Raw genomic sequence first — 63,582 nt, forward strand, 5'->3', positions numbered from 1 at the left:
GTGTACTAGAAGCGAACCGTGCCAAAGGGAGAGAAGCGACGTGTTTAAACGTGAGCTGAGCATCCAGAGAGCTCGGCGCCATGGCCCTTACGGTGGACCCTTTCTCGCATCGCGGTATATTTGAAGCAAGAGCGCAGCAAGCTCTCCCATTCGCCCTGCGAAAGTGTTGCCGTTGTATATTAGACCATTTGAGCGGCAACGGTTTCTCGGTTTACGGAGACTCAAGTGCTTCCGTTCGAGACTCCGAGTATGAGTTCGTCACTAGCGTCCATCGGGAGCAGTTCGCCCCCTCAGAGAGCGGACGCGGCGGAATCTCCCCGGCCGTCGGTGCTCGAAGACGGTCGTGTACGGCTATATTAGAGTTCGGCCCCAGAGCCGATCTCGTCGTGTAAATGCCTTTAAATAGTGTATAAAGCTTTTTCTTCATCTCACCAGCGCCGACTCGAATTCATCGCTACCGCCCAGGGAGCTCACAGCCCTTGATCACGAAACGGGTGACGGGCGCTACGCAACTAACGCCTTGACACAACCCTGTTGACGGTGGGATACTGTGTGATAACCCACCGGCACAAAATTGAATGGCAGCTACGGAATTGACCGGCGTCAGGCACCTCGGCGCGGTGAATACCTGAAGTTTTCCTCAAACGCCAGACTCTCTGACACAAAGCGTAGCTTAGAGAAAAGCTGAGCATAGAATTGTGTTAACCTTGCGTGTTTCAAGCGTACAGGAAGTGGTTTCAAAACAAAGGGATGTTGAGAGAACAATCAGTGGGAGAAAAGCTTGCGCGTTTCTTGCTAGGAGCGAGATAGCGAACCTCTAGTATACTATTCTAAAAAAGGCAAACAAGATGCCGGTGTGAAAGATGGAGAGTTACAAGGTCAGTAAGCGTTTCCAAATTTGTGATGAGTTGGGCATCGATTTGGGCTCAACAAAAAGAAAAAAGGAAATTCTTGAGATCATGCAGGCAGAGAAAGTGATGATTGAGGAAGCCGCAGAGACCTGGCATGATATTCAAGAGAGAAAAAGGAAGGAGGAAGTCAAAAGGGAGTGCGATGAACGTGGAATATTAGAACATGAAAAGCGGTTTTCCCGCTTAAAGAAGCTTATGCAGCTCGAGGTTTCAGCACATGAAAAAAGTGTTGAAAAGCATGAAGCCTTAATTTCTATTCAAAGTAACAGTTCGAAGCCGTGAGACGGTCTGCAACCGTTCCTCATCGCAGAGGATATGGCAATATATTTGGCAGAGTTCGAGTGTGTCTGCAAAAGGAGCGCTTCGAGCGAGATACTTGGGCACAAAAATTGGTAGCTCTTCTCTCCGCTGATGCGTCGGAAAGAATTAAGCGCGAGTTAGGCGTTGACTTGAACAACTACGATTACCTAAAAGAGTCATTACTCAAACGACATCGGCTGTCACCGTTGGAGCTTAAGGACAGGTATCAGCGGGAAAAAAACTGTACCAAAGCATTATTGAAATTGGCGTATCAGTTGAAAGCCGCTATAACCGAATTGCGAGACAGTCAGGAAATCTCGGAGCAAATTGTACTTGCACCAGAGAATGCGACACAGCTTGGGGAAGCGGCCTTACAACGCGACCGCTGCAGTGAGCCGATCCAGCCTCGAACAGAAGGGTCTGGGGTTACCTTGGTCGAGCCACTGGCAGCTGAGACGGTTGGAGCCGGCGAGTAACCTGCAGTGACACTATCCTGCACGCCGCTCCACGTAGCTGTAAGCAATCCGATTCCACCAAATGAGAGCGGGCATCTGACAATAATTGAACCACTTGCCGACTCCGGGGCAGTTGCACAGCCTGGCGGACGTCGACTCACGCTAGGAGTGCAATTTTCTAAGTCAGCGTCGCCATAGATCATGTCACACAGAAAAACGAAGTGCCGTTCGTAGAAACTACGCAGCCCACGAGCGTTCAACAGCGAAGGCAGACCCATGACGCGGACGGTGTCGAGAGCTACAATTGTGAAGTCGACAGCGAGCATGACAGCGAGCGACTAGACAGGAGCCATGAATTTTCATGTCCTGACACGCTCAATTTCATTGGTGAAATCAACAACCCTAGCGCGAACATCAACCCCACGACATCCCAGGTGACCCAGCTATCTGACGAAGTTTATTGTGCGCTGGTTAGCCTGAGCGATGCGGAACACCGACGGATCAAGGTAACTTGAGTGGCGAGTCTACAGAGGATATGCCTAGCTCGGGGGATGGCGTGAGCGAGCGTTGCTCGGACGCAACTCGCATTCAGTCATGCGCTGCTGGCCACGATGCATGCGCGGCGCCGCACTCCGACAATGCCGGCGCCATACTCGCTTCGGTTACCGGCAGCTTGAAAGAGCTAGCACGAAAATAAAGAAAGCAAGCATTCAAGTGCTGCCGCCGAAAAGAGCGGAAAGGCAGGTGCATGAAAGAATGCTCTCATCGAAAGGTGAGTAAACGCAAACGATCGCGAAAGGAAAATAAGCGGCGATCTCAGTGGCACAAATGCACCCTTGATGAGAAAATGCGTGATTGGTGCGCAAAGCGTAAAGGAAGAGACAGATCGTTCAACAAAGCGAGTAACGTGTGCTCGTCTGTTCTTTCACGTACAAAGTGGAAAGAAAGGTCTCGTAGAGAAATAGACAGCCGAAGCTGTAGCGGAGGAAGGAGAGCCAAACCGCCGTAAACTGCTAGGCGTTCTGCCGCTTGCGGAGGAGAGCAGCACAGTGCGAACTCGAATGCTTTGAGTCATGCATTGGAGACAAAGTTGCCTTCGAAAAGCGTTTCTTCGCTAACTGTAATGTTGTAGACAGATCGGGACAAAATTGAATGACCTCCTTGCTTCCTCAGTTGTGGTTTACGGTCCATGTGATTTCATGGGGACTCTTTTTTATTACTGATTATTTTTTTACCTGCTATTCAATGTATCGTTAATGTGCAAAATTGTTGATTGAACCTCGTGTATTGCATCCTACACTTGTCTCTTGTTGTAGTGGGAGTAAAAAGGGGACAACAATTTAGGTAATTGCAATTGAAATTTTGCCTCTGTCTGGTGTTTGACGGGTAACCGAGGGCACTGGCTTGTCTTGGGTGCTGGCTGTTGTCGGTCGATTTTGCAATCCGCAGAACAGTTTACCACTACCAGTGGTGAGAGGCAAGGGCATCGGAGCGACCCGAGCTAAGGTGGTCTACGTGCCGCGGCAACAAGGCTGTCGGCAGACTCTGACCTGTCGAGTGGAACCCGAGCACGTGAGGCTACATGGCTACCTGGCGCCCGGACACTGGACGTGAGCTTGGAGGAACCTGGCGAACAAGCGCGCCCGGCATCCGACCCACAAACGAACAGCTCGTCTTTCGGGTGCATTGTGTGATGGCGGGGGTGCTGCTGTGCCCGGCCAAAGCCGCCCAGAAATTCAGCCGGACGCCAAACTTCTCCGGCAAACGCCTCCTTCCGGATACTGCTCTGGATAAAATCCCGATACTGCTCTGCAAAACACCGGTGTACTGGTGGTGAGACGTGCCAAGGGGAGAGAAGCGAAGTGTTTAAACATGAGCGGAGCATCCAGACAGTTCGGCGCCGTGGCCCTGGCGGTGGACCCCTTCTCGCCCAGCGGCATATTTGAAGCAAGGGCGCAGCAAGCTCTCCCATTGGCTCTGCGAAAGTGTTGCCGTCGGATTGGGGCCATTTGAGCGGCAATGGTTTCTCGGTTAACGGAGACTCATGTGCTTCCGTTTCGAGACTCCGAGTGTGAGTTCGTCACTGGCGTCCGTCGGGAGCAGTTCGCCCCATGAGAGAGCGGACGCGGCGGAATCTCCCCGGCAGTCAGTGCACCAGGACCGTCGCGTAGGGCTATGTTAGCTTTCAACTCGAGCCGATCTCGTTGTGTAAATTCCTGTAAATAGTGTATAAAGCTTTTTCTTCATCTCACCAGCGCCTACTCGGATTCATCGCAAACGCCCAGGGAGCTGCCAGCCCTCGTTCACTAAACGGGTGACGAGCGCTACACAACTCACTCCTTGGCACAACCCTGTTGACGGTGGGATACTGTGTGATAATTCTACCGGTACAACAGCGCCAAGCGTGATATCATGTACCAATTAAAAATTCTTGATCGGAACGGTATAATCTCCCAAAGCTTTTGCAAATCCTTCATCCGAAAGGGTCTACAGCACCCGTACGACGCAGATTTCATGGGTGAAATCTTATTCTGCTTAACAGAAGAGAGATTGCCGCACAGAAAAAAAAACAGATTCCTTGCGGCTAAAGCCTGGGTGTTTTCAGGTAATTACGGTAATCAAGGTCTTAAGACTGGTTTTTGTTTTGCAATGAAATTTTTATATATGGTGGGCAAATATCACGACACAAAGGAGTGAACCTTACTTTTGCATGACAGGGCGTAGTTTTCTCGCAAAACAATCGTCTCTATACAGGTGGAAAACGCCGTTCTTGCCTTTCCAAAAAGTTGCAAGATTGGAGGCGTGCTGCTTAGGCACTCAAGTTTTGCCATGTGTTATGTTTTACTCACCAAGTCTATGAAACCTGTGCTTTAAAAAAAAACGATTGCTATCCAATTTTGTAGTAGCAGTTAATATCGTAAGAAATCTCAACCTTTGCTTGAGCAGCGACGCGCTGCAAAAATGTTTATTTTCAACCTTACTTATAGGCATGATGGCTCGAGTATTTGCACTCATACTTTTTTTCTTTATTTTGTGGTGCACGTTTCAATTTCACAGAAAATTTGGAGCTGTAAATTGCTCTGTGAGTTCTCCACATCATCAAAATCGTCCGAATTTCGAAAGCAGCAAAAAAGGGGCAAAAATATTTCCAGGTTAAAAATAAAATACATTTTCTTTGGTTTTTATTAAATCTCTATCAAGAATCTCCAATACCTTAGAAATGTTACCGACTAAAAAAGTGTTTCATCATTTCGTTAAAAATTATGAAAGTAAACAAAAAACATCCGGAAAATTTCTAAAATTCAGCCCCACATTCTGGCACATATATATAAAGTATTGCCAATGAAACTGTCTATACTATCCCGGCCTCTTTCTGTATTATTGAAAACACTTGAAACTTGAGTTTTCCGTTCTTTCTCTACATTATTTTGCATTTGGCCAATATTCAATATTATCAAGAAATGGGCAACTTTGATTCGAGTGGAAGAAACTACCCGAACTTCGATTTTTTTAGAATTAACATAAGCAAATCTACTTACATTGCATATAAAAGGCACTGAATGTATTGCGTTATATAAACTAAAACTACATAAACATAAATCTCAAAACATTTTTTTTTTCTTCAGAAGTGCTTAGGGCTGTTCCTTAAATCAGTTCAGTTCAGTCGTTCAGTCGTGTCCGACTCTTCGTGACCCTATGGACCATGTCACGCCACGCTTTCCGGTCTTTCACCACCTTCCTAACATCACATAACTTCATCTGCAGTGCCTCGAGGATGCCATCTAACCATCGCGTTCGCTGCCTACCCCTTCTCCGGCGACCCTCAACCTTTCCCAACATCAAATCTTTCTCCAGCGACTCCTCTCTTCTCATCAGATGACCAAAGTAGCTGAGCTTTAACTTTAGAATTTGACCCTCCAATGAGCAGTCAGGGTTTATGGTCGACAATATCGACTGATTTGATCTTCTGGCAGTCCAAGGAACTCTCAAGAGTCTTCGCCAGCACCACAATTCAAATGCGTCAATTCTTCGGCGGTCAGCCTTTTTCACAGTCCAACTCTCGCATCCATCATCCATACATCACAACTGGAAAGACCATAGCACGAGTTATACGGATCTTGGTTGGCAGACTAATGTCTCTGCTCTTTACTAGGCGGTCAAGGCTAACCATTGCTCTCTTTCCCAGAAGCAGGCGACTCCTAATTTCATGGCTGCAGTCTCCTTCCGAGGTAATCTTGGAGCCCAAGAAGAGAAAATCTGTCACAGCTTCCACTTCTTGTCCATTGATGCTCCAGGACCTGATAGGGCAAGACGCCATGATCTTTGCAATAGTAAGCTTCAAACTTTGGACTCGGTATTTGCTGAAATTAGTTAATTTTTTATTATGCAATATTAAAAGCCACCTCAATGCCTATAAAGTCTTCTGCTTGTTGACAGGGTTTATGATAGCTTAAAATGGAATAAATTCGCTTTTTCTTGCAGTTTCTTCGGACAACGCAAGGGACGTATGAACTTTTACTTTATCCTGTAATCTCTTTTATTGCGGGGTATAGTGCTATTCAATCCCATTCCTAATATTATTATTTAATTTCGCGGATATGACAAAAATTAACAATACTACATTTTTGAAGACGATTCATATAATGTGTAAATAAAAGCTTGGCAGCATGATAGGTGCAGGACGGAAGCAGCAAGAATGAGTTGAGATTATGAGCATATGCTTGTTGACAGAGCTATCTAAGCGACAAAAAAATGCAGGCCACTACGGAGCGAACCCCGCGTCCACCTATACCCTGCAAAGCGTAACCTGCAGTTTAGGTTGACAGCAGGTTCCCTCTGTGCTTCCTCACGTTTTCTCTGAGCTAGATAGCTCTATCGACAAGAATAATCTTCATCTCGGCTCATTCGTGCTGCTGCAATAAAGAAATATAAAATTCCTTCAAAGCTATAATGCTGTAAAGCGCTTTGCTTATGGTTGTACGTCTGTGCACGTTAAAAAAATGGTGTCCGAAAATATGGAATTGTTAATTTTTTTCATACCCGAGAATTAAAATATGTAAATACTAGACTGAGTACCCATTGCACCTCGCGGAGAATATACAGAAAATACAAGATAGAGAAAAAGTTGTCACTTGGGTTCTCCCATGGATTTGCCAGAAATAGAGAATTTATTTAGTTTTACGATATCTTCAACCCTGCCAAGATCCACAAACTTTATTGAGATGGGTGCCCAGCCGGTGTGGGGCTGTGGCTAAGATGGCCGACTACAGCGCCGAAGTTCCCGAGTTCGACCGTGAGTGCTGGCGGCTGCATTTCCGTAGAGGCGAAACGGAGAGACGTTAGCGTGATGTGCTATCTTAGTGCACAGTAAAGATCCCCAGGGGGTCGGAAAAACTCCGTAGTCCTCCACTACGCCACCTCTCCGCCCCTCTCCGCTTTCTCTTCCATATTCCACCCTTCCCTTAGGGAGCGGTTGAGGAGTCTACAGAACATGTGTAGCAGATAACGCACCACTCCTTTACTTTGAACCAATTCATGTTAATATTATTATAGTTAATATTATTATTATTATTATTATTGAGAAGGCTTTTGATATTGCATAAGATGAAACGTAGCTAAATCCTGCAAGTAATAATCAAGTTCTGATGCCTAATAATTAAGGGGAATCCATAACAAATTCTATAGATTAAAAACATGCGTTCAATGTTATATTAATTTTGATACAACTATTGTATACAATACAGTACATTTATAAAGTGAACCAATTCATGTTAATATTATTATAGTTAATATTATTATAGTTAATATTATTATTATTATTATTATTGAGAAGGCTTTGGATATTGCATAAGATGAAACGTAGCTAAATCCTGCAAGTAATAATCAAGTTCTGATGCCTAATAATTAAGGGGAATTCATAACAAATTCTATAGATTAAAAACATGCGTTCAATGTTATATTAATTTTGATACAACTATTGTATACAATACAGTACATTTATAAAGTAATTAGGATCGTTTTTAGGAGATTTCAATACAAATCGATGTTGCGGTAGTCTTTTTAATGCGAATCAGAATAGTCCATTTTTTGATAATATTGAATTTTGGCCGATTTCAAAATAATATGGAGAAATAACGGGCACTGCTATAACTTCGAATTCTTCCACGAATAAAAATTGAGGCCTAGATAATATAGAAACAACGTTTCACAGGCAACAAGTTATTGAGTCGTGCCGGGATGTAGGGCTGAACGTCGGCAATTTTGAGGACAACCACTCAGTTTTATATTTATTTTTATAATTTAAACAATATAATGCAACACTTTTGGTTGGTACTAATAATTCTTGAGAGGTTTTTAATAAAAATCGGAGATTTTTTTTTAAACTCGATTTGAAATTATCCCTTTTTAAGCTGTTAAGCAATTTTGTGCGAATTTGTGCGAATGTGGTGCCTTTCTGAGAATACTTCGGAATATAACCTGCATAATAGAGAGGAAACGTTCAAGTGCAAACACCTTAAGATATCAGGCCAGTATGTAAGGTTGAAAATTACCATTCTTGTACCGCGCCTTTCCTGAAGAAAAGTTTGCGATTTTTTACTAATTCAAGTGTAGCAACAAAATGATTTTTCTAATAGGTTTTCTAAAAGTAAAAGTTGAATAGATTTACTGAGTAAAACGACGATAAAAAAATTTTTTTGCGGAAACAGCAGGCCTACAAACCTGAACTTATCGAAATGGCAAAATTTCGTTTCCCACCCCTAGTGCTATTCGATTTTTTTTCGAGCAAACTACGCCATATCTTGCAAAACTAAAGTGCATTCTTCTGTGTTCAGTCATTTGCCCACCAAATGTCAGAATTTTATTGAAAACAAAAAATGGTCATGGGACCTCGATTATCTTTATCTGAACACCACAGCAATATTCGCATTTCCTCGAATGATAAAAACAGGCACAACCTCATTTTGAAAGTGTCATCAGCACAATAAGCCGGATATGAATACCCAAAATTTGACTTTACCCTGTTATGACTTATATTTCATTCTATAGTTACTCGGTTCTTTGAAACTTTTAAAAGAGCCTTAAAGATGTCCTAAGGTAGCTCTAGTTGTATGTGGTTCACCATTCACCATTTCATCATGTCATACACCTTTTGACAGCCTGCCACCTTCGATCACATTGACCACCATCTTTCTTGGCTGATAGCAAAGTAGAATTCTTCTGCGTTCCTCGGAAAATAAAGTCGATGGTATAAATAAAGAAATAATTATTAAGTAAACTTTACCCAACTTTTTCTTGGAACCTAGTTTTTTAGTAAAGGTGGCGGAAGAGTCGGGGAGGGGTATTTACTTGAGCAGGGCAATAAAAAATATGTTTTCTGGAAGACATTTTGCAGTGTTGAGCTCAAATTTTAGCACCTTTGTCATCGAATGACGGTTCCTGGAGCGACGAACTAAAATGTTTGATTGTTGCAAACCTGCCTCTAAATTGTTTTCTAATCACTTATAATTTGAAAACTTTTAGAGGCAGGTTAGCAATAATTAGAGGGATTTTAGATTTTAGTTTACAAAATCAGCAATATACAATTTTCTGAAGGGAAGGGTATCTCTACAGCAAAGAGGATAAGGAAAACATATAAGAATGGCAGATTAATCCGGCTAATATGGACACCAATACATTTCCAGCTACAAGTAAATGAGGGGCCTCATAAAGCTTTCCACGGTCGCGACTTCAGGGTAGGCTCTGACACTCATTACACTCTTAGCAGAGACACGCTAATTAGGTATAAAGAGATTACTGAGCAGAATCCGCTAAACAAGGTAGGATACCCACCAGCAGATAGAAAACTATATAATAGCGGAGAAAGCATCTGGAGGAGATTACAAACAAGGGCTCTTCCGAATCCGGGTACCCTTGGCCAGTGCTATTCGGAACAGTTCTCAGGTGCAAAGTATGTCAGGATATGGCAGATCTGGCACATATATGGACGTGTCCAGAAATAAAAATGTAAATCAAGATACAAATGCGATGAATTTTGGGAAACTCTACTGTTGAGCTCACGTCCGGAAATTCTGAAATTCAGCTACGTATGATCGGACTGGCCGAACACGCCAGCCGGGCCGACTCCAGGCCGCCATCTAGGCAGATCGGTTGACGCATATACTATAGATCGGTTGACGCAAGACTTTATCACCCCCTTAAAGGTTGCAAATATAGCCCTTCCGCGATACCTCATTTGCGGGGAACTCCACCTGCTGATTTCCAAAACACGAGGTCGATCGTAGCCGCGTCGAGCACGCTTCGATGTGTGCAAAACGCAATGCGCCCGTATACTCTGCGATGACAGTGCAAATTAGAGAAGCCCAAATGAGTTAAATTAGGTCGCTTTAGAACTTAGAACACGTATAGAATCTGATAATTTAAAAGCTGGTAATGAGGTAATGGCTGCAGTCAAAATAAATGACCTACTGAACTTTTTTCTTGAAATCCACTACAGAAAGAATTTAGTTGACGAAAAAGTTATATTTTCTATTCTTTTCTTGCAAAACTTATTATTCTGCAGTCACTAAAAAGAAATGCGCAGAAAGTTTCCAAACTCTGCTAGTTAACGTTCATGAGTTCATGACAAATAACTGAAGGACACAAGCTTCAATGTTGAGGGCATGATACTACTTCAATAATGGTTACTGCCGGCTATTCCATTTGTGAATCCTAGTTCACATATATCTGGTGTGTAACTCGCTGAATCTCTAGATGCTTATTATTGCTCTATTTTCGCAGATAATTCAATATAGACACGTGTATTAGAGGCAGAAGGAGGAGCAGAATCAGTAGAAGTAGAGGATGTTTAAGTGTAGGCCTGTTTCTGGTGCTCTCGTTCCCTTGTTCAGGTCTCTCAGTGCCCTCGTTCAGCCGCTAGAGTAATTATTCCGTTTAACAACTGTTACACATCTGTAGGAGCCTTACGGGGTATGCGTGTCGACCTGCGTATGCCTGCGGCATAAAAATGGATCTCACACCGGTCCATCAGTGCCCAAGCCGCCGCCTCAGCGGTCAGTCCCCTGAATGCCTTTTGCTACTCCGACGAGAATTACGCAACCTTGGCTGACGGTCCTACCGGAAATATCCACAGACAGCAGGTCCCCGGCGCCCATCCTCTAACATATACAGTGAACACCGCCATCTTTCCATGGTGACGTCTACGAAGATGCGGAAGACTAGCTGGACACCTTCGACAACTGTAAGCTCGTTAAAGTGCATTTTGCGCTCATGGACTGCGCTAGGGCATGGTACAAAAACAACGAGAACAACCTGTCCACCTGGGACCATCATCATCATCGTCATCAGCCTGATTATACCCACTGCAGGGCGAAGGGCTCTCCCATATTTCTCCACTTAACCCGGTTCTGTGCTAGCTGCATCCACTTGACCCCTGCGAAATCCTTAACCTCATCCGCCCACGTAACTTTCTTGCGCCCCCTGCTACGCTTTCCTTCCCTTGGAATCCAGTTTGTTACCCTAAGCGACCATCGGTTATCCTCTCTTCACACTACATGTCCGGCTGGGATACATTTCGCCGAAGTCTCCTAGCTACATTCCCCAACGCAGACCGCCGGGAGAAAGCTAGCTGCGCTTCACTCCCGTAACCAGCAGACCAACGAAAGCGTCCGCATGTATGTGGAGGACATGACGCGCCTCTTCAAGCGTGCTGACCTCTACATCGAGGAGGAGAAGCTTCGCCACCTCATGCGAGGGTTTAAGCAGGAGCTTTTCGTCGGTTTTGTGTGCAGCCCACCGGGTACTGTTGCCGAATTCCACACTGAAGCGACCACCATAAAGATGACGCTCTTGCGGCGAGACCCGCAATACAATCGCCATGCAAGCACGCTTCGGCCCGCTCCTCTTTCGATGTCGCTTGGGAGTGGTGTGGCCGTTTTGCGTGACCTAATCAGGTCAATGATCAGGGAGGAATTACAAGCCATCCTGCTGCCTTCTGTTACATCGCTGCCTGAAATCATCCAGGACGAGGTGTGCCTGGCAGCGCAGCAGAAACCACTCTCTGAGGTTACTAGGCAGACTGAGGTCAGACCTATGCATCTGTATTCTTTTGGGTGCCAGCAGCAGGCTACGATGTCAATACCACGACTCGAACAGTGCGCTTGCTCGAACAGTCGGAAATGTGATGTGTGGCGTGCACCGGACCGGCGGCCACTCTCCTACCACTGTGGTGAGGCGGATCTCTTTACAGCGCCTGCATGTACCGCCGACTGGGTCTGCGTGGTTTCGCACCCGACGACCCTTGCCCTTGGAACGGCAAACGGCCAGCGTATGTCACAGGCCGTCAGAGGCCTATGACATACGGCCGCTATAACTCTAAATCGTCGTCTTCTCTGCGTTACCGTACCCCAAGCCCTCGCCGAGATGCCAGCTATACCGTGCGGCGTTCCCCCAGTCCACGTCGGGAAAACTAATCTGAGCGATCTCCGGAGGCAAGGCCGCTGCTCTTTGGAAATTGAAGATCCTCCGCCGCCAATACACCGATACGCTGATTTCTAACAGGGACAGGGCAGCGACAGCATCCGACGCGCTACATTCAATTTATGTGTGATAACTGATAGAACCACGCGATAGCTTGATACTGGCGCGCACTATTCAGTGGTGATCCATGCACTCGCCCAGGGATTGTGAAACGTTTTGACGCTGGGTTTCGGCACTAGCATTCTATTGCCTAGCAATCACCTCATTAGGTATACCGGAAGGTGCCCAGCCCGAAACGATGCCCACGGCTTTTTTACGTCGGTGAATTCGTCGTCTTGTGCGACTGTTCGAGAGATGTGATCCTGGGCCAAAGCGAGCGGTGGAGTCATTGATCTACACGAGGCGCTAGTCACGTTTTCGACGAAGCAAGCCGTGGCGCATAGCGCCACAGAAGATTCAGGAGTCAATGCTCTGCGTATTGTCGAAGGTGGTGTAATGCTGCCACCACAGTCCAGTGTACCGGTGTTATTGAGGAACCACTAGATTCACAACTATCAGGCTATTGCAGACCGTCACCCTTCGCTGCTGTTCGAGAAGGGAGTGGCTCTCGTACGCGGTCTTGTCGAATGGAATGACGGCTATGCGACTGTTTTGCTGACGAATTTGATCAAAGAAATTCAGCACTTCATCAAGGGAATGGCTGCTGCTTCCTTCATGACATGGATGGGTTGCCGAATCTGTGCCCACCGGAGATGAATCTTCGCGACGATACCGCACCATGTCACGCTCTTCTGAAAGATAAAATCACCCTTGGCTTGTCATTTGATCAGAAAAACCTTCTTGGCCCCAGCTAGTTGATTTAAAGATAGCTTTGTGACGAGATCCAAGGTCGGGCGTACACCTGTAGCCAAGCATCGCATCGTCATCGTTTCGGCCACGCCACGCGTTTGCCAGCGTCTTTACCGTGTTTCGTCTAGGGAACGGGAGGTTATTAAAATGCAAGTGGACGAAATGCTTTAAGACGATGTTCTACACACGTCATAAGTCAAGTCCATGGGCTTCGCCGGTGGTCCTGGTGAAAAAGAAAGAGAATCGTTGCGGTTCTCACTTATTTACAGAAAACTAAAAAGTGTTACTAAAAAGGACGTATACACACTCCACAGGATCGATAATGCGCTTGACCGACTCCGTGACGCCAGCTTCTCTTTCCTAAATCTGAAAAGCGGATGTTGGCAGATAAACGTGGACGAGCGGGTCTGTATGAATTTAAGGTGCTCTCGTTTGTGCTTTGCTCCGCTCCGGCAATGTTTCACAGAATGATGGACTCCGTTTTAGCTGGTATGAAACGGAAGTCGTGCCTTGTGTACTTCATCCAACACTTGCAATGATTGCGCATTGTGCTTCAAGCTCTCTAGTCTGCGTGACTAACCATCAAGCCAAAGAGATGTCATTTCGCCTTTGAGGAGCTTCGCGTTTTAGACCACATTGTCAGCTCAATAAGTGTTCTCCTAGTTCCGGACAAGACTTCCGCCGTCTCGAGTTCCTCATGCGCCACCGGCAACAAGGACCTCCGACACTTGTTGGGCCTCTGCTCGTATTAGCGTCGTTTTGTCTCAGATTTTGCTCGCCTAAATGAGCCATTGACAGCCTTGACCCGAGATGACTCACCCTTGTTATGGGGTAGTGCTCAAAAAGAAGCCTTCAAGGAACTCAGCCGTCGTATTCAAAGTCCACCAATACTAGCTCATTCTGATGAGAATGCAGACACTGATGACCACACTGACGCCTGCAATGTCGAACTCGGAGAGACCCTCATACGGGTGCAGGACGGTGCAAAACGAGTCATCTCCTACGCGAGGCGTATGCTTTTGCGATCGGAAGCTATTCGAAGACGTAAAAAGCGTGTCTTGCCATCATTTGGGCTCTGAAAAAGTTCCGACCATACATCTACGGATGACAGCCTCGTGTCGTCAGGGATCATCATTCGCTATGCTAGCTAGCCAGCATTAAAGACCCTTTTGGCCGGTTGCCGAGATGGAGCTTCTGGTCGCAGGAGTATAACGTGACGGTTCAACAAGTTGAGCCTTCACTCCAAAAGGGTAATTGCGGTTACTAACTTTAAGGGTAGTAACTGCTTGTCACTCATGTTACTAACTAGTTAGTAATGGCAGGTAGTATCAGCATGGTAGTAGCATATACTACCTGTAGAAGGTAGTACCAGAACTACCTCTAGAACAATTGCAACCTCTAGAGGTAGTACTAGTAGCTGCCTTCAGCAAAATGTACTACCTATAGGAGGTAGTAGGAGCAACTGCTATTACTAATATGTCCTAACACTGCATGTAGTGAGAGTAATTAGCTTTGGCCAAATTTACTACCTATATGAGGTAATAAGACCTACTACCTTTGATAATATTAACCACAACTGCAGGTAGTTAGAGGAACTACATTCAGCAAAATTCACTACTTATAAAAGGTAGCAAGAGCAAATACACATTCACTACCCGCACAGGTAGTTTTAGGAACTCCACTTAACAAAATAACACTACCTCCTCAGGTAGTAATAGCAGCTACCTATATCAGGATATGCAACATCTGGGAATAGTAACAGCCACTACATTTAGCAACACCCATCCACCTCCGGAAGACTGCAACAATACAAAACTATCGGAAAATAGTACAAATTTAGCAAACTGCTCTTTTTTGTTTCTGGTGGCATAACCACTAACCAGACTGCTGGATTACACAAGATAGAAGCACTGTGAAGCAGCAGACTTACATGGCCTCAAAAAAAAGAAATAAAATGAACACAAGTGTGACTAAGAAGATGCAACTTTATTTCTCCTTGTTCAGTTGACACATTCAACTTTCTAGATAAAAAACATTGCCCGCATCACAAGTGGTGAAAAGCAGATTAACTGAAGACGAGCAAAACACTCAAATAGAGAGGAGGTAATTTTGTTCACTTTGGTTATCACACATTCTTCTGAGACAGTACATTTAGACCAGAGTTCAGTGTATTTAACTTCAAACCTTTGCCGGAGGTTTAGGTATTGAGGACTTGTAAAGCTGTGCGTGCATTTGACCATTCGTAGCAATAATGATAAGAACTGATAGAAGAAATAGCGTACAAGAACTATCAGCATATATCTATGAAAGTTGCTTGACGTGCAATATTTAACCGAATATGTGCAATAAAATCTCAACTAAAAGAAGGTTTTCGGCAAAGAAAAATGGAAGTACCAGCTCATACACTGCGTAGCTTTCTGCTTTGCCTAGTTCTAACAGTACCTCAGGTATGAGGAAGCTTTTTGTTCCTTATTGTTTTGCCCAATATTGTTCTACATAAATATGAAGTACTTGTAGGAGTCATTGCTAACAACTGATCATCTGTCTACTCTACGGCAATTAAACAGATGTTACATCTTCATGATTTACCATGAAAGCAGATGTAGATAGTGTTCAGCCGCTTGCAAAGGCAAACGATTGTCAGATTGAGCTCCTGACTGCTCGAGCAATTGACGCCGTATATAGGGCATGGAGAAACAACATAGTGTTATACGGGGTGGATGATGTTTGCGACGAAGTTGGTCGAGTTCTGATGGAAAGGTAATCGCTTTTACCTAAGAACATTCGAAACTGTATTCAAGAGAGGGAATTAAAGCATCCTCATAGGCTAGAGCGCTTTACCCCAAATCAGCCCAGACGAGTTATAGTGCAGTTTGCCTATTTTAAAGACAAAAACGCCTTCAGACTAGCAGAAAAAACATGCATTCTAAAATTATTGTAACCCAAGGCTCTTCTCCAGCCACTCGCTTAGCCCAGAAAAACTTGATCGAATTTAATAAAAAAAAAGCTTTCGCAGTACTCTTCGCCGAAACAGGCTTGAAGCAGGAAAGGACACATATGCGGATGATATGGTAAACAAACAAGTTGTTCTTCGTTAACCATATTAATTGGCGCATGTCAAAGAAATAAAATGAAATTCTTCTCTTTATTTTACGCTAACCTAAGAAGCATGCTGCCAAAAGGCGACATCCTTATTAGCCTTATTGATTCATCAGATTCTAATTTCATAGCACTAAGACACGGCTGAATTCATCCACAGATGATTCAGAAATTTTCCCTCCCACCTAAATGTCAAATTTTTTGTGCAGAATGCGACAGCAGACGCAGCGGCTGTGTCATTTTTGCTACTCATCCTGATTTGAATTGCAATCGAATAACAATTCATAATTGTTTAGAAAATTGTATTCGTATGCTTCAGGGCTGCACACCTCCATATCATCCTAGGCGCATGCTATTGCCCACCTGATTACGATAACTCGTTCGTGTCCCAATTACCCGTGTTAAATGAGGCGATTTTAACTCCCTAGTATTACTTTGCCTGACCTCGCTCTCAACATTTCGAAGGATAATACTGAAAGCAACTTTATTAACGGATGCCTATCATTTTCGCTATCCCAGATCGTTCACTCAGCAACTAGGCAAGAGGACCAAGCCCCTTACCATACACGTTTTTTTGCTGAAACCGACAAATAAAAATTAGCTAATGAGATCTAATAACCGATAAACTTTAGAACATGAAGAAATACTGCAGGCTAAGTTATACGACTCATGAGCTCTTATCTTATTTCAATGGACTAGGACACAGCAGTCTTTTACAATCTTGATTCTTTGCAACACCTTGGTGTATATGATATTGACTGGTGGGGATTTCACCGTGCTGATTAGAAAACAGCTTTGCCTATAACTCTAGTGGGAGCAATAAAAGTGCTTTTATATGAATTGAATGCCTTTTTCTATATGGTTTTCATCTATGATGTGGTCAGTGTAGAGAAAAAGAGGCCAAGCACAAGGATAACTCTAAATTTGTCATTTACTAATCCTACACAGGTGACGACAATAACAGCGTCAAGCATCTCTTACTGCTCTGGATTTTCAATCAACTGCAGTACCAACAAATAGCTAACATCATATCTATGCCTAGGGTTTGCTGAGCTGGGTGTCTTCACAAGATTTAGGATATGTAGCTTTCTTCCAAAAATCTAACAAACCATCTACGTCTGGCTAGCACACTACAAAGGGCATGCACTGTTGTGGAGACCGATTGAACAAAGCTAAAGGTCACAAAGAAAAGCACAACACTTCTAGAGCAAAAAAATATTGTGGAATCAAATTGTTACATGCAGTTTCATCTATAATAATACAAATCCCAACTGAATGATAAAACCATGTTTTACATTTTACCTAATGACTCTTAGGAGGCAACTTGCACATACTTCAGCACATGTCACTGGAGAATTCATGTGTGGAGCCTAAAAACTATTATATCTTCTCTAGAAAACTCAAGATAATTTCAAACCCAGCAGCCGTGGTCTGCAGTGTTTTCCGGGCACCTGTACAGTTCAAACTCTCGTAGTTAATAGTTGGGGGATAAACACGCTGTGACGATCACAACAAACACCAAAACCATAATTTGCAGGGTACACGACACATAGCATCAAGTTTAGCTTTCCTAACCACAGCAATGAAAACACAATTTACTTCTGAATAATTTTTTTTTCACTGACTTCATCATTATTAAAAGAAATAATGCAGTCAAACCAAGGTAGCTGTCCGTTCATACCAGCAGCTTTAGCTATGCTTGTGGTATGACCTTGTCGTGACGCTGGGACTAAGTCGACCCGGCCTTCACTTGGTAGCGTGCAGAGACTCCGGGTTGAAGAAGGATTGAACCTTCGAAGTTGGTAAAATATATACAAGCAGGTTTAATGGCACTTTGAGAAAACTTATTTACATGAAAAAGAAGGGTATATCAGCAAAATGGCAAGCGTTAAAAGTTCATAGCGAGAAGCGTCTGGTTGAGCCGTTTACCCAGGGCTCAGAGCGTCATTTCGTGCTCTGCAACGTCCTTAAAACCCCCTATGTCTAGCCCCTCTCTGAAGATGCTGACCAACCAGTTCCAGGGCACGCCCCTCAGATATCGGCATCCAATCGAACACATCACTGCACTGATGGTCTGATGCACTGACTGGTCCGGTATTGTTTCCTTGGGCGGGGTCACTTGTTGGCGGGTAGAGCTTGGGAACGGCGAGGAGGTGCATTTCTATTCTTCTGCAAAGATCCGATATGGTAGTTCCGGCAAGTGGATTTCCTTGTCAGAAACCCAAGTGCACGTGCGCGCCACATACTGCTCCCAGCATTGTCCCTTTCCGGCAATTGCAAATCTTTCCTGCATTCCCGGGAATTCCTCTAATGGCCGTATTCGTCATGCTCCTTTCTTGTCCTGTACGTCAGCGGACGTGTCACTCTGTCGTCTCCTTTGGACAATAGGCATTCCTCACTTGACAATAGCGCTTCTCGACGGGAAGGGTGAACAATTGAACAAAAGCACATCCGGCTATTTCTCTCAGGGCGACGTTTCTTTGTATTTTTCTTGACGTTCCCTTGACAGGGCCAATTTGGCATTTGCAGGGTCTCGACAAAGCAAAGCAGGCTCACACAAAAAGATTCATGGAAACAGGCTCACTTAGAGCCCTTGCGCCAACAGCACATATCCACAGCACATATCCATGCCCACAGGCGAACAATAGTGCGCGCAAGTGCGGACCATGCATGGTCATAACAACCTTAACTGTGCATCCCTGAACGTGTCATAACATTTTGTGGTGGCTTGCAGAAGGGTACTGCAGTGTGCTTGCTGGTAGATGATTTATTGTGTCCCTCTATTGTGCTGTGGTGTGTAGGTCAGCCGAAGGTAGGCTCCAGGCACTGGCCAGCCTCAAGTGCTTAGGCAACTGCATATTCAGCAAGGGGAAAATATCGACAAGTTAAACCGAGCCCACAACTCCTTTCCTAGTAATGAAAACAGATAAAGCTATAAATTCAGTACTTAAAATTATGAAGATTTTGGGCAAACAACTTTAAGAAGACTGCTCACAGCACAATGAAAAAAGTGCTAGATTTCAGCCTCAATACAGTGCACTGTGTTTGCCAAAAGTAACCAGCTTGCATGGTTTACTTCACGCTCGTGTAAAAGAACCTTTATAGTTTCCCTAAATATGAAAGTGCCATGAAAGGCAGTTCAGGTTTTACCTTGCCTTCTAAGATTTAGAAGTGGGGGGTGGCATAAACACACCACAATATGGATGATAGGGATACCTCAAAGCCTGGTTTGTAGAAAAAAAACGTTAAAAATGCGACAAATCTAAAATTAGGCCGTTTTGAATCATAGTTTTTCTTCACGACTGTGAGGCAAATCTACCTTGATATTACAGAGTGGATAAAAAATTCGAGCTCAAAGAGTGTACGAATGTTCCTGTTACGCATAAAAAGAAAGCACACGAAACATTTTCCATTATATGGCATGTTTGAGCAGAGTAGATTTCTTCAAAACTCCAAGAAAAATTACCCCATCACCCTATAAGTTATTCCATAATTGTCCTAAAGTTGGGACTAGTCTCTTGGAGGAGAGAGATAATGAGTTTAGGAGAACACATTACATTATTCGGCCTCTAATTATGTTACTAAAGGTGAAACATACAGCTTCTCAAGCATCGTCATAACTGCTTAAATGGAGATGGAAAATTAGCAAACACAAAGCCGGTTGCCAAATTTTTCCCTTACGTTAAGTCTGATACCTGCACTGTGAAGAGATAGCCTATGTGATTACGTTATTATGAACAAGTACTGGTTTGTTACATAGCAGGGTGTAACGGCCCAGCCATTTGTGGATGTAGGTAACCGCATGAAGTGTGCCCATAGGAATGAATGTACACAACTGCTTTGAAATTTCCTAGCTTCAGACTAACTATATCACGTCTATGGCCATTTTCTTCATTTATCATACCTATGTGCATTCTACAGCAAAGAAAAGGCTTTCAAAAATTTTATTTGAAAGCCAGTATCCTTAAATCACTCCAGCATGACCTCGTCACCTACATTTGACACGTCCGCTTTTTTTAAGCTCTATTAAAATTGCTTAAACAAGGTAACCTGACTTTCTTATTTGTAGTACTTTTGATGTGGAAAACTAAACAGGAAACTAAGACATAGTGTGGAAAAGCCTGCTATAACAAAGCTACGAAGAAAAAAATAAATTTAGCTAATGGGAGCAAAAGGTTCCCCAACATGTATTTCATAAAGAAATGCTTATTACAAATAAAAAATAAAGCAAAAATTTCAACAGGAGAAATACAAAGCAGCAATCTGGGGATACGAAAGTCATCATGGCTGCACTGTGAACAAAAAATATACCAAAAAGTGTAATTTATGACTCGGTTGCTATGGGAATGCCACGAGCGGCTATCCACACCCACAGACAGTGGCACCGCCACAGCATCCATACGTCACAAATCAATACTGGCTTATAATAATGTTATCAGGTATGCTTTCCCTTTATAGTAAAGGTAACAGGGTTAGTGTATGGGCAATATTCTAAGGAGCGGTAGGCTATTTGTTGATTTTGTGCCTTCATTTTAGGCCCTTCTCCCAATGCTCTAGAAAACAAGTTCCAGCTTTGATAACGTTACTGGAAACAATACAATGCAGCATGTTGCTTCATATTCTTTCCTTTCTCCTAGAAACTTAATTCGTAATTTTAAGAAAAATTAGGAATGGGTTTTACCTTAAAATACTGCATAAGAATACTATTTTCAAATGCGGCGAATTTGGGACAGTGTTTATTGTGCGGCCATTCTGTATATAAAAATAAAGATTTTTGTAAGCATGCATGCTTACGCGGACAGGCAATGAATGTGAAACGCTATTTATTTATAATAAACTTACTTACTTACTTATTTAACTATGTAAATAGTTATCCATTCTGCAATTCTATGTAGGTGTACCCTACCGTCTCAGTGAAAAAAAATATTTAAAAAGCCTTCTTTCAGACTTGTGGTACGTCTCAAATTTTTTTTAAATGGTAATTTTATTACAGAATCAGAAATATGCCTGACTTTCGGCACTTGCTACGTTTTGCTCTGAGCAGATATAATATATTAATCAGGGCCTGCATACTCACTCCAAGGTAATTCCAAAGTTGCAGAGAAGTGCATAGACAGCAGAGCTACTTATGTCACGAAGTCAGTCATACTTTTCCTTTGAAAATACTATAAATAGCACAAAACTAAGTTCACTGCTGCTGTATTGAGCGATGTGTGTACAATGTTAAGGCAATCAAATAACTTTGCACAAGTGCGGCCTCTGAAATCAATCTAGAAGGGAGCACAGCGGACATGACATTAATGATGTGAAATTGCTTTTTTATTTCTGGTTTGGAACTGTTCACTATTGCATTATTTCAAAACTTCTATCGAAAGCCACAACACAAAGTACCAGCAAATGCATTCCTCCTGAAAGCTCATTTCCACCTGTGCTGTGAACAATACAAAGATACGCATAATGCATCAAAGATATGGAAGGCTATTTGGTAATGAAAGCAATCACTCTTGTCATGCACATTTGACTACTTACTGGCACTGAAATAATTATTTCGAATCGTCATTCTACTAGCAAACACCTAACGGCTGAGTAGTATACCAGCTAGTACCTTGGCGCCAGGCGATCTTGTTTTACAGAGATAGGAATATTTTTGTACATGCACACAAGCCCCAAACCTAAATCCAGCGACCACTTTGAAACATGCGCCACAGCAACAACCTGCTTTTTGCGCGCTGGCTCTATTCATCGCATTAATGCACCCAACTGTTAGAAAAAAAGACGATTATTCAAACATACTCTTTAAGAAAACATTTATTTCAAATAAAAGATTGAGGCACAATAGATATACTAAGAGATAAATAAATCTCAAAATAAAAGCATATTTGTTCACGCATTTGCCTTGAAAACGATCACACGGGCCACAACTCGTTCGGGGTACTGATCACATCCAATACACATCCACCACAATCATATCATGAAATATACACAGTAACTTTATACTTATATCCTACAACTTTTTGGCGGTAGCGACGAGCTTAGGTATGAAAAGGGATGGCTTCCCAAGAGCGATTGGCTCGCCCTCACAATAAAACAGGCAGCTTATTGAGCGGTCACGTCGAGTTCGCAGCATATGTATTACGGTGACAGTACAGGCAACAGTTTTAACAACGCATACCTCATTCAATCGCAACAATAAACTAAAATAATTTCAAGCAGCATACTCACATTTGAAAGCAACAACGCCAGTCCATTTCCTTTTTCCGTGTTGATGCGTGGCCACGGTGTGCCGGCGTTGCCACGCCGCGGTGCAGTGGGCGTACGACATTGAATCTATTTACCACTACTACACGTACTTGAGAACGTCTACCGTAGTGCACATGTCACACATCAATTCTGTGGCCCATTCAAAGAACCACAGCAGAAAAAAGCAGCATACCGTAAGGAAATAGCACTCACAATCCTAATGACACCACAAAACAACAAAGGCAACATGGGCGGCATTCGCAGCCTCTCCGCCACTGATGACTTCAGATCGGTTCGGATTAACACATCAGTGGCTTTTCTTGACCTTTAACTGCCGCTTCCTAGACAATTTTTCGTTTGCGGAAGCCTGTTAAGGGGATATCTGTTTCTTGCTTTTTTTTTCATTTTGGAACGGCAGCGCACAGTATCCGTCCAGGGCTTTAATTAGACAAAAAGCTGACAGGCTGGGGGAAAGTGGTTTTTGCACCCATCTTCCACCGTCATGAAGGCACGGTCTGGTTTTGTGCTGGTTTTGAAGGGTGTTACGAAGCGGAATAATCTCAGTCCTTGCTACATGGCTTTCAATGCAGCTTTTAAGCGAGTGCTTGGATCGCTCTGCGCAAAAAAAAAAAGGATCGACGCATGAAGACACATGTTGAAATCCATCATCCATCCATCATCCATCATCATCCATCCATCATCCTAAACAAAGAGATCAGGAACTAACATTGTTTTAGATCTGGCTGCATTTAGTTCGAGTTCATTTGTCAAAAATTTTGCATTGTACTTAAACTGCACTTTTTCTTAACTGCCGCTTTTTGCATGTTACTATTCATGTAACCACACTCCCCTCTATAATGCATAGGGGACTGACGGTATGTAAATAAGTAAATAAAGAGAAAAACGTAATAGAGTAGCAATGTCATCGGCAGTGTTACATCTAGTGCATATTTGAATATTGTTATCGAGTATACATCAGATATATTCTAATCATGGTAGTAACTGTTCCGATACATTTACTACCCTTGCTCCTAGTCAAGTAATAAAAAGGTTAATTGCAGTCTAAAAACGTAGTAACAGCAGGAGTTACCACAGCTGTGCTACCTCAGTTTCTTTTGAGGTAGAAACTAGGTCGCATGAAGGTAGTACAAATGTAGTAACGGTAAACAAAAGTAGTAACGGAAGCCATTACTACCTTTTTTCTAAGAGTGTACACAGTAAATAGTGTAACAGTTACACTGAAGAACTGCACGGGAGATGAGTAAGAGTCGCTAGTATTAAGCCATGCAGACACCTTCAGACGGTTTGGGTAAATCGGGGCTTTATAGATATCTCTGTGGGTTGGGTTTTAAAACAGGTGTGTGGCTTACGACTATGTTATAGTGACACGTGTATTAGAGGTAGAAAAAGAAGGAGCGTAATCGGCAGAACTAGATGACGCTAAACTGTAGGCCTGTTTCTGGTGCCCTCATTTCCTTGTTCACCAGTGTCAGAACCCTCGTTTAGCCGCTGCAGTAATTCTTCAGTGTTACACTGAAGAAGTACTGCAGCTCTTTTTCGTGCATTGACATCGCACAGTATACGGGCCCATTGCTTTTCGCCTCCATAGAAAAGGAGCCGCCGCGGCCGGAATTAGGATTCAGCATTCGAGAGCCCTAACTGCGTAGCCATCGCTACTGAACAACTGGGTAAACTGAAGCGTTATATCGATATTCGGTAGCCGCGTGGTAGGCCTCGCTAGATAACTTGGTAGGTTGGGACAGTTTGCCAATAGGAATGCGTGAAATAACACAGGTGCAGATTAGGGGACTGGCATTTGTATTTAAGAGGACAAAAAAAGACGTGTAAGCGAACGATGAACTGCAATGTTAGCTGCAGACGGCAGCCATTTACACAATTCCACCATATCATAACAGAAGCGCAAGTGTCCAGCAACCATATTTTTATATATGGCTATATGATCCCACACATGCTCATAAACGTACAGTAGTAAGTTACAACATTATTCAAAAACCACTCGAGGTAGATATAAATCCCCGCATTAATCATGCAGTACAAGCGCGCCCGGGTGGCATAGGGGCCGCATGTCTAACTTTGGAAGCAAGGAGGGTCATGGAAGGGTGGATTTTGAACTCACACTCTCCTCCTAAAGGCCCAAGTTGGCAGAACCTGGCAACTCAGCCATGTAATACGCTCAATTAACGTCACGCAACCCATAGATGAATCAGTGGTTGGCTACGTAACCTGCCTACTGGCAGAACCATGCCCCTTAGGTTTCGCTCGCAATGTCGAAGCCAACGTAGACGGCGGATTTTCTAGAAACCGCTGACTTCAACGCTGTCACGTTAAAGCTGGTATATATGTTCGGAATAAAAATTAAACATATTTACAAGGAAACATGAGTGCTTTAACATGTGTTATTTACTTCGCAATAATGCCCCAAATTCGAAACCTCCTGATACGCTAAGCATTTAAATTGTTTTTACGTTATTTGCTAATCAGTGTTTTGAGGCATGCGCTGGCCTGTAATGCAACTCGCATATTCTTTCCAATTTTGCTTTTTTTTTCTTCATTCAACATAACCGCGCTTGCTAGCAAGCCTGGCGTAGGCTGCTTCTTCACTAGACAAAGCCAAAGGCGCCAGGAGGGTGCTGGGTTTTCCACTGATCGATGGTCTTAGCGCTGCCGCGTTAAGTGTTCTCGGTAGCGGAATAACTTAGAGCTTTGAAGACACACTGCGAAAGGCTTGACTACGTGTTCTTGCACACTTGTTGGCTGCAGTACTCCCACCGAATGTTGTCATGGCATGATGACCTCGCAACGCACGATTCGCCTCCAACATGGGTCAAAGGTTGCAGTTTTGCTCTGCATTAACCAGTTACGAGAGCTCGGCTGTACACTACTCGGTTTGCATCACAGCTTTCAGTGAGTGCATGTAAAGACCTTATACTGTTAAGGATTGAGCAATTTGCGCTTCATTTTCGATCACCCCTAACTTTGTAGTAGAAACCCATTGCATAGTTCAAATTGTTTCAATGATAGTAATCATCACAACTGATCATTTCAAACTGTACGTCATAAATTAGAGATGTGCTCGATTCCGGAGTCTGTAAGCAACGCTTTAGAGAAGACCAGGGTAGTTATATAAGTAGTAATACTACATCGTAGGAATATTCCAGCGCCAATAAAACCATGAAAAGCAGAGGCATTTCTTTCTAGAGTTAAGTAACGACAAATACTACGTACTGGTTTTATGCTCAAAAATAACTCTGACCTGCAAAAAGTAAAAAAGAACTGTTTTAAAGACGCCGGTCACATATTACATCAGCCAGCACACTTTGACTTTGGGTCACACTAAGTGCAGATGGAGTGAATACGAACCGATACTGTAAGTATGTGTTAGATTCAAGGAAGTTCGCTTACTTCAAAGCAGCGCTGCACGCTGTGCTGATATTCAGGCTGCCAAATAGTTTAGAAAGTGCGTCGCTCTCAATGTCTTGGCCCGGCGCTGCATCTGAAGAAACAAAAATAATCCAAGTGAACAGTCTCTTCTGTCATAAGCTGTAAGAAGACATATGTGACCACTGCGCGGGAGGAATGGCTGCACAGTATTGTTTGCTTTACGTTCACTTGAAAGAAAACAGCCCCGAAAATAGTCTCCCTCTTCCTGCTCATATTCATGGCAGCGAAAAGTGCCTACCTCAATAGGGATACATCAAAATTTGAATTTTGAAAACGTAAGGGGGCTTAGGGAGATACTGCGCGCACACAGGAATTTTCATTGTCAAATATTCCTCCTCGCAGAGAAGTATGACCTACAGATTGCCTTTTTGGCTCACATTTAGCTTTTTCCGGCGGCCAGAGAAAGCTAGTGGAATGTACCAAACGCTCTGGCTGCCACTCTGGCACGTGGTCACATCCGCGCGAACACAAGTGTTCCTTGATACTTCTTGGGCTTGAGTTGGCGCCACGGTGTTGCACGCTGCGCCGAAGAAGTACTTGAAGACTGTGCCAAAAAACAGGGCCCGCTACGACGCCACACAGCATGATGCACCGATTGGCGTGGGTGGCATGAATCACTCATTACTGCGACGCGTGTATTCGATTTGTGTCATTCATAGTACTAATCTATAGTTTAAAGAATTGAATACGAAACACTCTGCTTGAGGTTGTTTCAGCAAAAAATGATTTGATGGGTGATCTCGGAGACTGTGGGTCATACGTTAATTATAACTAGCAAAAATAGGTGAAATAGTTTTTGCTTTCACCTTATTATGCACACAACATCAAGGTCATACACCTACCATACTCGTTTCATAATGTGTAATTGTATGTGAACATTGGCGTCTCGCCTTTGAGAGCTCTACGTACAATTCCGTAAGTAATAGCAAGGTGTGCCACTATGCTGCCTTTTCAGCTTTGCTGTTGTGCATGATAGTTGCACTGTGTAAAAGAATCACATAATCAGTGAATATTTGTCAAAATATTCGATTCGTACTAGGTTTTCTACAAAGCCAACAATGCTAACACGGGGGCTGGTGGTATGATACCACCAGCTTGCACAAAGGCTAGTGGTATCATACCAAAAACGAAAAAAGCCCAATGAGATTCATTTCCAGCCAGTTCAAACTTGTTAAAAGGATCGTTGCCCACTCGCGCATGTTGCAGAACATTAAGAAGTCCTGCGATCATAAAATGGCAGAAAGCATCGGCTTTCAAGTAAACCGGCTGAAAGCCAGTGGTTTTCCCGTTAGTGTCATTTCGTCTGTGGCAGAAAAGCAGCTAAGAAACATGACGACGAAAACGCAGGAGCAGAGTCAAAAGGGCAACAGAGAGCGCTATGTTGCAATTTCGTATATCGATAAAGAGTCACATGGATTAACGAAGGTGGTAAACACACATATAGTGAAGGTAATATTGCCGCGAACTATTTAAATCTTTATTTGTTCCTGTTCGACAGCCGCTGGCATGCGGCCTTATCATTGTTATTCTAGCGCGCTTATCAATTCTGTATCTCATGTTTGTTCATGTGCGTTGGCATGATACGACGCGTAATCATTTTCTTTGTCGCGAACGATACGCCGAGACCTGTCTCGAAGATTCCGATCACTCGCGTATGTTTCTATAGCATTCCAGGTTGTGCTACTAGCAATTTGCAATGTTATCTAGATTGTTCTGAGCAGCCTTTAAATTGAGCGTTGACGAGTGCGCCGGGCATTCTTTGTTCGACGATCGACGAGCACGCTTGTTGCTATCGTCGCCGCCGAGTTGCTTAGTTCTTTTACGGGCGCAAGTCAGCCCAATAAAGAGTTAATTTTAGTATCATCAAGCCTGTGTCTTCTTTTGGCGTCAACGACCTTGTCACCACTACGTGACATTTGGTGGAGGTGCTGCCTTTGATCATTCAAGCGAAGACACCAGCCTTGCTCTTTTTACCCTGGAGGACCAGTCAACAGGCCACCGAACCAGTCGCTGGCTTCAAGGGCTCCAACCTGAGCACGGTTTGCTGCCGGACCCCATTCGATCTCGGAAGGCATTGACGCTGACGATGGCCCAGCCCACAGCACCGATTGTTTTCGTCCAACCCCATGAGCCCTCCTGCATCCATGGACGACTGTACGAGGATGCGAAAGACTGGATGGACTTTTTCGACCGTGTGGCAGAATTCAACGGCTGGAACACCGCTGCGAAACTCAGGACTAGTCCAGAACCCGCCGAAAACTGTGGACGAATTTGAAAGGGAAGCATCGAGCATCGACCATCGAGGAGACGTTGGATACCCGGATGCGCCACTACAAGCGACCACTTCAGCCGGACTACTCAAGCCACTACGCCAGCGCATCTGCAAGCGGAGAGAACCTTTGAGACCTCATCCAGAAGATTGTGCAATAGAAGCTCCGCCGGTTGCTACCATCATCGCAACAACCCCAGGTGGCGATGCTCGCGGACGTCGTCTGTGACGAAGGCCAGCAGGCGCTGGGCGTTCCTCAAGTGACGGCTGCGACTGTTCCAGCACAAGAGGCAACAGCGATGAACTACGCTGCTGCATTACGTCGCCCTGCGCCGCGACATGATGACTTTCCAAGCCCTCACCACTACCATCCTGTTCCTGAAAGCCGCCCCTTGGCCCCCGCCCACCAAGCCTACCAACGACACCGAAGCCCCAGGATGTGCGACGCCTGGAGGACGGCAAACAACCGGCCATTAAGCTTCCACTGCGGTGAGGCCAGCCACATTCTGCGTCACTGCCCGTACCGGCGAATCGGCCTCCGCGGATTTGCAGTCGATGCTCCACGACCATGCTCAGGTGAACGACCGCAAGAAATCGAGAACTATCTGCGTAGCAGTGAGCTTGCGCCACCAAGCCGTCGGTTCAGGTCCCCATCGCAGTACAGGGCCCGCTTTGCGTCGCCAGGCCGTAACTACGATGAGAGTTTGCGCGAAAGATCCCCAAGCCCGCGCAGGAGAAACTAAATCGAGCAATCTTTGGAGATGATGTTGCTTCACGGCGAAAACACGAAGATCCTCCATCGCCGACAATGAATGACGACGACGCCGCCAATAAATCGCCGATTCACAAGACGACAATGTCGACGAGACCACGGCCAGACTTCAAGTTGACATCATCGCCCAGTGACATTATGACGGTGTGTCCCGGCCGCAACCTCTGCACAAGACGAAGCAGAGATCGAACACCGAAGCCAACGAGTAATACTAGGACCCGGACAAGCGACCTTGAGGTTGCTGTCGACGGACGCACGGTTACCGCCCTAGTGAACACCGGTGCCGACTACGTTGTCATCAGTGGTGCTTTCGCCGCCCAGCTCAAGGAAGTGACGACCACTTGGAACGGCCCGCTAAACCGCACCGCTGGTGGTAACCTTATTACGCCATCAGGGAGATGCGCGGCAAGGGTTACAGTAAATGGACATACATAGCCTACCAGTTTCGTCGTCCTACAGCACTGTTCCCGCGATGTGATTCTCGGTATGGATTTTCTGAACGAACATCGAGCGATCATTGACCTCCGATCAAAACTCATCAAGCTCTCGACTGACACAGCCATACCTTCTACGAGAACTTCGACGCATCATGTCGCACTCAACGTCCTCGACGGAGAATTGACCGTACCGCCTCGATCAAGCGTCATCGTTCCTGTAGTTAGAACAGAAGTCGAAATCATGAAAGGGGTTGTCGAAGGTAACACTCAGTTGTTACTGCATAGAGGACTTGGCATCGCAAGAAGCATCGTCCGTTTCCGTCATGGACAAGCTGATGTGCTCGTCACGAACTTCACCAACGAATACTGGCACCTGAACAAGGGCATGACGATTGCTTTCCTTGACGAGCTAGCGGACACCCGAGAAGTCTCCGCCCTCCCCAGCCAACTTGAAGACGATACACCCAACCGAGCCAAGCAGCCCAATTTTGACTTATTCCATCGCTCCCCCGAGAGAGACAAGACCGGATTCGCACTTTTTGAGAACTACAGCGAGTGGTTTTCTTCAGCATCGAAGGTGCGGCAAACTCCGTTGGCAAAGCATCGCGTTATCACGGACGAAAACAATCAACCGCTACGTCAAAGCCCCTACTTTGTATCGCCACGAGAACGCCAGGCCATACGGGATTAAGTTGAGCAAATACTGCGTGATGACGTGATCCAGCCATCCAACAGTCCCTGGACGGCTCCAGTCGTTCGGGGAGGACGAAAGACGGCACACTTCGCTTCTGCGTCGATTACCGCCGCATGAATAGCATAACTAAGAAGGATGTCTGCCCACTTCCCCGCATCGACGACACACTGGACTGGCTCTGCAATGCAAGGTACTTCTCATCGATGGACCTGAAGAGCGGATATTGGCAAATTGAGGTCGAGGAAAGAGATCGCGAGAAGACCGTATTCATAACACCGGACGGCCTTTTCAAGTTCAAGATGATGCCATTTTCTTCTGCTCCGCAGCAGCGACGTTTTAACGAGTAATGCAGACTTTGCTGGCGGGCTTGAAGTGGCAGATTTGCCTGGTATACTTGTATGATGTCGTTGTCTTCTCGAGAAATATTGAAGATCACCTGAAACGGCTGCAGACAGTGTTGAAAGCAATAAAATCATCGGGACTAACGTTAAAACCACAGAAGTGCCACTTCGCCTATGAGGAACTGCGGTTCCTAGGTCACATCGTTAGCAAGGCTGGTTTTCGGAGAGACCCGGAGATAACAACAGCAATCGCACAATTTCCACCACCTGCTGACAAGAAAGCCGTGCGTAGGTTCCTTGGGCTGTGCGCTTATTATCGACGATTTGTCAGAGACTTTCCGCGCATCGCCGAACCGTTGACACAGCTCACAAAGGCTAACGTACCTTTTATATGGGAAGCGCCGCAAGAACAAGCCTTCGACGAGCTTAAGCGCCGTCTGCAGTGCCCTACGGTACTTGGCCACTTTGACGAAAACGCCGAGACCGAAATTCACACTGACGCGAGCAGTGTGGGCCTAGGAGCCGTTCTCCTCCAGAAGAGTGCCGTACAGGAAAAAGTAATCGCCTATGCTGGCAGGTCTCTCACAAAAGCCGAAGTCAATTACTCAACGACCTAGAAGGAGTGCCTCGCGATCATCTGAGCCATTTCTAAGGTCCCTCCATACCTATACGGTCGACCATTCAAGGTGGTAAGCGACCACCATGCGCTCTGCTGGCTGGCTAATTTGAAAGACCCCTCCGGCCGCCTTACCCTATGGAGCCTAAGAATTCAACAATTCGACGTTACAGTAGTCTATAATTCGAGCAGCAAGCATTTAGACGCAGACTGCTTAACCCGCACTCCTGTCGACGTTCCTCCGAAGGACGATGACGAGGATGCCTTTCTGGGACCAGTAAGCGCCAGCAGCTTTGCAAACGACAGTGATCAGATCTACAGCTGAAAGACCTAGCAGATAACTTGGAAGGTAAGACCGCTTCTCCTCCTGCTGTGTTTAGGCGTTAGTTGTCGTTCTCCTTAAGCAATGACGTCATCGTAAAGAGATTCGGTCCCAACTAGACAGCGCAGCTTCTTGACGTGCCTAAAAACCTCAGACAGGAAATTCTTCATGCGTTTCACGACAAGCCATCAGCAGGGCACCTCGGTTCGGCGCGCACGTTGCATCGAATCCAGGAGAAGTACTACTGGCCGCGACTGCCTGCCGACGTTGCCCATTACGTAAAAACGTGCCGTGAGTGCCAGCGACGCAAGACGCCGCCGATCAGGCCAGCTGGGCTACTGAACCCGATGCCGCCCCAACCCTGCCCTTTCAAAAAGTGGGATGGATCTTCTCGGCCCATTTCCATCTTTATTTGCGGGTAACAAGTGGATCATCGTGGCCACCGACTATCTTACCCGATACGTCGAAGCAAAAGCACTGTCCAATGGTACTGCGGCAGAAGTGGCAAAGTTTTTTGTCGAACAAATTCTCTTGAGACACGGCGCTCCAGAAGTCCTCATCACGGACAGGGGAACGGCATTTACGGCAGAGCTGACGCTAGCCATTTTTGAATACACTCATACACGTCATCCACGAACTACTGCGTACCATCCCGACAAATGGACTTACGGAGCGTCTCAACAAAACTATTGCGGATATGATTGCAATGTACTTCGACGCCGCGCACAAGACATGGGACGCCATTCTACTTACTTTTTCTTCGCTTAAAATATAGCCGTCCAGGAGACAACCAGATCGACCCCGCTGAGCCTAGTGTACGGCAGGGAGCCCCTGACGATGCTTGACGCAATGCTGCCACACGAAACCGATGAGGATAACCTGGACATCACCGCCTACCTTCAACGTGCAAAGGAAGCCCGAAGACTCGCCCAAATGCGCATTAATGATCGGCAACGAACCGACGCCCAACGTTACAACTTACGACGACCTCGATGCTGAGTACAAGCCGGGAAATCAAGTCTGGGTTTGGACGCCGATTCGCCGCCGCGGACTGAGTCAAAAACTATTACTCTGATACTTCGGCCTCTACAAGGTGCTTCGCCAGCTAGGACAATTGAACTACGAGGTCGTTCCCGACGGCGCGGCAGCATCGCAGCGGCGCCGAGTGCATCCAGAAATTATGCATGTTCTACAACTCAAGCCATATTATGCGCGCTAAAGGCTATTCATGTTTGCTTGGCAATGTTTATGATAATTCATATCTGCTTATTTTGAAACATCGAGGAAATATTTTTTAAGGGGGGGAGTAATGCCGCGAACTGTTTAAATCTTTATTTGTTCCTGTTCGACAGCCGCTGGCATGCGGGCTTATCATTGTTATTCTGGCGCGCTTCTCAATTCTGTATCCAGTATTTGTTCATTCTCTTTGTCGCGATAAGACGCGTTATCATTTTCTTTGTCGCGAATGATGCGCCGAGATCTGTCTCGAAGATCCCGGCCACTCGCGTATGTTTCTATAATGTTACAGGTCGTGCTACTAGCAATTTGCGACGTTATCTAGATTGTTCCTGGCAGCTTTTAAATTGAGTGTTGACGAGTGCGACGGGCATTATTTGCTCGACGATTGAGGAGCATTCTTGTTGCTATCGCCGCCGCCAAGTTGCTTAGCTCTTTTGCGGGCGAAAGTCAGCTCAATAAAGAGTAAATATCAGTCCATAAAGTCTGTGTCTTTTTTTGGTGTCAACGACCTTGTCACCGCTACGTGACAATATTTAGGGCTCCAAACAAGTTGATACGCCTCTGTAACACAGTAAATGAGCTTGACATGCGTGGCAAGAGGAAGGATTGTGAAATTGCACATCAGAAAATGTTCATACCTTGTCAGAACGAAATCATTTATAAGGTCCCGATTTCGTGCAGAAAACAATACATCGGACAAACAGGAAAATGTGTTAACAAGAGGCTCTTGGAACATCAAAATGACTGTGGGAAAATCAGCCACCCTGAGAATCTTGCGCAAACTTGTTTGCGTTGCGAAACAAGCTGCAAACCATTCTTTCACAAGACTGAAATTGTAGGCAATCAAAAGGAAAGAATCGAAAAAAAATTGTAGAAGACTTTTTAATTGAGTCAGCAGAAAAAAAATACATGTGTTAGTACATCATCTGTGGCTCTCACAAAAGAGAAGAAGATATGATGGCTGTGCAGATGCGGAGTTGCGGTCGGCATGATAACGCGCATGAATTATGTATTTGCGATTTGACGAGAAGGCTACATTTATGTAAGTGTTTTGTAGATGCAAATAAACAGTTGTAAGTTCGCGCTTCATTCGTGTGTTGTCCTTCACCTGCCCCCACTCTAGAAAGTAGCGCAGAATTCCCCACTAGATTTTCTGCTTAGCAATTATATCTCATTTCGATTTGGCAGCAAAGTTACACCACAGTTATTAGATTCGGTTTTCAGAATGTACCATGCTCACGTAACTAGTTCTGTGGATTGGCGTAAAGGAAAAAAAAACAGTGACTCGCAGACTGATATGCATTTCACGAATAAACCGCTCTGACTTGCCCGCCTTGAAATTTGTAAGGCCCCCATCCCATCATCATCATCATCATCATCATCATCAGCCTGATTATACCCACTGCAGGGCGAAGGCCTCTCCCATATTTCTCCACTTAACTCGGTTCTGTACTAGCTGCATCCACTTGACCCCTGCGAACTTCTTAATCACATCCACCCATCTAACTTTCTGCCGCCCCCTGCTACGCTTTCCCTCCCTTGGAATCCAGTTTGTTACCCTCAGCGACCATCGGTTGTCCTATCTTCGCACTACATGTCCTGCCCATGTCCATTTCTTCTTCTTAATTTCTACTAGAATGTCGGTAACTTGAGTTATTTTTCTGACCCACTCTGCACGCTTTCTATCTCTTAATGTTACCCCTACCATTTTTCGTTCCCTAGCCCTCTGGGTTGTCCTCAACTTAAGTAGAACTCTCTTGGTTAGCCTCCACGTTTCAGCCCCATACGTGAGTACAGGCAAGATGCAACTGTTGTATACTTTCCTCTTGAGCGATACCGGTAAGCTGCTAGTCATAATCTGAGAGTGCTTGCCAAATGCGCTCCATCGCAATCTTATTCTTCTTGTTATTTCCTTTTCATGATCCGGATCTGCGGTTACTACCTGTCCTAAGTAGACATATTCGCCTACTACTTCCAAGTATTTCGCTACCTAATGTAAATTGCTGTTCCTTCCCGAGGCTGTTGAACATTACCTTAGTCTTCTGCATATTGATTTTCAATCCTACCTTTCTACTTTTCCTGTCTAGGTCATCAATCATTATTTGCAGTTCACCCCCCGAGTTGCTTAGCAAGGCAATGTCATCAAAAAATCGCAGATTGCTGAGGTATTCTCCATCTACCCTTATCCCTAACTTCTCCCATTCCAAGTCTCTGAATACTTCTTCTAAACAAGCTTTGAATAGTACTGGGGAGATTGTGTCTCCTTGCCTAACACCTTTCTTCATGGTAATTTTATTACTTTTTTTATGCAGAACTATAGTTGCTGTGAAGCCACTATATATATCTTCCAGCACTTTCACGTACGGCTCGTCTACACCCTGATTTCGCAATGCCTGCATCACCGCCGAGGTTTCAACTGAGTCATGCTTTTTCGTAATCAATGAATGCTATGTATAAGGGCTGGTTATATTCCGAGCATTTTTCTATCACCTGATTGATGGTATGGATATGATCGATAGTAGAGTACCGTTTCCGAAACCCTGCTTGATCCTTTGCTTGATTGCAGTCTAAGGTTGCCCTGATTCTATTAGCGATTACCTTGGTAAATACCTTATACGTATCAGACAGTAAGCTGATTGGTCTGTAATTTTTAAGGTCCTTCGAGTCTCCTTTCTTGTGAATGAGGATAATGTTTGCATTCTTCCATGGTTCCGGTACCGTCGATGACACCAGGCACTGCGTATACAGGGTGGCCAGTTTTTCTAGCACGATATCCCCTCCGTCCTTCAACAAATCTGTAGTTATCTGATCCTCTCCAGCTGATTTCCCCCTTTTCATAGTTTCTAGTGCTTTCTTGACCTCGTCCTTCGTCACTGGTGGAACGTCTGACTGTTTTTCCCTACCGCCAATCTAATTACGTCCTGACTACTTTGGCTACTGTAGAGATCTGTATAGAACTCCTCGGCTACTTTAATTACCTTCTACATATTTGTGATGACGTTGCCTGCCTTGTCCCTTATCGCATTCATCTGGTTTTTTCCTATGCCGAATTTCTTCTTTACCGCTTTAAGGCTTACCCCGTTCTTTACAGCATGCTCAATTTCCTCTATGTTATACTTCCTTATATCGGCCACCTTGCGCTTATGATTAGCTTTGATATCTCGGCCAATTCGATCTGGTCTGTTGGATTGGAAGCTTTCATACTCTGTCGTTTCTCCCCATCCCATGGTCGCCTTAAAAAGAACAAAACAGGGACAGAAACCCATTGCTAGCGGCACCAAATACTTTGAAGGACCTGAGCTGTAGATAGTGGAACTAATATTAAAAAAACATAAGTAAAATAACATCGTCACGTTATTACGTTGATCACAATTAAAGCTTTTATTTATTCAAAAGAGCGCGACGCAGTTTTTGTGCAGTAATTACAGTGCACCTTATTAACGCGAAAACATTACTTCGCTATTTTCACAGATTTCTGTCCGCAGACCAGGTCCGCAGGCCTCCTCCGTAGGCCGCGTCAGAAATATTGTGTCCGCCACAACTGAGAGTAATTGAGAAGTGGCAGAGGTTAAGGAGTGGTGTCAATCGATAGAGGGTGACGTAATGTTGTGTGCGCCAAACATAGACAAATAAGTCAATTAGGTAATTAAATACAGGCAGAAAATGTGAAAGTTGTCGGCAGAAGTTGTGAGTAATTGAATAGTGGTGGAGGTTAATGAGCTGTGTTGTTCCACAGAAGATGATGTATTGTGTCCGAAAAAATGATTAGGACAGAAAGTGATTAAGTATTTAATTCGAGGCAAAAAAGTTTAAAAGTAAGGCGAAAATGGTCTTATTACGCAACGGCTTGGCGTCACATCTGAGTGTATCAAATGCTAAAATAAATAAATCAGTCAGCTAAGGCGACGTCACAGATGTGACGTCACGCAACGTGAAGTCGAGCCAAAAATGGCATAGGAGAAATTGGCACCCAATTTCAAAGCTCGAAAGACGAGAGTATTTAGGGCAGTAAATTAAGGTGACGTCAAGGATGTGACGTCACACAAGCAGAACAGAAGCAGAGCCGAAAAAGGGCGTAGGAAGTGATCGGCGCGCGCGCAATTTGAAAGTACCAAAAACTAAAATGAGCAAACAAGAAGTGAATTATGTGACGTAGTGGATGTGACGTCAGCAACCGGAATAAGAGCTAAAAAAAGGCTTAGGAAGGAATTGGGGAGCAATTTGAAAGCACCAGAGACTAAAATTGGTAAACAAGAAGTGATTTAGGCGACTAGAAGCAAATGGAAGCAAACAAACAGCAGCATCCGATCTTTCGCGTTGCTCCAGTACAGATTCTGCAGTGCTCTTTAATTTTTTAGCGGCCTTTCTCGCTCTTGTATACACGGTGGACCCTTCGCTTTGGGACGTTAAACCCCACAAACCAAACCAAAGCTTCCAGAGGGCGACGAGCTTGCATGCATGAAGGTGGCGGTTTATCGGTGTCTTCGCTGTATCGTCGCACGGAGGAAGGAAATATATTGTCACGTGGTGGTGACAAGGTGGATGACACAATGAAGAGTCTGTGATAGCGCTGAAGAAACTCTTTATTGGGCTGACTTGCGCCCGCAAAAGAACTAAGCGATTCAGCGGCGGCGGTGGTAACAATCGTGCTCGTCGATCGTCGAACTAAGAATGCCCGTCGCACTCGTCAACGCTCAATTTAAAGGCTGCTCAGAACCATCTAGATAACGTCGCAAACTTCTACTAGCGCAACCTGGAACATTGTAGAAACATACGCGAGTGACCGGAATCTTCGAGAAAGATCTCGGTGCATCTTGCGCGACAAAGAAACTGATAAAGGTGCGTCTCGCGACATCGAGCATTAACAAAGAATGCAGAACTGATACGCGAGCCAGAATCAGAGTGATAATGCCGCATCCTGGCGGCTGCTAAAAACAAATACGGTCTTGAAGGTTTCGAGGCATCACTCCCTCTTAAAAAAACATCCGTCTCGATGTTCCAAAATAAACAATGTAACTTAAACACCACGGATTCTTTAACGCGCGCAATAAGGCTTCGGACGAACAACATATACGATTTCTGGGCGCACGCGTCACGGTTGTGATCCTGTCGAACCATCTGGAATGAGTTCATAGTCGAGTTGTCCGACACGGCGAAGGATTTTGTACGGCCTACGGCGGCGAATTGGAGTCCAAACACTCCCTTGGTCTCCTGAATTGTACTCTGCGCGGCGTCGTCGTAAGTTGTATCGTCGGGCGTCGGTGCGCTGTTGGTCTTTATTACGAAGCCGTGCGAGTCGTCGGGCTCCCTCTGCACGCTGCAAGTAACGTCAATGTTGTCCTCTTTGGTTACGTACGGATGCATTGCGTCGAGCGTCATCGTGGGCTCCCTCCCGTACACATGTCACAACGGGGACGCTCTGATCATCCCCTGCACTGCCGTGTTATACGCGAAGATCACGGCAAGATGGCGTCCAATGTCTTGTGTTCAGCGTCGACGTAAATGGCGATCCTGTCCGCGATCGTTTTGTTCAGGCGCTCCTTAAGGCAATTGGTGTGGGGCTGGTACGCAGTTGTTCGTCGATGGCTTGTATGACTCTATTACAGGATGGCTTGCGTCAACTCTGCTGTAAACGCCGTTCCCCTCTCCATGATGAGCACTTCTGGGGCGCTGTGTCGCACGAGAATTTGTTCGACGAAAAATTTGGCGATTTCTGCCGTCATACCATTGGGTAGTGCTTTTGCTTCGGCGTAACTGGTAAGGTAGTTAGTGGCCACGATGATCCTCCTGTTGCCTATAGACGAAGATGGAAAATGTCCGAGGAGATCCATCGGAATTCGTTGCAAGGGCAGGTTTGGTGGCGGAATTGGGTTTAGTAGTTTCTCTGGTCTGATCGGCGGCGTCTTTCATCGTTAGCACTCACGACCTGTCTTGTCGTAGTGGGCAGACGTTCCACCAGTGACGAAGGACGAGGTCAAGAAAGCACTAGAAACTATGAAAAGGGGGAAATCAGCTGGAAAGGATCAGATAACTACAGATTTGCTGAAGGACGGGGGGGATATCGTGCTAGAAAAACTGGCCACCCTGTATACGCAGTGCCTGGTGTCATCGACGGTACCGGAAGCATGGAAGAATGCAAACATTATCCTCATTCACAAGAAAGGGGACTCTAAGGACCTTAAAAATTACAGACCAATCAGCTTACTGTCTGTTACGTATAAAGTATTTACTAAGGTAATCGCTAATAGAATCAGGACAACCTTAGACTGCAATCAAGCAAAGGATCAAGCAGGGTTTCGGAAACGGTACTCTACTATCGATCATATCCATACCATCAATCAGGTGATAGAAAAATGCGCGGAATATAACCAGCCCTTATACATAGTATTCATTGATTACGAAAAAGCATTTGACTCAGTTGAAACCTCGGCGGTGATGCTCGCATTGCGAAATCAGGGGGTAGACGAGCCGTACGTGAAAGTGCTGGAAGATATATATAGTGGCTGCACAGCAACCATAGTTCTGCATAAAGAAAGTAACAAAATTCCCATAAAGAAAGGTGTTAGGCAAGGAGACACAATCTCCCCAGTACTATTCACAGCTTGTTTAGAGGAAGTATTCAGAGACTTGGAATGGGAGCAGTTAGGGATAAGGCTAGATGGAGAATACCTCAGTAATCTGCGATTTGCTGATGACATTGCCTTGCTAAGCAACTCGGGAGATGAACTGCAAATAATGATTGATGACCTAGACAGGAAAAGTAGAAAGGTAGGCTTGAAAATCAATATGCAGAAGACTAAGGTAATGTTCAACAGCCTCGGGAAGGAGCAGGAGTTTACATTAGGTAGCGAAATACTGGAAGTAGTAGGCGAATATATCTACTTAGGACAGGTAGTAACCGCAGATCCGGACCATGAAAAGGAAATAACAAGAAGAATAAGATTGGGATGGACCGCATTTGGCAAGCACTCGCAGATTATGACTAGCAGCTTACCGGTATCGCTCAAGAGGAAAGTATACAACAGTTGCATCTTGCCTGTACTCACCTATGGGGCTGAAACGTGGAGGCTAACCAAGAGAGTTCTACTTAAGTTGAGGACAACCCAGAGGGCTATGGAACGAAAAATGGTAGGGGTAACATTAAGAGATAGAAAGCGTGCAGAGTGGGTCAGAGAAATAACTCAAGTTAACGACATTCTAGTGGAAATTAAGAAGAAGAAATGGACATGGGCAGGACATGTAGTGCGAAGAGAGGATAACCGATGGTCGCTGAGGGTAACAAACTGGATTCCAAGGGAAGGAAAGCGTAGCAGGGGGCGGCAGAAAGTTAGGTGGGCGGATGAGATTAAGAAGTTCGCAGGGGTCAAGTGGATGCAGCTAGCACAGAACCGGGTTAAGTGGAGAGATATGGGAGAGGCCTTCGCCCTGCAGTGGGTATAATCAGGCTGATGATGATGATGATGATGATGAGTGGGCAACTTCGGCAGGCAATCGCGGCCAGTAGTGTCTCCTGGATTCGAAGCAACGTGCGCGCAAACCCAAGATGGCCTGCTGTCGACTCATCGTGCAATGCCTGCAGAATTTTCCGCCGGAGATTTTTAGGCACAACAAGAAGTTGCGCGGTCCTGTTGGGTGCAAAGTTCTTCACGAGGAGGCCATTGCTTAACGCGAACGATGATAAATGTCGCCTGAACACAGCAGGAGGAGAAGCAGTCTTTCCTTCTAAGTAATCGGCTAGTGCTTTCAGCTCAGGGTCCGATCGCTGTTGTTCTGCGAAAGAGCTGGCGTTTACCGGTCCCAGAAAGGCGTCTTCGTCGTCTTCTTTCGCCGGCGCATGAACGGGAGCTTGTGACAAGCACCCTGCATCGGGGTGTTTGCGGTCTGACCTGTAGATGACAGTGATGTCCAATTCTTGAAGACATAGGCTCCATCAGGCAAGGCGGCCGCAGGGGTCTTTCAAATTTGCCAGTCAGCAGAGCACGTGGTGGTCGCTTACCACCTTGAATGGTCGACCGTATAGTTATGGACGGAACGTAGAAGTAGTCCAGATGATCGCGATGCACTCCTTCTCGGCCATCGAGTAATTGACTTTGACTTGTGAAGGACCTGCTAGCGTAGGCGATTACGTTCTCCTGTCCTGCACTCTTCTGGACGAAAACGGCTCCTAGTCCTACACTTGTCTTGTCGGTATGAATTTCGGCCTCGGCGTTTTCATCAAAGTGGCTAAGTACAGGAGGGCACTGCAAAACTGCAAACGGCGCTTAAGTTTGTCGAAGTCTTCTCCTTGCGGCGCTTCCCATTTAAAAGGTACATCAGCCTTTGTAAGTTGCGTCGATTGTTCGGCGATGCAGGAAAAGTTTCTGACAAATCGTCGATAATAAGCGCACAGTCCAAGGAATCTGCACGAAGCTTTCCTGTCGGCAGGAGGGGGAAATTGTGCGATTGCAGCTATTTTCTCCGGGTCTGGGCGAACACCATCCTTGCTAACGATGTGATTAGGAACCGCAGTTCTTCGTAGGCGAAGTGGCACGTCTCTGCTTTTAACGTTAGTCCCGATGAGTTGATGGCATACAGGACTGTATGCAGCCGTTTTAGGTGGTCTTCAAAGTATGACCAGAAGACAATGACATCGTCCAAGTAAACAAAACAAATTTGCCACTTCAAGCCAGTTAGGACTGTGTCCATTACCCATTGAAACGTGGCTGGGGCGGAGCAGAGGCCAAATGCCAACCCTGATGGCCTCAGACAAAGTTTCCCTGGACAATGTCCTCTTGTTTGGCATTACTCTTTTTTTATATTATCCTTTGTCACCTTCAGCTCCACCTTCTGATATGTTCTGGCACGAAGTGGCTTTCTAGGGCATTTTGTTAAGACATGGGTCAAAATTCCAGCCCGAGTGTTCGCTTTTGAACAGAAATTCCGCTCTGTTTTCTTGTTTTCTCTAACAGGGTTTTTTTTCGGAAGAGGACTCGAAAGTATTGGGCCAAAGGTTGGTTTGTTTCTTTTTCTGTGTGTGTGTACAGGCAATTTTGGTTAGAAAGCAGCTTGGCAGTTTTCAAAGTTGGTTTTGCGCTTGCTATTTGCTGTGTTTTGGGCCTTGCGTGGCTGAGACTGTAAAGCTGTCCAGCGAGCAAGCAAGAACCAGCGGGCCAGATTTGATACGTGGCTGAATCGACCAGGCTGATCCGACTTCAGTTCTCTTCGCGGAGCGGCGTGGGCTGCCCCACTGCGAGACCTCTTCGGGCGGCGGACGGGCTGTTGTGACCGGAGTTCCGGCCGAGGTATGCGCAGACTCCAGCAGCTGATAATGGAAGAGTACCTAGCGGAGACCGGCGAGCGACCGCCGCCAAAAGGAGCGAAGCGGCGGCGACGGCAGCGGAGTGATGCTTTGTTTCCGGCTGCGGCGGCCAACCCTTCCCACTCTTCGGGATGGAGACGAGCTGCCATTCGGGCACTAACCCCCTTGGCACCCACGGCGGCAACATCGAGAAACCTGGACGCCGGCAAGCAACCCCCGTCAAGGGCAGTGAGGCGGTGACGAAGGCGGCAGAGTGACCTCTGTTTCCGGTTGCGGCGACCAACCCTTCCCGCCTCCCCTCCTTCGGGATAGAGACGAGCTGCCTTGCGGGCCTTAATCCCCTTGGCGCCACGGCGGCGACAGCAGGGAACCTATTCTTGTGCTGGATGGGCAAGAGGCGCGTCGCCGAGCAACATTGACCTCGCTCGCCGAATTCTCGAGGCAAGCGGGTGACCTCCTTCGAATTACGCGGGGGAAATGAGCGCCGCGAGCGGGCGACTTCACGGGATGTTTCGCCCTGGTGCCAAATATCCACCACCAGCACAAGATCGTCATCGACATAAGAGAAGTTTGCTCTCGCCACCGAAAGATGTGGGAGCACCACCTTCGGCAATGGGCGGAACCTCGAGTGATCTGTTGTGCTCACTGATTGGACTGCACAAATTGAACTTTGTTTCCCCAGCTAAAGAAGTGAGGATAACCAACCGTATTTGGGCAGTGGAAATTGCCTCTACCGAGAACTCTGTTTTCCTCTCTTTACCTGTAAATATCTCATCATGTAAAATATATAAAACGCTCTTGTTTGCCTCTCTTCCCTGGCTGCTTTTGCTCTGTCATCTCGACTCCTGATGGTTCGACTGCGGTGAAGCCTAGGCCCCGAAACCCCAGCCGCATCATTACCTTTTCGAATAAGCAAGGAGCGCCTCGTAGCTTTCGTGAAGTCCACGTTTGTAACATTTATTAATGGTGTAGTAGACATTTGTTTCTTTTTCTAACTGCAAATGTCTACTAAGAGCCCTGTATGACAGTCAGTGATTTAACTAAAGAGAGTCGCGTTGCTTGCTTTAGAATTATTCGTTCACAGAAGACGCATGTACGCCCTTCTGGAAGTGATAATACGCAAGACGGCAGCATAAGTTTCCTAGCTAAGAAAGCATTGAAGGTTTCTGCACAGCCCAAATTGTGAAGGAAATAAATTCCTTTGTTTTCATCTGTTTCGTTGAACATTACATCGGTCTCAGTTTGAAGCCACGAAGTAAAAAGAGTCTGGTCATAATGATACCTTTCTGTGTTTTTATAAGCTTGTGACCGACAAGACAACTACTCATGTTTGGGGCAGGAAGTTTGTTTGATATGGCTAATAGATGGTGCTTGACAGGAGCTGAGCGGCGGAAAAGGGGCTCAGTGAAGCTGCCCTTCGTCTTCAAGAAGGGAAGTGTAAACATTCATGCCACACACTCATCACCTTATCGGCAAAGAGTGTTTGGGGTATCTCAGCATGTCAAGGTCGTCCGTAGAGCACGGAATCACGTTTTATATTGTGAACTAGCTCTGAAATTAGCTCAAATAGAAGCCCTGATATCTGCAAGTGCTGCAATTGAACCTGAAAGGTGTCTGATAAGTTCTAGTCATATAAGCGACTGAAGCGATGACAGCTGCGTGGAATGAAAATGCATGGCATTTAGGTTGTATGACGCGAGGATGGCAATGCTGTGACACGGAAAACTTGAAAAGGTACTTGCCGATGTTAAGAGGAGGTGAGTCATGACCGGGCTCAGGATCTTGACCGGGCTGAGGACCATCCACTCTACACTCGAGGATGGGGCCGGAAACACCACTGCGGATTTTGCAGCCAGACGAACACACATGTAATATGGATACAACTACATATAAGTTAATGTAAATGACTATACATATGCAGCTTACCGGTACCACTCAAGAAAAAAGTGTATAACAGTTGTATCCAATCCGTATGGGGCCGCAACATGGTTGTTAAGGAAAAAGGTTCTTACTTAAGTGGAGGACAATGCAGACGGCCATGGAACGGAAAATGGTAGGTGACACGTTAAGACATAGGAACCGTGTAAAGTGTGTCAAAGAAATACTTCAAGATACTGAAGTTATAGTAGACATAAGACTACATGGGCATGGGGAGGACTTGCAGTTTGATGACAGGATACCCGATGGTCTCTAAGAGTAACCAAATCAATTTTAAGGGATGCTAAGGGCAACAGGGGGCGGCGAAAATCGGGTGTGTGCATGAAATTAACAAATTCCTAGGTGTGAGGTGAATCCAGCTAGCGCAAGACCGAATTAGGAGGAAAATGGGAAAGGTCTTTGCCCTGCAGTAGGTATAGTCAGGCTGATTATGATGACATAAACATGCATAAAATGCTTAAGCTAACTTCCATTTCAAATTGGTACCACTCTCGGATGATGACTGGTCCCCAATTGAAACATGATAAACATCTTGATGTGGTCCTAAGCGTCTACCTGGGCCTGGCTCATATTACATATTTCTCAAATGTTTATGACTACATATAAACATACCCCCATCTCTTTAAATGCGCCATTCGTTCAGAAACTATGGAGTGACTTTTATAAGAAATAAAGGAGCACTTAACACGGGTAAATGGGGTGCGCCTCAGTTCGCAGGTTAAGCCAACATTTTTACAAGTGTACTTGTCTTTGCCTGGGCAAAGCCATCATCTTTTGCTTCCGAAAACGAAAAGCTGGGGAGGGAAAAGTGGGTGAGAAGAACGCAGGTGTGAAGGAGTGGGGAGGGGAGGATGGTAAAAAAACATTCTTCCGTATATATTTCTGAGCCTGAAACCAGGGATCCTGTGGCCTGCAAAAGGAGTAAACGCGGCAGTACCAGGAAAAACTACAATACCGGTCAAATTATTAGTCACCACTTAAGGGGGCTTTGTGCAGATACACCTTACAAAGGGACAGGCTTTGTAAAGGGCCCTGATACGACATATATCTAAGGGGGACAATTCTTAAAAGGTGGGGGGTTGGGAAGTACAGTCACACGATAATAACCGCACATTGAACCACAACTGATAATGAAAACAAAATTCTTCTGTATGTATTTCTCAGCATAGAACCAGGAATTCTGAGGCCTGAAAAATAAGTGAAAGCGGCAGTATCAGGAGAAACTGCAATACCAGGTAGATGATTAGTCATCACTTAAGCAGGTTTGGTGCAGATACACTTTACAAAGAAACAAGCTTTGCAAAGGGCCCTGATAGGGGGACAATTCTTAAAACTGTCCAAAGGCGAAGGGGGGGGGGGAGAAGTACAAATTCGCAGAAGAATAACCGCAGGGTGAACCGTTGTGGTTCACCGCAGGGTGAACCACAACTGACATGAAAAGAAAAGTTCGAGGAGAAACTCAAGCAACAAGTGATAAGGAGGAAATGTGTTTTCAGGAACATGCACAGGTTATACTATTGCGGTAGGGAATATAGCGTACATTTGCTGTGAATAAACTGTACAATTAATGCTATGTGGGATTGTTTTCCCGAATAGTTATGATGCAGAGGGAATATACCTAAGGGATTCTAACGTTCCCTTAGATATATTTATTCCTGCAGATTCCAATGTTCCAAATTTGTAAATTTGATGTGCCTCTGTATATTTTGTGTCCCTTGCAGATTTAAAGCTTGACTGGAAAATATATAATTTAATTTCTTCGAGCGTACGGTCTTTCTGGTTGAAATGCTGGGAAAAAGCTTTCGGGGGGTTTTTGCCTGCCTCTTCCCGATGTCCATTAAGCATTATGTTCATTGGTTGCCCTGTCTCTACGGTGTACTGTTTATGACAGGAGCATTCTAGAAGGTAGATAACGTTTGAAGACGTGTAGATAAAGATTGATTTTATGTTAAATGTGAAATCGCTTGCATTTGTTTTAACCATGGTATCTTTTTGTATATGACTGCACGTCTTACATATAGTTCGAGAGCGAGGGTGTGGTTGTGTTGGATACTTGTTTTCGAGTTTAAAATGTACTAGAATATGTCTGAGGTTTGCATTACGTTTGTATGTTACCATTGGTGCCTTCGGAAATAATTTCTTCAGGCGTTCATTACATCCTACATAGCGTTAATTAACAGTTTACTCACAATGCATGAACACTCTATTCCCTTCCGCAACCTGTATATGTTCCTCTAAAGACATTTCCTCCTTATCACTTGTTGCCTGAGTTTGTGTTCGAACTGTTTTTTCAGGTCAGTCGTGGTTCACCATGCAGTAATTATTCTGTGACTTTGCACTTCTCCCCCCGCCCCACCTTTGCAGAAGGTTTTAGGAATTGTCCCCCTTATATGTATGCCTTATCAGGGCCCATTGCAGTCTGTCTTTCTGTAAAGTGTATCTACACCAAACCCGCTTAAGTGTTGATTAATAATCTACCCGGTATTGTAGTTTTCCTGGTACTACCGCTTTTACTTCTTTTGCAGGCCACATGATCCCTGGTTCCAGGCTCAGAAATAAATAGGGAAGAATTTTTTTGTTCACTACATGACCTATGTTCTTCTCACATATCCTCTCCTCCCCACCCTTCACACCTTCTTTCTTGTCACCCACTTCCCCTCCCGAGATTTTCTTCTCCGGAGGCAAAAGCGTATTTAATCCCCATCCAGTGATGATGGCTTTGCCCAGACGAAGACAAGTCCACTTGTCGAAACGTCGGCTCCACCTGCGAACTGAGGCGTACCCCATTTATCCTTGTTCAGTGCTTCTACATAGCATGTAAACCGTCTTCTTCCTTTCGTTTTATTTAAGGGAAGCAACCGAGAGCTTTTGAGAGTTGCCTACACTTGCCTGCCGTATTTTTTGTTCGACAACGGTCTGATTTGGTTTGTGGGGTTGCTTTTCGCCTCCATCGAAAAGTGCAGCCACGGCCGCTATTCGATCCCCCATCCTTGGGCACAGTGATCGTGTGCGATAACCACTTCACCACAACGGTGGGCTGTTCAAGAAAGGTAATTATTCTAAAAATACTCATTCGCGTACCATTCAACCTGTTTGAAGATCCTCGGAGACAGCGCCCTTAAGAAAAGCGCATGTGGTTCTCTGACATGCGCTTCGTGTCGCAGCGCTAAACTGCTGGCGAATAAAATGTCTTTTTTCAATTATAAAAGTTGCTATTAAAGCTGGTAAAAAGTTACTGTGCTAATCAGCAGGTGTCAAACATATCAGTGAGGTCCTTATCAAGATGTTCTGCACCATCTGTGTTGAATCCTTGTACCTTAGACTCATGATTGAATACTAGTTGATTCACCATTATCATCAGACTGACTCTGCCCACTGCAGGGCAAAGGCCTCTCCCATATTCCTCCAATTAATCCGGTCCCGGGTTAGCTGCATCCACTTCACCCCTGCAAATTTCTTAACCTCATCCACCCACCCAACTGTCTGCGGCCCCCGCTACGCTTTCGGTCCCTTGGAATCCCGGCCTCGGCGGCAGCTTTTCGATGGGGGCAAAAAGCAAAGCGCCCGTGTGCTGTACTATGTCAGTGCACGTTAAAGTGCCCCAGGTGGTCGCAATTTCCGGAGTCCTCCACTACGGCGTCTCTCACAGCCTAAGTCGTTTTGGGACGTTAAACCCCACAAACCAACCAACCATCCAGTTTGTTACCCTAAGCGACCATCGGTTTCTGCTCTTCGCACTACTTGTCCTGCCCAGGCCAATTTCTTCTTGATCTCCCCTAGAATATCAGTAAATCAAGTTATTTCTAAGACCCACTCTTCACGCTTTCCAGCCCTTAACGTTATCCCTGCCATTTTTTGTTGCATAGCCCTCTGCGTTCTCCTTAGTCTAAGTAGAACCCTCTTCGTTAGCCTCCAAATTTCAGTCCCATATGGCAGTACAGATAAGATGAAACTGTTGTATACTTCCCTTTCGAACGAAGCCAGTAAGCTACTAAACATAATCTGCAATTGCTTGCTAAATATGCTCATCCCAATTTTATTCTCCTTGTTATTTCCCTTTCATGGTCCGGATCGCTGTTACTGCCTGTTCTAAGTCGACATTATCACCTACTACTTCCAGTGCTTCGCTACCTAACGTAAACTGCTGTTCCTTCCCGAGGCTGTTTGATATTACCTTAGTCGTCTGCATATTGATTTTCAAGCCTACGCTTGCACTTTTCCTGTCTAGCTAGTCAATCATTCCGTGCAGTTCATCTCCTGATTAACTTAGCAAGGCAATGTCATCAGCAAATCGCAGATTACTCAGGTATTCTCCATCCACCCTTATTCCTAACTGCTCCCATTCCAAGTGCCGGAATTTTTCTTCGAAGCACGCCGTGAATAGTACCGGGGAGATTTCTTCTTGCTTTACGTCTTTCTTTGTGGGAATTTTGTTACTTTCTTTATGCAGAACTATGGTTGCTGTGCAGGCACTATATATATATATCTTCCAGCACTTTCACGTACGGCTCGTGTACGCCTTGATTTTGCAATGCCTGCATGCCCGCCAAGGTTTTCTACTGAGTCAAATGCTTTTTCATAATCCATGAATGCTATCTATAAGGGCTGGTGCTACCCCGAGACGTTTTCTATGACCTGGTTGATGGTGTCGATTTTATCGATAATTGAATACCTTTCAGAAAACCTGCTTGACCTTTTGCTTAATTGCAGTCTAAGGTTGTCGTGATTCTATTAGCGATTACCTTACTAAATACATTATGCTTAACGGACAGTAAGCTGATTGATCCGTAGTTTTCCAGGTCCTTAACATCCCCGTTCTTAAAGGCCCACTGTCCACCCTCCGGTCGAAAATATTTTCTTCCCCGGTGACTGTGAGACTTCGCCCCTAGAACGCAAGGCCGCAAAATGTTTTTGAAAAGAGTAACTAATAACGCAGTTACAGCCACCGCAATCACCCGATTCTGTCATGCCTCTCTCCTTCCATTCCCTCGCAAAGGTTTTTCACTCTCCTGCCCGAGGTCGTCTAGCCTCCGCAATACAAATTCCCCTTCCTCCTCCGCGTTTGGCGGGAGGTGGGGCGTGGCTCTCCGCGAGCGCTAAAAAAAAAAAAAAAAGAAACAGTCGAGGGAGCGCGCGGCGCTGGATTCAGCCTGGCCGTGGCGAGGGAAAAGCGCGCTGCGAGCGGTAGACACCCATCCTTCTCCCATCAGTCAGCGAGACGGACCAATTGACGTCGTTCCTGGTACGTACGTCATTATCGTGGCCCGTCGGGCCAGCGCAGGGAGCGGTGAAGCTGGCTTCTCAAAGGAGAGAATGAGGGAGCTTTGAATTGTATTTTCGATGCTTTGCGGCGCGCGTGTCGCTGTAGAATTTTGCACAGACTATCTCCGGTACCTGATCGAAACACTGGGCTCCTTTTCTTAAAAGGGCCTTCCCTGGACAGTGGCCCTTTAAGAATTCAGATATTTGCGTTCTTCCATGGTTCCTATGCCATCGATGAAATCATGCACTGCGTATACAAGGGGGCCAGTTTTCCTGGCACGACATCCCCCCGTCCATCAACAAATCTACATTTACCTGCTCCTCTGCAGCTGCTTTCCCCCATCCATAGTTCCTAATGCTTGCTTAACCTCGTCTTTCATCACTGATGGAATGTCTTTCTGCTATTATTTATTGCCAGTGTCATTATTGTCCTGTCTACTTCGATCACTGTAGAGATTAATATAGAACTCCTCGGCTACTTTGATTACCTTCTACATATTTGTGATGACGGTGCCTGCCTTGTTCCTTAGCGCATACATCAAAGTTTTGCCTATGCTCATTTTCTTCTTCACCGCTTTAAAGCTACCGCCTTTCCTTACATTATGCTCAATTTTCTCCATGTGATACTTTCTTATATCGGCCACATTGAGCTTATTGATTAGCTTTGATACCTCTGCGCAATCTACCTGGTCTGTTGGATTGGAAGCTTTCATACTTCGGCGTTTCTTAATAAAATATTTCGTCTCCTTAGACAGCTTGCCGGTACCTTCTCGAACTAACGTACCGCCGACTGCTACAGCCCACTCAATAATGATGTCTGTGTATATTACCGTTTATTGCTTGTAGGCGAATGTCATCCTGGATTAGAGCTTAGTATATATTTTGTAGCAAGATCCTGAACTCTCCTGCCCTCGCCCTCTCTGCTTATTCATTGCTAGAATTTTTCTTACTGATCTGTTTCATTCCCTCTTCAGATTTAGCCTAATTTGATGCCTTACCATCCTGTAGTCACTGCTCCACACTTTCCCGATTACCTTAAATCCTGCATAATGGCGTGGTTAGAACACACTATGAAGACATGTTCGTTTTTAGTCTACCTATTAGGACTTTTCCACGTACACTTCCAGATCATTCATTGGCTGAAGAAGTTACTGCGCTCTCCATACTCAACTAGTAACTCCCCCCTGTTATTCCTAGAACTAATGTCATAGTCCGCCACTGCCTGGTCTCCTGTCTGCATTTCCTTACCTTAGCACTGAAATCACCCATTAGTACCGTATACTGAGTCTTTCCTTTCCGCATTGCGAATTCTACATGTTCGTAAGAGCTTTCAGATGCCTGGTCATCAAGGCTGCATGCAGGTGCGAAGGCCTGTACAGCTTTCAGTTTATATCGCTTATTAAGCTTAATTACGGTGCCTGCCACCCTCTAATTAATGCTACAGAATTCATCTATATTCCTACCTGTATAATTAGTGACAAGCAAACCTACTCCTAGTTCCCGCCTCTTCGGATAAAATTCGATAGCACAGTATATACTAGTCCTTCAGTAAAGTATATGCCTCATTCGGCGCCTTATTCTCACTAAGCCCTAGGACATCCTTTTTCATACCCTTAAGTTCCTATAACAGCACTGGTAAACTAGCTTCACTAGTTAGTGTTCTAGGGTTAAATGTTGCCATGGTCAATATCCAGTGGCGGCCTGTTCAGCGGAGCCACAGATTCTTAGCACCTCCCGCTGCGTCACAGGCATGACCTTAGCGGTGGTCAGTTTCTCTGCCGCTACTGGTGACTGAAAGCCGGGGTTTTGTAGGATGGGAGGCATCTTCGAATTAGTGCACCAGGGTGGCCAACTCCTGTTCTGGTGAGGGAATGTGTTCTCGGAGGTGTTGACCGCCATCAGGTAGCATCCCAAACATGTTTTTTTAAGCAATTTCATCGACACGTTTTTTTTTTTTCAGATCCGGTGAAGAATTGCGCGGCACCGAGATTAGAGCCACGTTCCTCTTGCATAGGAGGTGGATATTCTACCTCTACGCCACAGCTTCCGAGCTAGTTGTTCAGTATTTATTAATTAATAATAATACAATTTGAACAAAAGCATTCATAGTCAAAGCTATTTTGTCATCCGCTCGTTGGTCTTACTGGCGCGAAGACACAATGTTCTTTTTTAGTCATTGGTGACCCTAATCTCAGATGGACTTCATTAAAAAAGTAGGACCGAGAAACCTCCATAGCTTCGCTTTGACTCGGTAAAGTTAAAACCCTCTCATAGGATTTCTCTCTTGTGTTATACGCACGTACACAGACACAGGCGTGATCGGGCAAGCAAGGTGAAGATGAACTAAGATTAAATAATTAGACCGACACTTAAGCTCAGCCTTGAGGGTATGATACGATGCAGCCCGCATTACTATGTTGTGCTTTTGCTTTGAAAACTCCATGTATATCTGCGTTTTGCGCTCAGAACCCTTCTTTAGATCTAGCCCGCGGAGGCGCCACTTTTCTTGGAAACGATGTATTAGGCCTCGAATCAGTTCTGCTGCCCGCCGCAATCCGGTTTCCAACACGCCGTTCTCAATTCTAGGGTACGGCGGGCCGTTTTGACTGATTGGACTGTATATGCTGTCGCGTAAAATACCGTTCTAGCCCTATGACGTCGGCTTAAAACATTTAGTCATAAGTGCAGTACCGACTAGTACATTCTCAGTGTGTCTACGTATTTTGGCGTAAGTAATTATTACACCAACATTTATATGTTGATTTTTCCCGCAGAGGTGTCAATAAGGATATTGCCCAGTACGAAAATGAGGCCTGACAAGTTTTTCTCTACAGGAATCTTCAGAGTAAATTGTTTTCTTTTGTTACAGCGAGGAATAGGAATTCATCGTTGTGACTAAACTTTATAGAAAACCGACTGACAGGCATCAATACCTCCATTTCGAGAGCAGCCATGCAAGGCACTGTAAGACAAGTATACCATACAGCCAAGCACTTCGTTTTAAAAGAATTTGTTCAAAAGATTCCGACTTCGTTGACAACTGCGAGAAAATGCGTGATGCCCTAACAAGACAAAGATATCCAACGCAAATTATTGACGACGCAATAAAACGCACCGATGTAATGGACCGCAAAGATCTCCTTAGCTCACATGAACATACTCGACAATCACCGAACCCCACTTTGGTGCTAACCCATTGCGCGTCAGCACCAAATGTTAACGGCATTCTCCGAAAACATCACAATATCCTTATGCAGAGCAGTCGCCTGACCCAAATCTTCCCACAACCACCTCGTGTCGCATACCGAAGGTCACGAAATTTGCACGACTTGCTAATTTCATCTAAAATGACTAACCCTCTTTCAACTGGCTGCCGCCCTTGCCAAAAGCCACATTGTAAGGTGTGCGATCACATGACCACCACTACAGCAGTGAAAAGCACAGCATCAGACTTTTACTGTAAAATAAAAGGTGATTTCACTTGCGACAGTAGCAATGTCATCTATCTGCTCCAGTGTTCTATGTGCGGACTCCAATACATTGGACAGACTGAACTGCCGTTCAGGTTACGATTCAACAACCACAGATCACATGCTAAAAGCTTGCCTAACCTTCCGCTTTCCAAACATGTCGCGATTCCGGGCCAGTCTTTTGACAACATTACAGCCACAATACTGGAATCTGGTTTTATATCTCATCATGAAAGAGAGGTCCGAGAATCCTTTTTAATCTACAAATTTAATGCAGTTACTTCCGGTCTCAATGAAAACCTAGGGAAAATATCTTTTTTTCCCAAGACGCGTGATTAGTATTGAAGTGAAGGTGCATGACATGCTATGTTTACGTTTTTACATGTATTTGCCTTTAATACAAAAGAGTGCTCCAGTAAACTTGAATTGAACTTTCTAAATGTCAGCATATAAAATATCTTTCTCTGTATGTTTCACTAGCGACTGCTCCTCGTGTGTTGGATTTTGCATTTATTTTGTGTGCAAAAGATGATTACATATCTTGCGTATGATTCTTGGTATTATCTTAAAAGATGCAATACGCATTAATCATTACCTTGTGCGCATGTGAGCAGACATTGTGTGTCAAACTGTTATGTATCTGCATTCCACGCCGAAAATGTACTGCATGAGCGCCACACGTGCCATTATGAAATGATATAACCTCTTGGACAATGTATACATTGTGGTTTTACGCGCATTTTATTCTATTGTCATTACAGTGTCACTACTTGCCACATGTCCTTCGATAGCGCATGTATTTAAGCGGAAAGCATAGGCTGCTCTGCGCATCCCTTGACGTAGGCCGGGCCCCGGCCGTAACGTCGGAAATAAACCTTTGTTTTCGTTTGTGCGCCCCTAACTCATCTGATATATATATATATATATATATATATATATATATATATATACCTACTGTCGGGCCTACTGCATAGCGTAAAGATATGGAGCGCTCTGACATACGTGTTCCAGCAGGTATATATATATATATATATATATATATATATATATATGTATGTATATATACCTGCTGGAACACGTATGTCAGAGCGCTCCATATCTTATATATATATATATATATATATATATATATATATATATATATATATATATAATGATGCATGCCCCTCCAATGGCTTGCAGCAATAAGGGCGAAAAGCGATTTGCCCCTTTTCCGAACGAGGCAACTACGACATCAAGAATCAAAGGCAGTCAGAAAAGACAAAACAATCCTTCCGGTTTCTTCATTAGAGAGGCAAAATAGACAATAGCCAGGGACGGAGCAAAGGCCAAGCGAGAGATGACAGTCTCAGATGTGACGTGTCGTTCGAGCATAATGCGTGCTTGTGATCATGAGAAGGAATAAAAACCAGCACGCCATATACGATATCTTTCTGGAGATTCGTTGCAACCTTTCAGTTTAAAAATTCAAAGCACACCGACGGCTGCTGCCGCAATGTCGGTTTCCTTCAGATATACTTATAATCATTGCTCTCATCGTTATGGTTTGCACCATACAGTAATCTTTAAAGGGAAGGTGCACCGGTTTTAGATTTCGATAAGTTTCGAGCGGTTGAATGAATTTAACTTGTACTTAAATCATGCGAAATATCTTGGCGCTAGCATTTGAAACAATGGCGCAATTAGCGATTAAAATTGCCACGGCTATCAGGCTTCACCGCACTGCACAGCGACGCATGTTGACGTCATTGACGGTACCGGTACATTTTCTGCATAGACACACTTGGTTTGAAGACATGAAAAGAAGGCTGCTGAAAACAAAACCCTAGAAATGTTGATTAGCACCGCCAGAAAGTGTGCAGCAGAACGTGGGCGAAGGCAACGAACATCAGAAATAGTACCGTCCGTGACGTCATCACTGAACTTCTCCGCAGAACTTTAGTGCTGTGAGGCGAAGCTCGAGGGGTAATCTTCGATTACGCCATCAGTTTGAATGCTAGCGCAAAAACACTTTGCATGCATTGCCTACAGCCTATGTAGATTTGAATCCTAGAATATCGCAAAATTCTCGAAAAGTGATGCAGCTGCTCTTTAAATACCCTTGATTCCGTTCTTGTGCTTCCCAGTACGATACAACGATACAACTTTTTGCAAATAAAATTGTTTTCAGCGGAAAAGCGGAGATACATTTAACAGGCATGCGGCAGGGATGTTTGTCAAATTGTAGGTATGACACCTTTGGGTTAATCGAAAAACGTTCTTAAATTCAGTACATAGCATTGTCTGGAAGTGTGCTGAGACCTTTGGCCGATTTCAATCCTGAAATTTATTTTAATACAGTGAATGCCCTATTATCTTATACAGGCATGTAAAACATCGTGCGTTTTAAATGCTTTCCCACTTTGCTAGTCAAACTATTTACCACCAATTGCCTATGATACAACACCTACACATTAACAGTGCCGCGCAGAGAAAGTTTGCTTTGTGACTACAAATTATTGGCAGAACTCAGAGAGTGCATCTTTAAGCTTCCTTGTACACATTGCAACAAGCTTTCTTGCATGTATTAACGCAATAGCGTTAACGGCTCATTTTTGCAAAAAAACTGACGTTGGAGTTCAATTGGAAGTAAAACGACCGAGCAGTGATTCATAGATGGCTTGTTGGGCGTAAACATATCATATGCTGCCCCGGGAGGAACTGCAAACTCTGGTTCTCATTCGAGGTTGCAGAGTGGAACAGAAATCAATCTGCCAAGGGACTACATTACCGATTCAGGCAAGCAACGCATAAGACACGCAGTCACGTTAGTACGGGGTTGGGTAGCCAGAAACATGGCAATTCTGTGCGGTAGCTAGATACGATGACAGTTTATATTTCCATGGAATTACGGACATGAGATATAAATCATAGGCTTAGAGGCTGCCAGTTAAGCAAGCAGTAATTAAATGCACGCGGAACAGGAAACACAGGAGCAGCCACAGACGGCAACCATTAACGCTATTTTGCCATACATTTAAAGGGCGAGTCGAAGTGTTCGTTGAGAGACCAGGGGAAGTTCATGTGTTCATCTACTTGTCGCAAGACTGCATCAGCTATCACGTGTGCGGTACACAGGCCAGTCTAATGCCGCTTCCATCCCTCAAAACTCATTCATCAGAAATCCTTATCTGCAGTCACACGTAGAGCGTAACGCCACACATGCCCTTTCGATGAACCGTCTTCTTCCTGCTCTCAATGAAAGTAAGTATGGCTTAGATGTTTACTCGAAGAGATTCGAATATGTGGCTACCGGAGAGGGTTAGTGAAGAGAAACGCAAGCCATACATTTGAGTTTATGACCTCGGATTGTATTTGGTCAGCTTTCGCCACAGGATTCATTTTATTACGAGCAGGCTAAAAGTGCTTTCATTCAGGGATTTTGGTTCGCACATGAGTGGTATCGCACGACATTTTGCCAAAGCAATCCGTAGGATGGCGAGCCTCACAGACACTACAGAATCTGCGAAAAACCGCAAATTAAGTTTCATACATTCAACAGGCATGCGGCAGAAATATTTGTCGAAATTATTTGTGGCGAACGGCGGCCACATTTGACCAGTTCATAAATGACTACTACTCCAGTCGCCGTGTTTCTACGTGAAAGGGATTGTGAAACGGTTGATAAACTGATGGAGGCGGCCGATCATTTCCTCGAAACACATCGACAGAGTACGCTCTCGGTTTTCAAAAAAATGTTAAAGCGTACTAAATTAAGACCCGTGAACTGTGCTCCTTGCACACAGTCCTTCATTCGGTGCTTCATTTGCGAGAACACTGGGCACACAGCCTCAGATTTTCGCATGCGGCCAAAACAATCATATATTTTGTAAATTCTTTAATTTGTTAGGCTATGATACACAGTCGTACAGGAGCAAAGGCTGAGGACACCGTGAGGCATCCGCGTGATTCATAATTCCCCAGTGTTCCCTCCGTCAGTGGGTTCTGAAGAACGGGCCTTTCGGAGTACCTTCTTATAGAACGGGGCAAATTAGGTGCGGTAGGATTCGAAAAAAAAAGCGCATATATCATAGGCTCCCCGAGTACTGAGCGTAGCCAACACAATAAAATGCCTATAATGATCACAAAAGTAAACACGCAACGCACTCGCATTCAGTTTAGCCAGGGAAAAAGCCCGTGATTTTGTTAACCCACCTCAGACCACCGTAACAGCCTCTTGTAACGACTAGCCATTCTCTCGCTCTCAGTGTGGTATCAACATTATAACTAGCCAGTAGTATATGATCCCGTGGCAGCTACTGAGCTTCTAGGCAGCCCGAATAGGAAGGTGAGAGGTCTCGTCTAAGATTAGCGCTTTGCTTCGGGCGACATATCTAGGTGCTTGCGGCTATGATTGATTGAGTGAGGCGGTTCTCCACAATGAGGAGCACGAATCGCATCGCAAGAGTCCGAAGCGCGGATCAGCGCGCAGAACCAAGCGCCGCGCATGAAGAGGGGCCTTTCAGATGCAAGCGCCTCACTTTAGGAACACGCTCCGTGGCGAGGTTCTTTAGTCGAGTTGCGAAGCGACGCTTGCACTCCGAACTTGTAGATAGCAATCTTGAACGGCCGCGCCGGAGCGATTGGCCGGGAATAAAAAAATGGGAGGCAATGTCTCAAAAGACCTTCCCATGGCAGCGGTAGAAGGCATAGTGCATAGCACTTCATAGGGTCGGCATTTTTGTGTGCCATTGAGATGCTAGTCTAAGCATTTTTGCAGAACTAAAATTGTACACTCTTCCAGTTGTCTCTGCACGCTACTGAGAAGAAAGCAGTTATGATGGATAGAAATAGAGCCAAGAGGCCTGCCATGCAAGTCGTGTTGCCGCACAGAGATGGGTAGCGCTTAACTGAAGCCACGGTGTCACCGGGAGGAGCGTTTCACGTCAATCAGCATGAAAGCTATGGATGCTTGCGGACTTGCCGCCGTTTCTTCCGCCTTAAGCAACCTCGGGCAGTTTTGTAAATTTAAATATTTTCCTGCTGCAGCTGCTCGAAAATGCGAGCCAAAAGATCATAATTATATGAAAGTGTAGGTCGGCACCAATGCGGCAATCTCTCCTAGAACCTGTGGTTATAGCTAACAATCACCCTTACAGAGTCCGACAAAACCGAATTGAATAAGTGCTTTTGCAGCCTTCATTTAAACCCACAAAATGCAGGCGGGATACTCGTGATAATGAAATTATTTGGGGTCAAATGTTTCTAGTGAAACATGAGTACGAAAAAATTGCTGCGGTTTAGATTTGGTTAAACGTGGAAGAAAGCGAAAGCGTCACATGCACGTCAATGCCTGTGAACGAGATTGTGATTAAACACAAGGTTAAGCACTCGTTCAAATTGTAGTTTCGCCTTCATTTATGCCAATGAATGCACTTCGATGGCCCGTAAAGTAGTGAGACTTGGTTTCTAGCTTATTTATCTGCATTGTCGAGTTGAAGGTCTTGCGTTGGGGAATAAAGTCTAAACTGACGTGCCTTTGGGTTGTAGTCTTTGGTTAGGAATGGTGCCTCTACAAGTCAAACCTCTCTTCTGCCATTGGCACTAAAGATGTTTTTCATGCTTTGGGTATTTGCTGAAGTCATCCACGATTAACACGAGTTCCTTCTCTTGACGACTTTTTGAGGAAAGGAAGGCCCAGTACACTTCGGGTGTAAACTACGGAATTGTGGGCACGCGCACTTTATTAGGTCAAGGTCACTTGAAGGTCAAATTTAGTGCCGCGCGATGACTGGCTCTACGCAGCGTCGTGACCATTTAGCTTCAATTATAAATTAGTTTATTTAAAAGGAAAGGCGCAGTACCTGTAAATGTCACTTGAAGGTGAAAACTGGCGCTAAGCTGAAGGCTCGAACTACTTCCCACAGTGAAGCTTCCGCTTCAAAATTCCTAAGGTTTAACTCTTGTAAGCGAAGTTATACGAAGGAAAGATATAGTTACGATTGATTTCGCTTGTTAGGCTTTGTGCGTGCTAATGACGCGAAACATTATTGCACTATATTTGGGTATAAACGGATATTTGGAGGCTGCGTGCACAACTGCGATACGCCTTTGCCAGAGCGTCAGAAGCAACAAGTGCTTGATGGCCATCCTGACACATACCGAGTAATTTTGGCTGTAAACTAAAAAAGGTTGGAGACGCTACCTGTACTTCTTATGTCGTGGAATCAGAGAACACACATGCTGAACACCCTATCCAGCGATTTCTATTTTCGTCTTCAACGGCTCTTTTGTTTTTTTTTTTTGAAGACCTAGAAGCCCACAAAGATCAGGAGCACAATTAACCCTTCCGTTCCTGAAAGAAAAAAGGCAACTCACGGTGTGGCTTGCAAGAGAACAAGAGCGCTTATTTTGCGCTTCACAGACTGAAGTGCGCCTGGAGCACGCACGTGGTGCGCTTTTATCAGCCAAAGCCCTTCTCAGCCAGGACGGGATTTCCGCACCATGATAGCGGCCAGTCTAAGCGCCGATTTTCCAATGGACAGCGAATGCATATCGGAGTTTGGACCGGAACTCGAGGACTAGTGACAGGCTACGCACTGTGTAAATGTTGCGCTAAACCAAGTGCTCTGTTGTTCGCATTCATTTTCATCCCGATAGGACTTTACAAAAAGACCATAATTGCTATATACTCCTGAATTTGTGGCAGTGAGCGAAAACGTTTAAAACGGGAAATTCCCAATCCGATATGGTTGAAACGTCGTGTGTTGCGTGCGCACTGCAACTTTCATTTGGCGGGTAGTCCGAAACTTTGCCTCAACGTGAAGCGCAATGGCGAGAACAACACGGGAAAGTGCACTTATATTACGTGACAGAGGGCAAAATTCCCAAGAATTAGTTTAAAGGAGCATTCGTCTGGCTTTCCAACGGCGTTGAAAAAGGACAGTCAGCAAGAGCTATATACGAATTTTATATAAGCCTTCTCCATAAGTACTATTCTTCTACAACGCTTACCAATGTCTTCATTCTTCACTGGGGTCCGGCAGCCAAAAAGCCTTCACCTCTTACGAGAGTGCTCCTAGTGTGAGGCTGACAGTACAAGCAGAGGCCGCATTCGACATTAACGTATCCTAGCTGTAGACTCAACCTATAGAATCATTTGGGAGCGATACACCGGTGAAATTAAAAGCGGAGTGTTCCTTGAAAACGCGAGATGGGCACGTTTATTTGCGTTTAAGCCTGCGATGTTTTGTCGAGCAAGTCCTCAGCGGCTATTAGCTTTCGTTGTTATTGCCAATACTCAGCGTGATCAGCAGATATCTTAGCCAAAGAAAGCCATTACATCAGCCTGAACAAATTGTGAGCGATTGTTCAGCTCCCGTCTGCGATTGCCCTTACTCATACACGTACGGCGTACGTGCCCTTTGATGATCGCAAAATCAGTGATCTCGTAATTACCTCGCACATATCTGTTACCATAATGCCGTAAGCGTAATGCAAAAGATCACTCGACACAGATATAAAACCCCGCTTTGACCGAGGGTCCGATTTCCATCCCATGCCAAAGTAGTTACCCGAGCTGACAGCTCCCGCCCACTCGGCCTTGTCACGTGGTCTCGTGACGTGACACAACCCCCCGACCTATCGCCGTCCGGACACGGCATTTGCCTATTACATGCTCGTGATTGTCCCTCTAGAACGCCGACACTGACCACGCCAACGCCGAATTCTGTACGCAGCGGGGCCTTCAATGCCACCGCGTTAGAATTGTCTTAATAAGTTGGTGATAATTTGAACCAATATATTAAGCAGCACCGGTACGACATGAGCCGATCTTTGAGGCCGGCACCTGAACAAAACATTCCATGGTAACAAAGAAACTTCCAAGAGGTAGGTCATGGTTGCACAAGACTGTATACGGGCCATGAGGCTGTTGCAATGCCTTTCGTGCTTAATTGCCACTACTGTGAGACTTGATGGTTACGCCATCAATCGCAACGACTGACGTCCCTACTCTCCTCAACGTCGTGTCTACCCGCCGCCACAGCGGCAAGCTGCGTAATCAAAACCACAGATGATTCAAGAAGATTTCCCAGCTCCAGTGTGAAATTTTTACTGGCCAGAAACGTATGCCATTCTGTATGATTTCAGAGGTGTCGCCGCTTTCATATACAGCCCTTGCAGGGCATGTATACTTCTGTTTCAAAACCGTGTCGCTTAATTACTGCTTAATTAACTCGATGTGTGAGGTAGTAAGCTTACCTTGCGGACTCTGGACACAGCACACTTCCGAAGCCCATGTTTGGAAGCAGGATCGAAATAGCCTCGCCGAGGTGCCTCAAAGCCGCGGCCAGGTCCGTTGAACGAGCTAGCTCATGTAAAAGAAAATGAACCGTTATCATCATCGCATCCTGACAGAGGAGGGGGGGGGGGGGGGCATTGAAAAAGGAATTTATTTAAATATAGGTATTTCTGAAGAACAGCTGCATATAGATGTTGAATAATCATGACGTTTACATTACGCTATATAACATTTTAGCGCAATTTTTTACTCTTTCAGGTTCGTGTTCAGCGAAGCGACAAAGGGGCGCTACAGTATTTTCGTGTCATCAAAAATCATGGCAGAAAAACGATCCATTATGCAAGAAACCACGTGATCACACAGCAATGATGCAACCAAGAGAACAGTTCTAAGAACAAGTGCACACAAAATAAAAAGCAAGAGCTGCAATGTGGACGCTGGCAGTGCTCTTCCTATCCAATTCTGTATTCGTTTTCGAATCGTGGAATCACGACTTAACAAAATAAGCGAGACTCAATCAGGTGCAGCTATGGTCACAAGGCTTCGCATTGTTTATTTTCTTCTGTCTTTTAATAATAGCCAGACTGCTGCTCGCACTGTTGTCTCTTAATAATAACCAGACTGCTGCTACCACACTGCAGTGCAGCTCGCAAAGGAGGAAATGGGCTGAGAAGAGATAATCACGCACAGCGGAATTAACTGTCACCACATTATTTTTGTACGTTTGCCGCCACACCTTGCAGCGCGCGTGTTTCAAAAACTGCAGCTCATAAATTGATGTGAGGTGAACTGATGGGCGAAATAAAAAATAATCTGGACAGCGGCTTTAGTAAAAGAAGTACCCATGTGAACGGGCCGACGGAACTATTTCAATCAGAATAGTGTAAACGCTACGATTCACCGAATCAAACTCATTTATTTTCACAGCGGTGTTTGCAAACCTCATGATGCTTGCAAGAAAGACTCATCGCTGAAAAACGCATTTCAAGGTAGTTGCATGAGGAGAAATATCACTGCCTCCATTCAATCGCATTTTCTTATGCATATCGAATTACTGCTATGAGGTTGGTAAGTATTTCTTGTAATGATTTATGTGGTACTTATTAACGTGCTGGAATACGCAGTGCTTGACATGGTATGCCGGTTAGCTCATTTTTCATTCATGCAGGTCATCCAAAAATCATCTCTTGGTATTCGCTCCTGAGCGCCACAAATTTTGCGCTGGAGATATCTGTGCTTCTAAACGGCTCTTTGCAGTTCCATATCATGTGAAGGATGTCCGAGACTTCACCGCATGCAGTGCGTGCGTTATGTTTAAATTTTTCGGGCCAGATTTTGTGGTATGGAACTGCAAAGAGCAATCAGAGAAATATAAAGTTCGACCGCTCAGCCAAGCGGAGTGGGAGGCAGAGCTGGTCCACACGGGCCTCTCTGAACAGCGCAGCCTGCTCACCAGTGCCCGGGAGACAGCCCAGGCCAATGGTATCCTGGACTGAGGAAACCACCCACGCTATTCCGTTAAACAATTAAAGTTTACTCTCTCTCTAAAAGGCTGAGAAAATTTGCAGTTTTAAAATATATTTATTTATTTAGCCTCGGGACCAGCTGCATTACAGAGGGGAGTGGTCAAATTATAATAACAAACGAGATGTGCAGTTTAACATATTGTAGCCTAAGAAGACAAAGTGCAAGCGTCCGGTGAAGAAAGAAGACGCTGATGCGGGCCATCTTTTCGGTGTTCTGGTAGTCACCGCCGCCATCGCGCTGGTTCCTGCTGCTGCCCTGCGGTCGCTTTCATCATCCCGTCCTTTGGCTAGGACGTGACAGTATAACACAGAACAAGTATCTTCAAATCATACATTTTTAACTAAATATTACTTAATCATACAATGAATCACGACGTAATAAAAGAAAGGTCCACCTAATATAAAGTGTTAGATAAGCAGTTACAAAACGGTACGTTATCATTGATGGATACAGTTTCAGCAGGAAGGGGGTTCCAGCCACGAGATGTACGCGGGATATAAGACTGAAAAACGTTTTAGTGTTACAGCGACCCATACTATCTTTGTGAACATGATGAATGCGATGGTAGAGATAGACCGGTTTTAGAATTTGTTCAGTGTGCAGTATGAGACGGTGCAATATGTTATGAAATAATAGAAAGCGAGATATTTTACCGCGAAAGGCTAAATAGAATAATTAAGCGTTCTTTTCATTGCTGATATTCTGGCTGTTTGTTTGTCATTAGGAAGAATGGAGCGAGTGCAATTTGAACAAGTTCAAGAGAAAATGCTAGGGTGACATAAGCAGGATCTCATACTGATGCGTATTTGAGTTTCGAGCATGATAAATCATAAATACCATATTTTCTACTTATCAATTTGACAGGTGCAAAGTACGTTTAATTAGTTCACGTCGGAAATGTTCTATTCAGAATAACAATGAAGGACACATTCAATGAAGAATACTCTCATGTGCCTCGGAAATTCTGGAGCTACGAAATATGACCTCTTTTCATAGCAAACTCAAATTATAATCTAAACCGCGCCCTTCTGTTCGTAAAATTTTATTCAAGGAGCCCTCAGGCACTGTTCATTTTGATTAGTTTTTGGGTTCATTGTTTAATAGCAATTAAGTTAGTTTCGCCGTATATCTCCGTGTTAAGAAAGCGCTTTCGACAGTGTAATTGTATTCTTTCTGCAAACTGCGTTGCCAAATGTTGGACTCCTGGTTGCAAGGCAACTGTTTTCTCGGTCGCGGTTTATTTTCTTTTCTCGTTCGTGGTTTATCGCGCACCTGTCGCAACGGTACCGATAGTAACTAAGATGTTTAGGATCAAAGCCTAGTT

At 45.0% G+C, this 63,582-nt stretch overlaps 1 protein-coding gene across 1 annotated transcript; it reads left to right on the top strand.

Moving 5' to 3' along the window:
• The first annotated feature begins 11,350 nt into the window (after positions 1-11,350).
• On the top strand, positions 11,351-52,789 carry LOC146172181 (uncharacterized). The gene is made up of 2 exons (XM_084585993.1): positions 11,351-11,746; positions 51,860-52,789. The coding sequence occupies exons 1-2, from the start codon at positions 11,351-11,353 to the stop codon at positions 52,787-52,789; spliced, it is 1,326 nt and encodes a 441-aa protein (XP_084442119.1).
• Positions 52,790-63,582: the final 10,793 nt, after the last annotated feature.

This window comes from Amblyomma maculatum, unplaced genomic scaffold (genome assembly GCF_055883805.1).
Source record: "Amblyomma maculatum isolate TAMU_Amacu unplaced genomic scaffold, ASM5588380v1 scaffold_13, whole genome shotgun sequence".
NCBI classification, from domain to species: domain Eukaryota; kingdom Metazoa; phylum Arthropoda; class Arachnida; order Ixodida; family Ixodidae; genus Amblyomma; species Amblyomma maculatum.

Coding starts and splice junctions, on each gene's coding strand:
- LOC146172181 (XM_084585993.1), top strand. CDS start 11,351: ATGACGCGCCTCTTCAAGCGTGCTGACCTCTACATCGAGGAGGAGAAG. Junction 11,747..51,859: donor AGGTTACTAGGCAGACTGAG/GTCAGACCTATG, acceptor AGCGAGGAATAG/GAATTCATCGTTGTGACTAA.